Below are 72,089 nucleotides of genomic sequence, written 5' to 3' on the forward strand. Positions count from 1 at the left end.
GGCATAGATCGAAGCATCATAACCCACAAGCTCGCAGTCGACCCCAGCGGAAAACCAGTGCATCAGCGAAAAAGGTATATGTCGGCAGAACGAAGAGAGTTCGTGAAAAAGGAGGTGACTGCGTTACTCCACGTGGGGCACATCAAGGAGATTTACTACCCACAGTGGCTGAGCAACGTAGTCTTGGCTCCCAAAGGATCAACGTGGAGGATGTGCGTGGACTACACGGACCTCAATAGGGCATGCCCTATGGACCGTTTTCCACTACCCAATATAGATCAATTGGTGGATGAGACGGCAGGATGTGAACTCATGAGCTTCATGGATGCTTTCTGTGGGTACCATCAGATATCCATGCATGAGGGGGACGCCGAAAAGACCGCCTTCACCACTCCCGAGGGAATATTCTGCTAATTGCTCATGCCATTCGGATTAAAGAATGCCAGGGCTACATACACTAACATGGTGGCAAAGCTGTTCAAGATAGGATTGGGACAAAACATGGAAGCATACGTGGACGACATGATCGTCAAAAGTCGCAAGGCCACCTCCCATGTCGAGGATCTCAGCGAGGTATTTTCCATTATGAAGAAATTTAATTTGCGCTTGAACCCAAAAAAATGCACCTTCGCCGTTGATGGGGGAAAATTTTTGGGCTTCATGGTCACTAGGAACGGCATTGAGCCGAATCCAGAAAAGGTAAGGACTATCCTTGACATGGAGCCTCCGCGGTCCATAAAGGAAGTCCAGAGACTCAACGGGCGTCTGGCGGCCTTAGGCCGTTTTCTATCTAAATCGGCTGAACGTTCCCTCCGCTTCTTCCAAATCTTGAAAAAGAGCAAAGGGTTCGAGTGGACGCCAGACTGTCAAAAGGCCTTCGAGGAGTTGAAAAAATACTTGTTGTCCCCGCCCCTGCTTGCAAAGCCAGAGGCAGGTGAAGCCCTAATCTTGTACTTGGGCGTGTCACAGGGTGCGATCAGCTCCGTGGTGATCAAAGAAGAAGGAGGGACTCAGCGTCCCATCTACTACGTGAGTAAAGCCCTACACGACGCGGAGCTCCGGTACAGTGTGTTGGAGAAAACGGTATTTACCATAGTCACTTCATCAAAAAGGTTGGCCCACTACTTCCAAGCTCACCCCATCCACGAACTCTCACACCAGCCGTTGAGGAGCTTCCTCCGGAATACTAACAGCTCCGCCAGGATGGCACGGTGGGCCATGCACCCCAGTCAGTTTGACATAGACTTCAAACCAAGGCCCGCCATCAAAGGCCAAGCTCTTGCAGACTTTATAGTAGAGTGCACAGCTCGGGAAGTGACGGACCATGTAGAAACTGAAGATGGAGGGTGGTGGACCTTGTCCACAGACGGTTCTTCCAACAGCAAAGGTTGCGGCAGCGGCGTAGTACTCGTCACTCCGGAGGGATTCCGCGCCTACTATGCCATCCGGTTCCACTTCAAGTTATCTAACAATGAGGCGGAGTATGAGACCCTCCTCAATGGACTGCGGTTGGCGGTGGGACTACGAGCTGAAAAGGTCCGAATTCGATGCGATTCCAAGCTGGTAGTCAGCCAGGTGTCTGGGGAGTATGAAGCCAACGAAGGAAGCATGCAGAAATATAGAGATGCGGTGTTGAGAACCCTGCGCGAGTTTGAGGGATATGAGATACACCAGGTACCGAGAGAGCAGAACGCCGATGCTGACATGCTCTCAAAGCTAAGTACCGGAGTCCCCAGCCACATTAGGAAAATCGCTGGACTAGAAGACCTCGAGACTTCAAGTATCGACGTTTCGTGGGTCTTCCATGTGCAGACTAGGGAGCCATGTTGGATTGATCATATCAAGCGATACAAGGCAGATGGCGCCTTACCGCAAGACGAGGCAGACGCAAAGGTAACAAATTTACGGGCACCCAGCTACGTTGTCTCGGGCGATAAGCTGTACAAACGCTCCTACAATGGCACTTTATTGAGGTGTCTATATCCAGATGAAGCCAAGTTGGTGATGAAAGAAGTCCACGAGGGGGTATGCTCCGCCCACCAAGGAGCGTATACCATTGCACGGCGCATCATGTTACAGGGGTATTTTTGGCCCAAAATGCTGAGGGACTGCGCCGAATATACAAAGCGATGTCCCAAGTGCCAAGAATTCCAGGCACTACCAGGTCGACCTGCGACGAATTACACCTTGGTAAGCACCGCGATTCCCTTTTCAAGATGGGGAATTGACCTGGTAGGGGCCCTTCCCACGGGGACTGGAAGCAGGAAATACATCATCGTGGCCATCGACTATTTCACGAAGTGGGTGGAGGCCGAGCCCCTGGCAAGCATCACCGCAGCAAGGTGCAAAAGGTTCGTCGAGAAAAATATCCTTTATCGTTTCGGTATCCCTCTCCAGGTAATCACAGACAATGGTCGTCAGTTCGAGGCTTGAGAATTTTCAGAATTCTTAGCAGGATGGGGCGTTATGCACAGCCGGGTGGCGGTATCTTATCCTCAGGCAAACGGGCAAGTGGAGAATGCAAATAGAACCATCCTCGACGGCCTCAAGAAAAAACTGGAATTAGTCGGCGGAGCCTTGGTGGAGGAACTCGACGGCATCCTCTGGGCCTATCGCACGACGCCAAGAAGGGCCACCGGAGAAACCCCGTTCGCACTCGCCTATGGATTCGAAGCTCGGGCCCAGTTGAAGTTATCATACCTAGTAGAAGGGTGGAGGAGTTCGAGTCAGAACAAAATGAACTTTACCAAAGGGTGGATCTGAACTTCTTGGATGAAAAGAGAGAAGCGGCATTCTGCAAGATGGAGAACTACAGTCGTCAGCTAAAGTCCTACCACGACGCAAAAGTCCGACCCCGGTATTTCCAAGTCGGCAACCTTGTGTTGCGAAGAAGGGAAGCCAGCCAACCCCATGAAGAGGGAAAATTCGCAAAGAAATGAGAGGGGCCTTACGCCGTGAAAGAAGTCGTTCGCCCAGGAACATACAAGTTAAAAACTACAGGGGGAAGAATGATCGATCGGGTATGGAACTCGGAACATTTGATCAAGTACTTTCCTTAAAAATCCTGTAGTAGCAATCATTGGAACTAGTACTTGGTAATCGCGGTCCGTCTGCTCTACACGCTAAAGTTCTCTGAAATGATATCTTATTTTCATGGTCCGTCCATGTTATTTAGTAAAACAAGTTCGTTATCATCTTTTACGAAACTTTCTGAAATAATATCTCGTGCTCGTGGTCCGCCCGTGTTGTAAAAAAAGAAAAAAAAAAAAAAGAGAAGCTCAGATGGCCGAGGCACGCCTCGACCAACACCGAGTCCGTCTCGGCAAAAAAAAAAAAAAAAAAAAAAAGTAACGTGTTTACTCCGAAGTAACTGGTTTATTCCGAATATTCCAAAATAATAACAAGTTGTTCGAACACAGAAAGCAAATAGTTCAAACTTAGAGAAGCACTGGAAAGCAAATTGTTCAAAGACATAGCTAGAAAGCAAGGGAAAATCTCAAGTACGACTACGAACTACTCATGGTCCGAGAGCTCCTCCATCACAATCTGATCAAGTTGAACATTGGGGACGTTGCTAGTGTCGATGCTGTGAAACTCGTCCACCAAAGAATCTTCACGAGCATCTGTAACATCATCAATGAATTCATTCTCAGCATCAGGATCCGGATTCTTCTCTATTACAGGCAAGCCAAGGGATACGGGGTCAAAATCTGGAACCTTCTCCCTCAACACTGGAAAAATCTGCTGCTGCTTCGTATACATTCCAATGTTAAAGGCCACCTGCGCCTCAGCCTCAACCGCCTCTTGACCAGCCCCAGTTTTGAGGAATTCCCGGATAGCCTCAGGAGTGCTCATATAGTGCATGGCGTCCTCTTTAAACTCGACTGAACTCTTGTAGACCTCCACAGCCCGGCCGAGGGCATCAGCATGGCCAGCACGGGTCCTCTCGTAGTCTTCCTGCAACTTCACGAGGGCAAGTTTAAGCGCTCTGTGCTCTTTCCTTAGAGCCTCAAGCTCGCCCTCCATCTTGCTCAGAGCCTCCTCCCGGGCGAACAGCGCTTGGTGCTCCTTCCTTAGCGCCCCAAGCTCGCCTTCCATCTTGCTCAAAGCCCCTTCCCGGATCGATAGCAGGTCCTTCAGGCTCTTGTTGTCCACGTCCCTAATTTTAACATCCTCAATGAGTGCGTCCGTCACCCGCCGTCGTTGGGCATGGATGATCTGTCCCTCTAGCAGGGCCTGAAAGTAACAGACGGAGTAAGACATGCCAGGGCAGAGAAAGAACATAAGTATGAGAAAACTGACCTCAAAAATGTGTCTAAGATAACGCTCTTGCAACATGTTGACATCCATGGCGACAAGGTGTTCCAAGTCCACAGGAGGAGCGATACGAGCAGCATACTCAACCGCATCAAGACTCTTATTTATTAACGACGCTCCGGGTGGCACGTCCATTCCCAGTCGGATCAAGTTGGTCCGAACACGCGAGCCAGACTCAGTGGAAGTATCTCCTTGCACCTCGGGGGGTTGAGGGGAAAAGGTAACGGTCGTGGGTGTGCGAGTCGGTGGAGGCTGCATCACCCCCTCGGCAACCTTGGTTGGAGTAGGCGTACGCACCCTCTCGGCGACCTTGGTTGGGGTAGGCGTACGCTCAATGACCTTGGATGGAGTCGGCGTGCGTGCCGGCGGAGGCGGCATCACCTCCGCGACCTCGGCTTGACTCTTTTTACCCTTCTCTACCTTGCTCTTCTTGGAGGGGGTATCCTGTCGCGACAAGTATCGACCGGTTCTCGAAGATGAAGACATGGTACCTGCAATAAAAAGAAGACAAGTTAGAGTTAGTGGTTGATGAATAAAGACTGAGTGGTAACAGAAGAGTACCCGTGGGTGAAAGAACAGCTGGATGAGCCCTCACGAAGCCTAAGCCCGCGAGCTTCCACTCGGTAGTATAATCAACGATCGATAAAAGACCATCCTCTAGTAGATCATTTACATCTCGGTGGAGGGAGGGACTCATGTCAAGAGTAGGAGGGCAACGTAAATGGGATCCCCACGTGACACGAAAGGGAGATGGACAACCCACAAGGGTGACAAAGACATATTTGGGTTTCCAATCCTTGTTATAAGTAGGACGGTCCTCAAAGAGTTTGAAATGCGGCCTGCTCGAAACCATGACAAATCCCTTACCCTCCTGAGAAGCCCTACCAACTATGAAAAGAGCCTGGAAAAGATCTAGCGTGGGTTCTATCCCTTTGTCCTTACATATAGAAAGAAAGCCCGCAATTACCTGGTGACCATTGGGAACAAGCTGGCCGGGGGCTATCTCGTAGTGGTTCATAAAATCTATCACAAACCTATGAAGGGGAAACCGCAGCCCAACCTGTAGCGGCAGAAGGTGGACCCCAAAATACTTATCGAGGGGTGGGTCGGTGATATTACCCTGAGGGTCAGGAGGGAGAGTCAGAACGTCAGGACTAAGGAGACCACTAATATCATCCCAATCCCGTGGCCCTAGTTGAGGCCGTACGGACAGGACGAGGGACTTATCAAGAACAAAATATGAGGCCTTGCGTTTTTTCTTCTTTTTCAGTTGGGGCCTAGGTGTGGGCGAATCAACAAACGGAAGAGGGGGAAAATTTTCAAAAAGAGGGGAATCATGCTCAAGAAGGTATTCCTCATCAAAATCAAGTTCTCCGACATCAATCAAGGGAGTAACATCCATAATAAGAAAAATACACTAACCTCACCTCGGTTACAGATAAGCTCGCAAGACTTGGGTACAAAAACTGCCTGTCAGGAAAAGAGCATGTCAAAAAAAAAAAAAAAAAGGGCCAGGCAGCGCCTCAGCCACAGGCCGAGGCGCACGTCTCGGTCAGATGGCTGAGGTGCAAGGCCGAGGCGCACGCCTCGGCCAAGTGGCTGAGGCGACGCCTCGGCCAAGTGGCTGAGGCGACGCCTCGGCCACAAGCCGAGGCGCAGCGCCTCGGTCAAAAAAAAAAAAAAAAAAAAAAAAAAAAAAAGGGCCAGGCACCGCCTCAGCCACAGGCCGAGGCGCACGTCTCGGCCAGATGGCTGAGGCCGCACCTCAACCAAGGCCGAGGCGCACGCCTCGGCCTCCTAGTCGAGGCGACGCCTCGGCCTCCTAGTCGAGGCGACGCCTCGGCCAAAAAAAAAAAAAAAAAAAAAAAAAAAGGGGGCCAGGCAGCGCCTCGGCCAAGTGGCTGAGGCGACGCCTCGGCCACAAGCCGAGGCGCGACGCCTCGATCCAAAAAAAAAAAAAAAGAGGAGCAAGACGTGTATATTCATATATATTAAATACATAAATAAATTATAAAATAATAATAACAACAGAGACTTACAGAGCTGGGGCAGAAGTTGTTGAAGATGTGCTCTCAAACTGCTCAGAGACAAGGGTTTATATTGGAGAGGAGCCTGAGATTAAAAAAAAAAAAAGTTAAGTGAAGTAGGAAAGGATTTGGAAAGCACAAATCAGCGATTTGGAAAGGCACAAATTAAGGATTTGGAAAATAAAACCACATATCCTAAATCAACCTGGATTCTACACAGGATCAAATAGGATCACAAATCCTAAATCAAGCAGGACTCTACACAGGATCAAGATAGATTCAGCCTTACTCCCAAGTCAACTCAAACACATCCGTTGACTCAGGAGTAGGGGGGACTGGTGACAGGATAATAGGGCTAGCACCCGACCCGGATCACAAATGGACATCTGACTTAGCATCACATGGGAACCCAACGGGCAGAACTCCAACGGTTAGGAATTCCAACAGGTGCCACCTTTACTGTCATTGAAGCCAGCATTGAAGCCCCCATTGATGTGAGAGAATTAAAGGCTTAGGCTCCCCATTTATGTTCCATGTTGTTACCGTTAGGACTCTAAGTATAAATAGTGCTCTTCTCAGCTAGCAAAAGACACACTGTACTTCCTATACTGAGACAAAAGTAATACAACTATTGTTACTCTCTCTCATAGCGTTATTATAATATTATTATTACCGGTAACATTATTATCGTCAAAATCAAATATATATATATATATATATATATATATATATATATATATATATGATCATATGAGAACACTTGCTTAGGTGAGAACATGAGAACAAATCGTGTGCAATCATCTAATATTTTTTAATGGTCTAGATTAGATTAAGTGTGTGCGAACGCAAATTAAATGTGTGAAAACGTGATTAAGTGTGTTTGCACACATTTAATTCGCATTCGCACATACTTAATCTAATCTAGACCATTAAAAAAATATTAGATGGATACACACGATTTATTCTCATACGTTCTCACCTAAGCAAGTGTTCTCATTGAAACCCTACTATATATATATATATATATATATATATATATATATATATATATATATATATATATATATATATATATATATATATATATAGAGAGAGAGAGAGAGAGAGAGAGAGGGGCGATCAAGTGCAGCCATGTTGTTAGGTGTGGTCATATGGTCAATTACAGACCATTAGATTAGATAGATCCAATGAATCACATTAATCAAGATTCTTCTAGTATTTTCGGGCACATTCTCCTACCCAGCGAATTGCAAGGGTAAACTCAACATAGGACACCGGAATAGGGGAAATCACATTGTTGTGTGTTTTATTTGTGTAATTGGTGCGTTATTAGCCTTACTCTTGTGTATTTGTAGATTCCCATTAGTGCCAAGTTCATGTGCGGCAACACCTTCCCGTGTGGTCAGTGCGGCCGCACAAATTGTTATACAAATATACACCACCCATGTTATGTATATATATATATATATATATATATATATATATATATATATATATATATATATATATATATGTGTGTGTGTGTGTGTGTGTGTGTGTGTGTGTGTGTGTGTGTGTGTGTGTGTGTGTGTGTGTGTGTGTGTGTGTGTGTGTGTGTGTGTGTGTGTGTATAGGGAAGAGATCAGGTGCATTTGTGGCTTCCCGTGCGGTAGATTAATGTGCGTGAGTTTTATACTTAATGTGCGTGACTATTGTGCTTAATGTGTCTGAGATTTGTACTTAATGTGCGTGAGTGTGTAATGTTAATGTGCGTGAGTTTTGTACTTAATGTGCCTGAGTATTGTGCTTAATGTGCGAGAGGTTTGTGCTTAATGTGTGTGACTTTTAACACAATCGGAAGCTATAAACAAAATACATTCAGACCACAAATTCACACACATTAAACACAAAAGTCAGACGAAGATGAAGACGTATATGATGAAGTACAGAGAGAGGGGAAAAGAGGATTAAGGGAATAGGAAGAGAAGACGAAGACGTATATGATGAAGAACAGAGAGAGGAAGAGAGGATTAAGGGAATAAGAAGAGAAGACGAAGACGTAGACAAAGACGTATATGAAGAAGAACAGTGAGAGAGGAAGAGAGGATTAAGGGAAAAGAGAGGAAGAGAAGACGAAGACGAAGACGTATATGTATAGAAGCAACAGGAGCACATTAACATTACACACTCACGCACATTAAGTACAAATCTCAGGCACATTAAACACAAGAGTCAGGCACATTAAGTACAAAACTCACGCACATTAATATTACGCACTCACGCACATTAAGTACAAAGCTCAGGCACATTAAAAACATGACTCACGCACATTAAGTACAAAACACACGCACATTAATCTACCGCACAACCGCACGGGAAGCACCCAACTACACTGGAACCATTCACTATATATATATATATATATATATATATATATATATATATATATATATATATATATAATCATGATCAAATGTGAACTAGATTTTTCGTGATAAGTGTGAACTAATTTGATCCATCCATCTAAGATGATCAATTGTTAAAATATGACAGGAACAATTTTATAAATATTAATAATATAAGGGAATCAGCTTAAGGATTACATACATCTATTTCTTTAATGTAACAAAACTAATTAGACCAAATATGTTCTTTTTGCAAACTAGCACCAATAACTCAATTGCACATGAGACACTATACCAACAAAAAAGAGACGGACAAGCAATGGAGACAAAGACAATGACAAACCTATCCAAAAGGGAATTAACAAAACTTAGAATAATTCTAACCAAAAGTAGTATCTACTACCTAATACCATACCAACTACAATAAGTATTTAGATAATTATTTTTAGAAAAGTGAAAATTAAAAATTAATTTTAATGCCAATTATAATGAACTTCTACTATATAATCTTGCATTGATATACTTTGAATTACTTATTTTAATATATTGGGCATTAAATCAGTTGCGCAATGCACATGTAAAAGTAGTAATATATAAACATAAATTTGTAGTTTAACTATATATTATCTTATACTTTTAGTTGAGATAGAACACATCAGGGGCAGATGCAGAAAATTATGTGAGTGGAGGCGTATTTCAAATGACTTTAAAATTGTCAATGACAAAATATCAACCACCGATAATATGGTTCAAATAAATTATAAATTATATTTATTATAATAACAATAATAATACAATGTTTATGATAGACTACATGATAGTTAGGGGCGAAGTCAAAACTATAAACTATTCTTGGGTAGAGTGAAATTCTAAAACACCCACTTTGAAATGTTATAAAAATATTTATGGCAAAATATAAAACATAATCAATTAAGATAATATAGTTTGAATAAAAAAGACATTATATTCATAAATACTTTAATTTTAATTTTCTTTTTACTAGATCAATTTTAAATTTTTATAAATTAATTTGAATACGATAAAGTATAATATAAACTTGTGGACTACATTAACTAAATGATTCACAACAAAGTAGACTTTAAAAAATTATTTAATTTATTGAACGGTGTGAAGAGTTAAAATAAAGAAAAGAAGCTAAAATATACACACAAAATAGTAGAATTAAAAAAATATTTAATTTATTAAAATGTGGGAAGATGTGCTATTAATAAGATCTGAACCCATGAAATTTCATACCATATTCAAGATCAATCCAACTGAGCTGTTGAATTTCTTAGCAATGTATATGTATAAATAAATATTAAGGGGAGAGGAGTCAGTGGGGGCAGCTGACCCCACTGCCCCCATTGTAGATCCGCCAATGGAACACATCCTTCATTATTGGTATCAAAACCAACCCTATGCATTTTAAGATTATGGATTTGAATTGTATTAGTTTAAACTTTTAGTTGAGACATAATACATCCTCCCATTCACACAACTAGGGGCGGATAGTGGGGGCAGTTCCACCCCCCCCCCCCCATGCCACCCCATCCCCATATAAAGTATAGCTCCTTTTGTGTGTGTGTGTGTGTGTGTGTGTGTGTGTGTGTTTCTATACTCCTTCTATCCCAGTTTACTTGTCTTACTTTTCTTTTTAGTTTTTCTCAAAATATTGTCATTTTTTAAAAATTGAATATAACTATCATTCTACATTTTTCAATTTACCATTTTGACTATTTTAAATTTCTATACAATTAATGAGGTAAGTACAACTGTACTTTGTACAAATGACACATATTTTTGAAGGGCGAAATTGAAAAATTAATAACATTTGTTTTGTTGCACTAAAAATCGTGCAAAAAGAAAACATGACAAGCAATTAGGGATAGAGGGGGTGTATATATATAATATACAAAGAGTAGTTAAAAGATGAGCTAGGTAAAATGGTAAATTATGCCCTTAATGTCAAAAAAGTCAAAGGGTTGATTCTCATTATTATTTTCCTTGAATCTTCATTTTTTTTTCTTTTGCTTTTTAAAAATATTAATAGTGATTTTTTTTCATTTTTTATTATTTAGAATATAATATGTGCAACATCGCAATCCTTCTTTTAAATTAATATAATGAGATGTATGATTTATAATATGTTTCTATTCAAATCATTTTATCGAATTAATTAGTTTAATATTTTGTTATAAATATTTTTTATAAAGTTTTAATGTATTTTGATTTTTCACCTATATGTAACAATATTTATGTATATGCTTCTAAGTGTTTCATTTTTATTTTTCAAACTATCTCTTTTGTTTTAATCTTTCACTTCCACTCAAAAAATTGTTTGAATCTCCGCCTACACACAACTATATACATCCTCATACACCATGCATGTGAACTTTACATTCACATTCAAATATGTTAATGAGACTTATACCCAAAGTTAAGGATTACTTCTTAATTCTAGATACTCAATATTAATAAACTTATAATTTAGTGACACCAATATAATGTAAAGTTTTAGGTAAATGATCTTAAGTAAATTTTATTTACAAAATAAAAATAAAGGGAATAAAAATAAGATTTTAGAAGGAATTAAAAAGGAATATTATTCTATGTCCGGTTGAATTAAGAAATTAAAGAGAGCTCCCTATTATTATTATTATTTTATACTAGTGACTCTATTATAATGCAGTATTTGTTCATAACTATTTTCTCAACCTATTAAAGCACAAAGAGCTAATATCGCATCCACTAAAGCTCGATCCCACAACCTCTCTTATAAAAAAGCAACTTGGTATCATTGGACTACAAGGTCATTAGCCAAAGCTATAGCTCCCTTAAGATAGGATAGTTATGCTGTGCATCCGTATGCACCATGCATGGTGCATACGGATGCAAAAACGACGTCGTTTTATTAAAAACGCTCGTCTTCCCTTAAAAAAAAAAAAAAAAATTAGGTTCGATTCCCAGCAACAACATTATGTTGTTCATTCATTCTGGAATTTTAGTTCATAGATTATGGAATTTTAGTTTATTGATTCTGGAATTATAGTTCATCGATTCTGGCATTGTAGTTCATCGATTATGAAATTTTAGTTCATAGATTCTGGAATTTTAGTTCATTCATTCTGGAATTTTTAGTTCATAGATTAGATTCTGGAATTTTAGTTCATAGATTCTGGAATTATAGTTCATCGATTCTGAAATTATAGTTCATCGATTCTAGAATTTTAGTTTATATGTTGTTGCTGGGAATCGAACCTAATTTTTTTTTTTAAGGAGAGACACGCATTTTTAATAAAACGACGTCGTTTTTGCATCCGTATGCACCACACAGCATAATTTGCCCTTAAGATAGCTTACTTATATTAGGATATTGTTGGGTCATAAGGATGACAATAGGTCTGGTAGAAAGGTACCCACCTATTTAGTTATTCCCAAACATAAATCCACATGCATTTGGAATTGAACTATTTGAGCTCGTCTGTCCTAATTTCATTTGAGACTATCCAAACTGTATGCAAAACTATTTTTTTTTTTTTTGAAAAACTAATTTAATATATTAAAAAGAGAGAAACACATACTCTTATGTAATGAGATTTTAACTACTACCCAATCTAACCTAAACCCAATAAGATCAGTATTGTAAACTTTAGTCCTAGGCGAATAAGGCGATTTCAGTTCTAGGCGGCTTTTAGTTGGCCGGACGATTAACTGGCCGACTAGAGGCCTTAGGCCTCGAGTTGGGCGCTTAACTCGGCGGAGTTGAGCGCCTAACTTGGTTGAGTTGGTGCCCAATTCGGTCGATCAGTTAGCACTCAACTTGGGTGAGTGATTTTTTTTACCTGCTTGACTATTCTTCTTCTATATTCTTCCAGTCATGTATTCAACTAACCATCTAACATATGCAATTGATTAGTTTGGGAATTATTACAGTCTAACAACTCCCAGTCCCGAGTGAAAAATTAAAATAGAGACAGTATATATACTCGGATTACTCGGCCACCTAGACACTCTAAGCATCCCAGGATGTCTAACTAGCGCCTAGCGCCTTCTACAACATTGCCCAAGATGCATATTATTTTACTTACCGAAATCTATTTCAAAATCGATTATCAATTACTTGAATCTGTTTCAAATTCAATTATTAACCTAATAAAAATGAAGTAACTAATTAAAAAAATTATTTTATGAGATGTTATTCCATTCGTGTGGGCAAACCTCACGTATTGTAAAACAATTGTTTCAATTTGACCCACACACGTATCGCACTTAATAAATGTAGATAGATGGATGGTGGAGACGTAGGGGTCGGTGCACGCTTGATGCTTCAAAGTACACGCTCGCATTAATTATAATTTTGAAACTACTTTAAATTAAATTTCTTCTCCCAACTTTAAATTAAATTTCTCACATTCTTAAAGAGTGTCCAAACCTTTTCAACTAGGACATAGTTGTTATACCATGGACCAAGGTCTACATTGCAACATGAATTTAGGTCTAAAATACATAATTTATATACTGAATATTCACGATTTACATATTTAATGTTCACAATTTACATACTAAATGTTCACAATTTACTTTTTACAAAATTGTGAATATTCAGTATGTAAATTGTGTATTTTGGACCATCCGAGTTCACAAAATAATTATTACTCGGTATTTTTTAACAGAATTAAGATACCCAATGCAACAAGCTCGACCAGGAAGGTGTTAGTAAAAATTAAACTAGTGACATTTTGATACGAGAATTATACTGCACTCACCGCTCACGTGGCTATATCATCGTGTATAATTTGACATTTATATAAATCGGTTCTTTTTTATTAAAAAAAATAAAATTGAAACAATAACTATACAATCTATGAACATATTTATTATATCAAATTCATGATCAAGAGTACGAGTTTATGGTTCTTACTTGTTGCCAAGTTTATTCAAGTATTATTCTTTTCTTGATTTTATTTTTTCAATACAGTAAAAATACAATATAATTAATAATTAATAATTAATAATTAATTAAAAGATTCTATCTTCTAAAGAGAGATTATATAATATTCAACTAAACTATTCTTGGTGAACTTCGAATCCAAAATTAAATTAATATAATTCAAAACTTTTATCAACTTAACAAGGTTTGACTGGTTGAGATTTCTTTTAATGGGTTTGAAATTAGTCATAGTTTGTGAATAACTAGGTTTCCAAATATTCAACAATCAATTGTTCCTTAATGAAAATAAGAACTATTATTTTCTACCCGCATGGGCAACTCAACTGGTCACAGAGGTGAAACTTTGGAAGAATGACCAGGGATTGAGTCTCACCAGCGGCAGTGTGGAAGCTACCTCTCAAAGTGAGGGGGGTTCCTTGTGCGCAGTGAGCAAGCTACCTCTCAAAGTGAGGGGGGTTCCTTGTGCGCAGTGAGCACCGGTCTAGCCTCTGTGGTTCATGTTCAGTTGAGTTACCATGATTTACATCCTCCCAAATGCTCTGTCGGGTCGGAGTGTGTCGTGTTGGAAGAAGAACTATTATTTTCTTGATGCCATCCCGTTTAGCTTTAACAAATAATGATAATGATAATAATAATTAGAGAAAATAATATTTTCATACTAATAATAATAATATTATTATTATTATTATTATTATTAATATTATTACTATTATTATTATTATTATTATTATTATTATTATTATTATTATTATTGTTATTGTTATTGTTATTGTTATTATACTGTTATTATTAGTATTATTAGTAGTATTATTATTAGTATTATTATTATTATTACTATTATTATTATTATTATTATTATTATTATTATTATTATTATTATTATTATAGCAACATAAACATTAATAGCATTATACAATTTCTACAGTTCAAATATAAGTTATTTTCTTTATACCTATGATTATTTATATACAATAGTAATTTTTAATAAAACTAAATGCAAAATTCGACTAATTAAAATAAATCAATATTTAATCCATACTAAATAATATAGTATATATAGAAATATACTTATCAATTAGTAAAATTAAATGATCAAAATAAAAAAAAAAACATAAATTTTATAAATATTAGAAGATAGAATTTTAATTTTTGTTGATAAGAAATGCAATTAGTTTTTCTTATAAGTTTTTTATTATAATTAGATTTTAACATCCACACCATAGTAAATGAAATGAAAATATTTTATTGAAAATAAGTTTTTTTTTTTTTTGGTAATATTGAAAATAAGTTAATGATTCATATATTCCACATCAAATACGATACAAATGAAAAGTATAAATATATATTATATACTTTTACCAAAAAAAAAAAAAAGATAAATTTTAACTTTTTAAAATGAAGTTAGAATAAATAGAAGTTTCTGTGAGCTTTTCGAAGATAGAATGGAGCGATTTATGTGCGTTGGAGGAAAAATTTTCTCTGATTGGCAGATTTGTGAAGGAAGGACCGTCGTTGGAAGGAGTTAGGTCAAAAATTACTGGAGTTCTTCGACTGGAAGGAGATATTAAGGTTGGATTCCTGGACAAACGAACATTCCTTTTACGATTCTCACAAGAATCTGATTGTAGAAAAGCATGGCTACGCGGTCAAGTAATGATAGACGGAGTTAGGCTGTGGTTGACGAAATGGAGACCAAACTGGTTTGAGAACAGAGACTCTCCCCTAGCCCTGGTATGGTTTCAGTTAAGGAATTTACCTCTACATCTATTTAATTCCCACTCCCTTTCCCGTATTTGTTCTCCGATGGGGAAAGTTGTGGACATCGACTCAGCAACTCTCCGGAAATCTAGACCAAATGTGGCGAGAGTGAGACTGGAAATTGATGTATCTTTGCCAATAATTGATAAGATTTGGATCGAATTTGTGAATGAGAATGGAACATTGAATGGTTTCTGGCAATATTTCGAAGCTGAGAATGTTCCGCGGTATTGCACTTGCTGTGGACATCTCGGTCATCTTGTACAAGTTTGTAGGAAGGCAAATGGAACGTTGAAGAGGCCAGTAGTGAGGCCGGAAAAGGTTGGAATGGTTATGGGAAGGGGGGTGAGTCAGGAAGATGATCGGAGAGTTGGAGGGATGCCAGCATATGCAAAGAAAGCTGGTGGTTCTGGCTGTCCGCAATCTGCTCGACAAAATGCCTATAAGAAGACTCAATTTCCGAGTGAGAAAGAACTGGCCTCTAAGACTGATGATATAATAATGGAAGCAGCAATGGGACTACTGGATGAGATGGCTGATAAGGTACTTCAAGAAGATGGGCTTATAGCTGAGAAGGAGACAAGGGAGGAGGTTATTTCTGAATTGCCTGGAGAGCTAAAAGCTAAAGGCATTGAAGACGGAGACTCATCCAAGAAGACTGTCCCTTACAAGGAAAAAAAGGGGGTGGCCCTCACTGGCATATCTATGAAGGATTTATGTAACCTCATTGGGAGTTTGAGTGCCAATAGAACAGTAAAACTTAAACGGAGGCCTGCTTCTTTTCCTCAGAAGATGGGGAAGGCTGATTGTAGGCCCTCTTATTCAGATGAAAGCACTGATAGCTCAAAAGGTTTAGCAATTTCTCAAGATACTCTCAGCTCCAACCTGTCCTTAAGCTTCGATACATGGGCTAAAAATTTAAAAGCTAAGGCAAAGGAAAATCATGATGATGCCATGGTGCAGATTGTAGAAGAAGCAAGGCAAGAGGTGGCAGATTTCTTTAAATCTGCCTTGGAGGACTTGGGAAAGGAGAAATATGACGAGGAAACAGAAGATCTAGTGCAAAGAGCAACTGACATTTTCATTAATAGAATGTCAAGGCATGCTGTGGATACTGATTCAAGTGGATCAAGCAAAAAGAAACCTTGGACTAGACAGATAGTGATAGACAGTCTGCAAAGGTTTGTGGACAATGATGAAGCCTTTGCCTCTGAAATTCATGAAGCTGTGAAGGAAGTAAACAGCTACATGCATTCAGTCTATGATGAATCCAAGAAAAAATTCACCCAAGAGAGTGCAGCCATGTCCTTGAAAGCAATGGAAATATTTTGGCAAAAAGTGGAAGGCAAGCCAGCTGTAATGAAAAGGTTAGGAATGGGAACTACACTTGGGTGTTTGATGATAAAGGAACCAAAACTTTTTGGTGGTGCACTCTGTGAGTGGGCCACCAAACTTGGATAATTATCTGGGATTTTGGATGCTGTGATAGGTGATATGAGATCTGCACTCCTGAACTGATGAGCAGGGATGATAGCTGAGATGGATGACCAGAATACATTCTGATGATTCTGAGGTTAAAGGAACTGCAGATATGGAATTTTAGGGATCTGTTGGGCAAAAATTGCTGAGACATGCTGCTTTGATCTCATTCTGAGAGAGGATACATCTGCTTCTAAACATAATAGGAATCTGCTCTACTGCAAGCTGAAGCAAGGAGATCTGATTGAGATGGCAGGTCTAATTTGAATGAAGCTAAAAATGAATGCTTGATGAAGCAGAACCTGCACTATTTTGAGCTGCAGTCTGGTCTGGTTCTGGGATATTACACACAGGTTTGAGCCAAGTTGGAATGAGATTTGAATGTTGATAGTCTATTGAGGGTGGTGCTGGAATTGCATTGCTATATGATAGAGTGATATAAGGAATGAAGCTTGGTGGGCATGGTGATGAATCAGGTCATGGTAGAAGCGTGGTGGGAGTTAATAAGGCCTTGTGCCTTTGAGATGAGTTTAATTGTAAGCCTATTTGGGCCTTGTTTGGTTTGGTACAGAAATGCTGAACATGGGGAGCTCACATGGTGACCTTGAAGAATGGGATGATGGGGAGCTCACATGGTTGTTTGGTTAATCCATGTGGTTGTGGCTTGATACATGGAGGAATAGGAAGGTCCACCTTGTAAGGTGGACCTTTATGGTTGTTTGAAATCAAAGCCGAATGGCCTTGTGTTGGTTTTAATGGTAGTTTAGGCTTTGTGCCCTTGTGATTTAGGCTCTTTATGCCTTGAGTTTTGTAAGGCCATTTGGCCATTTTACTTAGGCTATTTTGGCCCTTGCTTTTGTTAGGCTTTTTGCCTCTTGTCTTTTAAGCCATAGGTCACTTTTGGACCTATGGCATCTTTTGTATAAGGCCTTGGGGCTCTTTTGGTGTGGAATAAATTTCAAAGTTCCGAGGAAAAATAAATAAATAAATAAATAAATAAATAAATAGAAGTTAAATTTCAAATACGAAAAGCATATTAAAATAGATAGACATGATTCATTAATTAAAAAGCATTACTAAATTAAACTGTATTTGTAGAAACTATATATACACATATGTATGTATGTATTTTTATTTTACATAGTGAGGGTAGAACTAGCAAAAGGGGAACATATTAAGGGTAAATTTGGTAAGAAAATATAATTGCACAACATAAAGATCACCAAAGAAAAGAATTTACAGGGCATTTGGTTGGAGGGAATTTAAAATCCCATGTCTCTCCCGGGATTAGGATTTTAGGAAGAAAAAACGTTAGTGATGAGACAAAATTACCCCTCCATTTTTTAACATAAAATTAATACCACAATAACAATGGGCATTTTGAACTTTATACTACTTATTCTGTTTCAATTCCCATGTATACCAAACATTGGAATTAAAATTTCCAGTATTTCTATTCCTGTAAACCAAACACTGGAATTTAAATTCTCACTTTATTCCCAGTAATTCATCTCCCATGAAATTGCAATTCCTTTCCCACGTAATTCCTCCCTCCAACCAAACGCCTTGTTAGGGTCTGTTTGGAAACCTAGAAAATATTTTTTGGGAACTGAATTTCATAAAATAATTCATTTTTAAAAAAATATTGTAATTTTCTAGTATTTAAAAAATTATCTTTTTTTGTTTGACTGAAAGTTAAGAAATTATATTTTTTCTATTTGACTCATTTTCCTGAAAATGAACACATTACTGTTACAACAACAACAAGAATAATATGTGGCGATGGTGGTGGTGTAGTGGTAGTTGTAGTGGTATGGTGTGGTGGTGGTGATGGTGGTGTTGGTGTTGGTGTTGGTGGTGGTGGTGGTGTGGTAGTGGTGGTGGTGGTGGTGATGATGTGGTTGTGTTGTGGTGTGGTGGTGTTGGTGAGGGTGGTGATTGTGGTGGTTTGTTGGTTGTGGTGGTGGTAATAATAATAATCATGAAAGTAACTTAAAAAAGAAAGAGGGTAGAGTGACGGAAAATAATGAATCCGGAAAATGTCTTCCGGCTAAAAAATTATGAACGAATTTTTTACTAAATTGGGTCTTTTTTCCGTTGACCAGAATGAATATTTTTCTTTGACTTCATTTACTTTGAGTACCTAAACACTGAAAAATCTAAAAAATTACTTCTGAAAGTCATTTTCTGGGTTTCTAAACGGATCATTAGTGCTACTTATACTACAACAAATTTTTAATTCCATATAAAAATTAATGTCAAAATAAATTAAAGTTCAAATAAAAAATGTGAAGAGTGAAATTAGAAACCAAAGTATAAAGGAACAACACTAATAACATAAAGAATAAATACTTGATACTTATACATGCAATACAATTTTATTTCCAATTAAAGACTAACCTTATTGACTCTTATTAAATTTTAAATTTAGATAAATTAGATAGATATAGATACCTTCAATAAAAAAAATAAAAAAAAAAATAAAAAAGATAGATAGAGATAATATTATAATGCAATTAGGACATTTAGAGCATGTTTGGTTGAATGAAAATAGTTTTTCAAAGAAAAAGTTTAAGGAAATGAAATTTTTCTCTATTTGGTTGATGAAAAACTTTTTTCACAGGAAAATGTTTTCTTTAGTTTTGAAGAAAATTTTTTTCTTGGAGGTATTTTGTTACTATAGAAGTTGGGAAGAAAGTATCATATAGTTAGACAATTTTACCTTTATTACTTTTATTATCATTATCATTGTGTAAGGATATTTTAGTCTTTATACTTATTATTTCTTATAATTTCAACCCTAATAAAACAACGGAATCAATATTTTTAATAATTTCTTTTATACAAACCAAACAATGGAATCAAGCGTCATGGTAATTTATTTTTTAATTACATTTTCTCTTAAATATTTTTCACAGCCGAATAGGCTGGGCCTTATTTAATTAAGTGTCCTTTTTCCCCAAATGTTTAAAGGACACATAATCTGCAAATAGCTAGGATTCCAAATATTCCTTGATATCTAGTGGTCAATTTTTAATCATGTAAAGTACATTGTTTTAATAAAATAAAATTAATAAAATAAATAAAGTCCCACTCAAAAATGAAAAGGGCATTTATATGCAACAAAAGAAAAAGGTCCAAATCTCCTTTCCCAATTAGAAAAAAGGGCGGTTTTCATGTGTCAACGCAATAGGGATTGATTGGAATTTGTAGTGATCAACAAACAAGTAATGATATAATTTACACTAATTTATTAATTTTTATTTCAACACATCAATCGATCATCATCATACTCTTTAATAAAAGGTAAATGAAAATGATGTTATTTTTTCCCTTTCAAATTTATTTTATTCTCTCTCCGTTCCATTTTATGTGTCTAGTTCGGTTAACGAGACTTAATTAAAGTTATAATTAAATTTTTTCATAATATTAAGTTTAACATTAGTATACAAAATTTATATATTTAGAAATTACACTAAAAGTACTATTAAACACAAAAAAAATAAAAAATAAAAAAAATAAGTAAAAAAATATGAAAAAAAATAAACAAAGAAGAAAGTGTTGGTTTGGACCATTAATAATAAGTAGGACAGATAAAATAAAACAGAGAAGTAATATTTATCTCTACAATAAGAATTTTATTTTTATTAAATATTTATAAATTGCTCAACAACATTCAGAAATTAATATTACCCTAACCTGGTTATATGTAAAATTATGCTCTTTTCTTTTTTGGTTTTGTTTTGTTTTGTTTTGTTTGTTTTTTTTTTTTTTTTTTTTTGAAAAACATTATGCTTAATTAACAATATACCATTTATTTTATTATAAAATAAATAACTACTCCGTATTTCATTATTTATACATATCTAACAAGTAAGGTTGAATACAATTTGGGGGAAATTTCGGACAAAATTAAGTTGGTTGAACCGTTAGTTTGGTAACCACAAGATTCTAAGTTTGATTCCTCGTAGAGCTATCTGTTGACATTATTGGTTTGAGTCGGTCAGTTATGGATAACCTAAATTGGTTTACCTCTTAGTTTTCCTTTACTGGCTAGAGTCACAAAACGAACTTCATCCAATGCACACCTTCAGATAGTGGCTATATGTTTTCCCATAAATCAGATGTTTAATACAATTTGAGATAGATTCAGGTAGCAATATATCTACTTAGGTTCAGATTCAAAGTTTGTTATTACTTATATTGTAATTATTCTATTTTAAGTCATAAGAAAACAAATAATGCATACTTAAATAAAGTCCGACAATAACAATGATTCAGATTATAGTAATAAAATAAGAAATAGATAAGACAGAATTGGAGACTTGGAGTATTCTTCACTGCGGATATTCTAACCAGAACTAAACAATATGTACCCAACAAATTGAATGCACGAGGCATGCCCAACAATGCCATCTATAATAAAAACAAATGTAGATTCATATTAATAAACACAACATATAATAAAACAATATTTATATTATTATTATTCAAAAAAGTTAATTCCAAAAATGATCCCTTGACTATTGTCATTTATCAATTTTTATCTTTCGACTTTCAATTGAACCATAAATGGTCCATTGACTATTGATCTTTACTAATTTTAGTCATCGACTTTCAATTTAATCATAAGTGGTTCTTTGACTAATGATTTTTTTCCAAATTTGGTTATCTAGTTAAATATCATTTTAATAAACATTAAATTTAAGGATAATAATGTAAAAAATTTTATTTTATAACAATTTTAACTAAAACCTTTTACCCAGTTTATATCCAAAATTGACGATCTGAGTTGTAAATCTCACTAATGTGTAATATCCCGTAAACCACACAAAAGAGATAAAAAGCACTAGAAAGACCATGTGTAACGGATTTGACCAAAAATATGTTGGCAAGAATAAAATTTGTAACCTTAAGTATGAAAATTATGATCTCGTTAGTTGACCAACCATTTTGAGGTAATGTTTTTGTAATTTTAACTAATTATGCAATTTGAATTGATGATTAATACTCTTTCTCAAACTAATTAAGAACATTGTTGGAATATTTATTATAAATCATTAAAATTATTATTATTATTATTGTCGTCGTCGTCATCTTCTTCTAAAAGCTTTATATGTGATAATATATGTTATATACTTGACTTTTTTGGGGGTGCTAATAGATTTTTATATTGTATTTGAAGTGTTGTACATTTTATTTTTTGTAGGCAAAGCTATCCCTTATTCCATTAAATAACTTTGTTACCAAAATTGACATCTCGTGAAAAATAGAGGGCTAATAATACTTATGTTAATAATTGAAGGTTCAAAATCTCTATTTATATAAGAACAATACTATAAACTCCTGTATTTTCTTAAAAGAATTTCCTCCTGATGTAACATCATCTTATTGATAGCTAAATTTATTTTTTAATAAGTGATAGGGTAAACCAATTCATTGGTACCCAATGAATGAAAATCACATCATGAGAGAAAGTTGGAAAGAAAAAACTCAAGACGGGATAATATCATTTTTTTTTAATAAATATATTGACAAAAAGAAAAGCACTATTTTTCCTAATTTTATTTTAATATTCATTTTAAGTTATCTAATTATCTAATCTCGACAAATTATTGATAACTCAGTCACCCCAAGTCCCCAATCCTCGTGACTTACATTTAGCAAGAATGTATTTGACTTTATAATGAGATAATTTAATCACATTATTAGTCTCAAATAATATAATTATTAAAATTTCCAAATTTTCTTGAGAAAATCGTAAGCCTCCAATCTCCACCATTCATTCCCCCGACTATGACATAGGATGCTTTGTAGACATCTATTGTCTTTGTCCTAAATGACATCTCCCTTTTTATTAATTAATACTCCGTATATAATATATAATTAGAGTAATAATTATGAGATTAGGTAAATAATAATAATAATAAAATTTCCCTAACTTAACGCCAAGAAAGTGTGACATTATATAGCCATAGTGAGAATTGTGATAATAGCACTATCACCACCTACACCATTCCGGCAGTCTCTCCGATCCGTTCTTTAATGGAAAGTCACCGGAATTTTGCCACAAACACCATCGGATTTTGCTTGCTTCCCTCCGAGCTCATACAGCACATAATTCTCCGGCTAGCCTTGCCGGAGATCATTCGACTGAAAACCGTGAATAAATCCATTTTCTCGACTATCTCCGACGAAGATTTTGTCCGGGATTACAATCTCCTTTCCAGCTCCGCCACGTGGCTGTTCGTCTACCGGAAGCGGTGGAGGCGCGACGCGGTGCTCCACGGCTTCACCGGCGGTTCCGACCGGTGGTTCAAGATTCTGATCGGAGATATGTTGAAGCCGGTGATTCCGCCGGGTGAAGATGTTTATTTTTTGACTGCTTCGGGTAATATTTTCCTGTTTGCTTTGAACACTAGCCAGGAAGTTATTTCCGTTGACATTTTGACCAGGGTAGTTAAAAAGATTCCCCCAAGTCCTCTAGGACCACGTGGCACTTCATCGTGGCGACGATCGGGTATGAAATTACTCTCTTGTCCTCGTGAGACAAAACACTTTCGATTTTTATTTTCTGAAATATGTGAAAACGGTCCTGTTTTATTCGAGTATGATTCCAAAATTGACAAATGGTACTCTTGGGAAGCAGAAGAAGTTATTGGAGATTTACCACATAGTCTCAAAAGAGATAATTATATATTTTTAAGCGCTTCTAATAGTCGTCTTGGAAGCACTATTATCGCAACCGGACCTCAACGTGACAAAACTATGATTTTGCGTCCGAGATATGTCGAAAGGGAGAATGAGGGTGGTCATCTTGTAGTTGGGTTTAGTTGGAGAAACGCAATGAACCGACTACATGTATACGGTGACGCAAATATGCTGATTGTCACATCAGAAAATGCCTGTGCCACTGGTGAATTAGTGAGGATGTTGAAGGGCATAGAGTTGTGGGGGTTGAGCTCAAATGGGAGGAGATGGGAATTGGTTTCAAGGCTACCAAATGGTCTAATTGATAAAATTAGAAAGCCATATGGGGCTATGATGGGATGTATGCAAGAAAGGGATGGCATAATTAGGGCTATCTTGATGTCCAATTTGGAGGGCTCATGGAACATAATTTGGCTAAGTTATGATAAGAGATTGGACCTATGGGAATGGCTTCCTTTGCCTGATTCCCAAATGAAGGGTTCAAATTTAGCTGGAATTACATTTTCTTCTGGACTAACTTTGTCTTAGGAGATTGCATATAACTTGTAACACAAGGCTGTAATTCAAAAATAATAAAAATGTTTAAATTATTAGCTCAACTAGGTGATGAGTGAAAAATCAATAATACTTCATTAGATGTTATTTGCTTAGTTTTATCTCTACTTATTTTCATTTTTGAAACTCCAAATATTGTATCATATGATGTTGTAGCTTTTCTTTTTGTCTCTGACAATAGTAAAAATATCAAAGTTCTATTTGGAAGATCCATTTTTATGATTTCCTTGCATATTTTTAAATTTAAAATACGTGGAAGTTTGACTCTCAATGGAAGCAGTCGGTCTATTAGCCTTCATAGTTTGAAATGGTCAACTATCGACAACCTAGACTAGTTTACTTTCTTATGGTTCGTTCTTTGATAACTAGAGTCACAAGACAGGCTTTATCCAGTGTATATCCTCAGATAGTGAATACTGATTTTTCTCATCATAAGAAAAAAAAACGTATGCTTATATAATGCAAATTACTTATCAATTGATAAGAAGATACATATACACACTATAATACCTAGAAAACTGTTTTTTGTTCTAAAATTATTATTCTTATTATCTCTCTATTTTCTTTTCTTATCTTTTTTTAATGTCCTTTATACTTCACATTAGTCCCATCAATATTTTTCATTTTTATTTTTAATAATTTCATATATTTTTTAATTCAACTTTTTTGATATAGCAAAACTTTATATATATATATATATATATATATATATATATATATATATATATATATATATATATATATATATATATATAAATTTTATGTAATAAAACTAAATTTAAATACTTAATTTGCATTAAGCTAAGTCTAATTATTTATCTTAATTATTTTGAGACGAAATCATCATATTAATTATTAAAGTTATCATGTCACATCATTTGCGACATGATTATTTCAAAAATGTTAGAGTGGGCAACATGCTTAATTATTTAATGCTTTTTATTTCATATAAAATAATGGGTAAAAATAGGTGACATTAGTGATTTGTACGCTTTCACTTTCAACTTTGGTAGGAAGTACTTTATGCATATCTCCAAAGGAAGGTGGAAGATGAATCAGTGAGCCAAGGACATGGATCAGCATTTCACTTACTCCAAATTAAAGGCATATAGTGACAATGTGATTACACAGTCAGAGGCCCACAATGTACACAATTACTCATTATTCTAGGTCTTCCTATGGTTTGGGACATTGGGCTTATGTTTGCAAATTAACCCAAAGAAAAAGGACAGAATTTTAAGGCAATTTATATCGCGGACCAGGGTCCACATAACATTGTGAACTTTAGATCAAAATGATACCATTTTGATATTTAACCTTTAACAGATTATGTAGTTTTTCGTTTATCATGTTTCAACACAAATTTTAATCTATTCTAGGTATAGAATTAATAGTTTTAAAGTGCAGAATTTCATATCACTAGATACAAAAACTCACAACACAAGACACATACACATGTTCTATACTTATCTCAAATCTAATTTATGTAGATAATATATGTCCTATAGGCGGAGCTTTATGCTGTGCAACTGTGTGCACCATGCATTGTGCACAAGGTTACAAAAACGACCCGTCGGTTTGACGTTCGACTTAAAAAAAAAATAAATTTAGAATTGCATAACTACATCCATAACTTCATAACTTTACATCCAGAATTGCATAACTACACATCCATACTTTCATAACTATAAATCCAGAATTGCATAACTACACATTCATAACTTCATAACTATACATCCAAAATTGCATAACTACACATCCATAACTTCATAACTATAAATCCAAAATTGCATAACTACACATACATAACTTCATAACTATACATTCAGAATTGCATAACTACAAATCCATAACTTAATAACTATAAATCCAGAATTGCATAACTACACATCCATAACTTCATAACTATACATTCAGAATTGCATGCATAACTATACATCCATAACTTCATAACTATACATTCAGAATTGCATAACTAAACATCCATAACTTCATAACTATACATTCTGAATGTGAAATTTTGACTTCATAACTATACATTCAGAATTGCATGCATAATTACACATCCATAACTTTATAACTATAAATCCAGAATTACATAACTAAACATCCATAATTTCATAACTATAAATTCAGAATGTGAAATTATAAAATTATGAACATATGTTTACGTAACTAATGGTAATCGAAAATGGTTTTATTTTTATTTAAGTAAAACGACGCCGTTTTTGCATCCGTGTGCACCATGCATGGTACACGCGGATGCACAACATAATTTGCCCCTATAGGCACATATCTATCTATCTACAAATTTAATAAGAGCCAATAATGTTAGGCCCTTAACTGGAACAATAAAATGTCGGTACTAATTGTTTCTTAAAGTGAATGGTTCATATTATTTTGATTTTAGTATTTTTTTTAATGATTTTCCTTATTTACCCTTTATTATATTATTTTCTTCCCTTAAATAACCCTAAATTCCGTTAGTATAAACTTTAGTAACGGAATATTCCGTTAACTATTTATTATTTTTAACTTACTCAGTAATTTATATACGAAAGGTCTTAGGTTCGAACCCCATCCCATTAAAGTAAGCATAATTGTTACACATATATTATGAATGAATATGTTAAAATGTATTAAAAATATATAAAAGTTTAACATAAACTTTGATCAAATAATTAGTCCGACTAAATACATAGTATTCAAAGTTGAGCGTCAAAGATTATAAATCAAGAACTTTAAAAATCATTTGATTTTCTTGAATTTTTAAAAAAAAAAAAAAACAAATTTAGGTTTTTTTTAAAATTTTTTTTTTTTATAAGTAATCTTCGTTAGATTATTTCGAACAAAACTTAATATTTCAATTATGTTTTTGCATTATTGGAATGATTTAGGTCATTATGGTATTAATATTTTATATATATATTTTTATAATGGTACAATTGTACATTACTTTACAAATATTATACTATTATTTTTTTATCGGACAAAATTGTTCTTACATCATTGTCAGACCTGCGCGGCCTAACTACAAAGTTGTTGATAATAAATACAATTACACATGGATTTTAAAACAGTAGGACCATTTTCAAATAATTGACAATGTTAACATCCTACTAGCTCCAATTGAACAAGTTTACACATCAGAATTTTATCAATGCATGAAAACTTCTAAAGAAATTTGTAAGTTAATTTTTACTATATAATTATAACAATATATATTGTAACCATATAATTTGAATTATTTATTATCATCCTCTATTGATAGCAATTGTCATTAACAAACTCTCAAAACAATTTGTCTCAACAAGGAATGGAAATTTTTTTTAAAAAAAATCATTGATTTTATTGTTGTTGATGAAAAGTATGTACGACACTTTATTACTCTTATTAAATTACTAGTTTTTTACACGCACATTGCGCGATTGGGATAATGCCCAATGTTTTTTTTTAATAAATACTTAAAGTATATCAAGACAAGATTATATTGAAATTGTGCATGCATAGATAATTGAATGTTAAATTTGCGTATTTAAATAGACAATTCTAAGTTTACAAATGCAAGATAATATAGTCAAGATTGATTATAATTGTCAATAAAATAATTGTATAGGTATGGTTGAAACTAAATACAGGACATAAGGGAGAGCAAATAAAAATTAGGGCATAAAATATTAAATATATACTAATATTGAAGAGCTAACTACGGATTGCCAAACAAGGACATTGCGAGATAGTTTCCCACTTCAATTTGTTGTGTGATTTGAATACTCTTTTTGTCCATTAATCTCCAAGTAGTTAATATGATTGGCTTAATTATATTTTTTTAAAACAATTATTATCATTATTATTATTATTATTATTATTATTATTATTATTATTATTATTATTATTATTATTATTATTATTATTATTATTATTAAATATATGTATACCCTTAGGTCATTTTACATGTTAATCTAAACAGTTAATTTGTTCAAATATCTTTTTACCAACCGTTGATATAATTCGCTGGTCAAATTCGCTAATATAATCTACTAACGCTAACCGCTAACTGCTGATTGTCAAACAATGATATCGGGAGGTAGTTCTCACTTCAATTTGTTGTGTGATTTGAATACTCTCTTTGTCAACAAATTCCTCAAGTAGTTAATATGATTGGCTTTATTAATTATATTTTTTTTAATTTTTTTATGGTATTAATAAAATACTTTGTAAATAAATATATTGCATTATTTTGTATTATAACTTTGATTTTTAATTAAAAAATAGTGCACAAAAAAGATAATAGACAATGTATTGAATATAATCAATTGATGAATTTGAATGTAAAGAATTTTTACATTGGAGAAATATAAAGACAATATAACTAATAAAATTATTTATCTTAATTAATTTATTGATAATGAATAATTTTTTTTAATAAAGACATTGTAGGGACAATGTAGCGAATAATCAATTGATGAATTTGAATGTAAAGAATTTTTATATTGCAGAAAAATAAATACAATATAACTAATGAAATTATTTCTCTTATTTAATCTATTGATAATGAATATTTTTTTTTTTTTTTGGAATAAAGACATTGTAGACACATAAATATAAATTAAAGAAATGCATATGTATTATTTTTTGTTGGAGCTACTAAATTATTATTCAATTTAATAAGAGTAAAATAGAGTACTAATTATGCCAACTTTGATTGGGATGGTTCGAACCTAATACCTTTCTTATTGAAATCAATGAGTAAGTTAAAGGTGAACTAACAGAAATTAACGAAAAAGATAATATTTAACGGAAATGTTAACGGATAATCATATTCATTAAGGATAAATTAAGTAATATTAAGGAAAAATTAAAATCTGATCAATCTGAGCCATTTATTTGATTAAAAAATTTGACCGCCATTTTTTCTACCCATTATAGGCCTAGCTCTCTTGGGCTCTTATTAGTATAGTAGATATAAATAATTAGTAGCTACAACAAAAAATAATACATATGCATTTAATTAATTTAGAATTAGATGTCTATAATGCTTTATTTAAAAAAAATTATTCATTATAAAAAAAATAAAAGAAATATAATTTCATTAGTTATATTATATTTATTTTCTACAATTCAAAGATTTCTTAACGTCAAATTTATTAATTTATTGTATTCACTAATCACTACATTGTGCATTGTCTTCTTTTTACATTACCCTGTAATTAAATATCAAAGTTCTAATACAAAACATGTTATATGTATTTATTTACCAAGTATTTTATACAAATATAATAAATATTAATATTTTGTTCAATACTTTCACATGATAACTTACGACACACATCTCACAACACATGAAACATTTAGGGGAAAAACTACCACTACTAAATATCAATATGTGTTTGTAAGATAAAGAGTTCATATTACAACTAAAATCTCAGTCATATACACATCAAGGCAAATCTAAAACTTGCTACACCATAATCTCATTGCATGATGAATCCATCTATGCTGCCACCACTAACCTAATTGCACATGATACACTACCAATAAAAAAATAAAAAAAGAGAGGACATGTACGATGAAAACATTGACAATGCTACCCAAAAGAGAATTAAGAATAATTAGAGAAATTTAAACCAAAAGTAGTACTTATTTAGACTATCGGTTTAAAACTAAGTATTTAGACTAGCGTTATTACAAAGTTGCAAACATTTGTTTTAGTGACAATTATAATCAATCTCTCATATATTATCATGAATTTATATACTTTAAATTACCGATTTAAATAAACAAATTCAACATTTATTTATCTATGGATAAACATCTCTTATATAATATTGCATTGATATATTTTGAAATACTTATTTAAAAATAATCATGGGCATTATCTCATTCGCGCAAAGCGCGTAAAAAAAACTAGTTTCATAATACAAGACATAAATTTGTAAAATAATATACACAGTATGTTGTGTGTTACATAACTACTAATCTATTTTAGGTACAAAATCCGTACGCTTAAGATACACAATTACATAACATGAGACATAAAAATGCATATCATAAGACACATACACATGTTTTATATTTACTCTAATTAGTTCATGTACATAATCAATATTCTTAAGTACAAAATTGCATGACATAAGATACGAAAACTCATAACACAGACACAAAAATGTATAGCACAAGACACGAAAGCGCATGACATATTTACTTTATTTCAGGTACAGAATCCATACGCTTAACGTACCATTGCATAACATGAGACACAAAAACGCATAATACAAAACACATACGCATACTTTAAAGTTAAAAAAAAAAAAAAAAAAAAAAAAAAAAAAAACCTTGTAACATGAACTAAACAACAAACGGTCGTCGTCAAAATTAAAATTCAAAACGACGTCGTATAGAACTAGGTTGTACAATGCACTGGGTCCACGGTATAATGATTGTTGTTTGGGCTCAAATTATTCTATGGACCCCAAGGTGGACCCGGGTCTAAATGTTCACAATTTGTATACTACGAACACACAATATTAACATAGATTACTTTGTTTTGTATTCACAAGTTCCTTTCAAATACTGCAGTCACACAATATTAACGAATTAGGATTTGATGACTCAATATTATATTCACAAATTCCACTCTACCTTTGTTATGTGTTTTGATTTAAAAACACAATTTATATTCTAAGAGTTCACAATTCTAATATTATAAATTCACAATTTATACGTCGTTTAAAATCAAAATCTATCTTGCAAACTGGACCCTGTTCCATGCTATAACAACTCTGGTTTGGGACATTGGACTTATGTTTGCAAATTAGCCAAAAAAAAAAAGGGACTGAAAATTTTAAGTACTCCATATTTAATTACTCCGGTATATTAGTTTGGTTTCTTTTAGGTATAGTAAATGCTTAAAAATAATATATGCGATATCTTGTGATTTAAGATTTGTTGTGAGAAAACAAGTTTCGAATTAACTATTCAACCATTGCCTACGCTTTTTTAAAGTATTATTAACTTTATTAGAAAGTAGTATATGTTTTATACTTTTTCTATCTATTGCAATTCAAAAAATCAATACTCCACCATTGGAATTTGATCCTGTAACTTTCATTTAAAGAGAGTCACAGAGATGTCATCTGAACACAAAGTGTTTGGCCAATCATTACGAACTTGAGATGATTAGAAATATAGATTATGTTTTTCAAAAACCACCAAAAACGAAAAGAAGGTGTTTGATACACCTATGATTGTATAATAATTATAGAAAGTATTTGTGGAGTTGTTTAATTAGTAGGAGAGTTAATTGTGGTCCTAAATTAGTATAAGGATAAATAAATAAATACTATATATATAAATAAATAAACAAACGATATATATATATATATATATATATATATATATATATATATATATATATATATATATATATATATATGGGCATGATCAAATGAGAATCACATCTCCTGTACAAACATACGAATTACTTATTGTGTATCTTGTAATGCATAATTATATATTTTTTGTAATTTATACATCTTGTAAGTTGTAATGCCTAATTGTGCAGTTTGCACAGGAGTAGTGGTTCTCAATTGATTTTGCCTATATATATATATATATATATATATATATATATATATATATATATATATATGATCAAAAGAGAATAAGACTTTAGGAGAGAAATAAGAACAAATCTCAATCTTACATCTGGAAAAATCAGACGAATCAGATCAAATTAAAAAAAAAAAAACGTAGCATCATTTTCGTAATTATCACCAACTTTGCTATACAAACGTGAACACTAAAATCTACAATTCTTAAACTTTTCTAGGTTTGCACATTTTGCATATTTAGTATTAAAAGATTGCAATTGTAAAGATGCAAAACTACATTGCACTTAAGGTTTCGATTTTAGAGTTCATGACTGAGTTTTTATTTTTATTTGGTTTAATGGTTCACTTTTTACTTCTTAAGGTCTAGCATTTATAGCTTAAATTTAAAATTTAACTTTTTCGTTGATTTTATAAAATTTACCAGGTTTTAATATTTAATTAATTGTTAAGGATTGCATATTTAATTGTTCAAATTTGCATAGTAAATTTGATGATAATTGTAAAAATGCTATCGCGTTTTTTTTTTAAAAAAAAAATCTAATAAGATCCTTTAAATTTTTATAAATATAAGGTTGAGATTGGTTCTTATTTCTCTCCTATGTATTGTTCTTACAGAATCCTTAGCATATATATATATATAGGTACGGCTGCGCCTTAACGTGCGACCGCACCAATAGTTATGCAAATATGCACAAACAATGTTAGGAAATGCACAACACAAATATGCACCATTAGGTACGCATCACCAAAAAACGCACTATTAGGTATGCATAAAAGCACCACACAGTGTTCAGAAATGCACATTTAGGTGTCTGGAGTTATGGTGCACTATTTTGGTTGTGTTGTGCATTTTTTTAGTGTGTATTTGTGCATTTCATTGTTGTGTATTTTCCTAACACTATTGGTGCCTTTCTCAAGCGATCGCACCGACCGTACGGAAAGACGCGGCCACATTTGAGCATAAGTCTATATATATGTGTGTGTGTGAGAGAGAGTAATATATATATATATATATATATATATATATATATATATATATATATATATATATATATATATATTAAGAAGAGTAATGATATTATTATCTAGTGATGTTTACTGGAATATCGGTAAACATCGCTAGAGAATGATTGTTGGAAAAATTAGATAAAATTGACATTTAAAATTATCATTTTATGGTATAATTTTCAGTGGAATTCACTTTTTATTTAGGTTGGGTCAAATTGAATTTGAATTCTGATAGTTAAGAAGATGAATTTGATATATTTTATGACGTTCAAAATAGATAATGAGTGAAATTAGAAATTGATTCACAAAATACACCTATTTAAATTGAAAAAAATTAAATTAAAAAAGCTTTTAAATAACATTTGTTTCAAATTAAAAAGGGACGTGGTTTGCACTAGTATATACAATTCATCTTTTAAAAAAAAAAAGATTGAATTGTATAATATAAAACACTTTCTCACGCACAACACTAACCTTTTTAGAATTATTTCTCAATGAATTATTTTATTTTCTAATATCATTAGGCTTCTTAATTTTCTTTCACTCTTTTACTATATTCCTCTGTCATCCTCAATTTCTATATCCCTATTGATTCTTCCATTCCTCATTTCCTTTCGGAAGTTAGCACTCACTCAAAGTAGTGCCTATCTTAATACAAAGTCTAAAGTGTCATCTCGCACCCTAAACCATTATTGATTATTCATGCCGCACCATGATATTTTGAGTCATAAATCAGACTTTTTTTTTTCATTTAACCTTTTTTGCAGGTTACCTACATGTTACCGGTAATAAATGCTGACATGGATTTTATTTTTTATTTTTTATTTTTCTCTTAACACCTTGTCTGCTCCGGTTACGAATCAACACCTCGCTTACGTCAAATTAGTTTCTGTTTGTAAGTTTATACTTCAAATTTTCTACGGGCCTGCCGGACAATATTATAAAGATATGGATTTTTCCAAGATTATGAACTGCGAGAAGAGTCTCGTAATCGCTGACCTGTGGCCGGACAAAGCCAAATTTCGGAAGAACAAATTTATTATATAAATAGCCTAGTCCCTGCCTAACCCTTTGTTGTCAATTGAATTATATACCGTACATTATTAAAAACCATAGAATTAAACATAGACCCAATTTTTTTACCTTAAATAATCAGATTTCATCAGAGTATAGTAGAATCCGGGCTCAGAGTATAGAAGATGGGGCAATCTTAGACAGAGGATTTAAATTTATATTTTGTGAATGCGATTTAAATTGTGATATTCTTGGTGTTTTGAATGTACAATTTAGGGTGACTGAATATGTGCTTTTTATGCATCCATTGAATGTTTGTTGAAAACTGAATTAATTTGTGGTTTTTTTTGAAAGTAAAATGAATCAAACAATGACTCTGGAAAATGATTGAAACGGCCTAGTCTAGGCCGTGTATAAATATTTTTACAATTAGAAACGGCCTAGACTAGGCCGTTTATGTACATGATTGTATTATTATTATGATTGTGACTATGTGCATGATTGTTTTTAATTCCTACTCTTTAATAACATGATTGTTATTATGATTGTGGCATAATGTATGTTTATTATTTTAGTGTATTTTTTTTTTCTATATCATGATTGTTATTATGATTGTGGCATAATTTATGTTTATGATTGTAGTGTAATTGTTGTATGATTGCATAAATATTAGAGATAATGTAGTTTATCATTATGTAATTTGTGAATTTTTTTTATAACTATGTGATTATCATAAATACAAATTTATAATACTAATATATGACATGAATATAAAATTAATACAATTCATGATAATAATTTATATACAAATACTAATATATGGCATGATTAAAACTGTTTCATCATTGATTGTTATTTAGGATAGTTATGGCACAACGAGTGAATCCTGGACCTATTGATGGAAGTGTGCTAACGTTTCAAAGGCAACATCGTAGTAGAGCAATTTGGAGCGAACCCAACTACGATTGTGAAGTGAAAGTTGCACGGTACGATACCGTAACAGTGTGCGATGCCGCACTTGATCCTCGAGTGCAAGAACATCTACGTACTGCCGGATTTTACGGTATTTCTCGTTTGACGTCCATTAAATTGGACCATGGGCTAATTACTGCACTTCTTGAGGGATGGCGGGCGGAAGTGCATGCCTTTCATATGCAATTTGGTGAGGTTGGAATAACACTTCAGGATGCGGAAGTGTTATTTGGGCTGAAGGTGGACGGGTTGCCAGTGTCGGGAGATGATACTGTATATGAACCAGCTGAAGTTGTGAGAAATTGCTTTGAACTGCTTGGATTTTATTTGGCACCGCAATTCATGACCAAGACAAAGATTAAAGGGACTGTGGTTCCGGCGGTTGGCCAGTTAAACGAGGGTAGCACACAGGAATCGGTGATTTTGGAAACACGCCGTTTAATTTTTCATTTATTAAATGGTTTTTTGTTTTCGGACACAAGCAAGGTGTATTATAAAACATACTTGCTAGAGTATATTAGAAATTTTGACTTATGTGGACAATACAGTTGGGGATCGGCTTTTTTGGGATATTTGTACTGTTCCTTGTGCAGAGGTGCTAGGCTGAGAGCTTCAACGGTTTGTGGTTGTTTTCTTCTTCTACAAATTTGGGCATGGGAGAGGTTGACAATGGTATGACCACATCGTGTTCTGCCACTCACAGAGATCTCAGATTACCCTCTTGCATATCGGTAAGTATCCTTTTACGTATTACATGTACTAATCATTGTAGAATTATATTATATTTTGTTTGCAATGTTATTGTTGTAGGTGGGTGTGCACACACACATGGGGTATAGTGCCAAATCACACCACAATCGCATACCGTGACCAATTCGATCGCTTATTGGAACAAAGGGTAAGTTGAAAAAAAGTCTTGTTTTTTTTTTTTTTTTTTTTTTTTTTTTTTTTTTTTTTTTTTTGTATTGATAATATATTCGTAAGTTAGTAATCCGGAATTATAATATTTGTTTACATTTCGTGTTTACTCCATATGCTGGATTGATCGAGGAACTGCCATTTTACTGCAAGGCCGGATCGGCGCTTTGGACATCCCATGTGCCACTTATCTTCTATCATGTTGTGGAATATCATTATCCGGAGCGATTTTTTAGGCAATTCCATGGGTTACAATTTCCCCACCATCTGTGGTATGAATCATAACCCCGAATGGGTAAAATAAATATGGTGGATTCCAAAATGTCACTGCATGGAATGTGGACACCAAGCAAGGAAAACCGTCTTTTGTGGAGTGCATTTCTCTCCTATAGAGACTCGTTATCCGCGTTAGCGATTTAAGCTTGCCGTATGTCCACCGTATTTTGTAATTCATTTTTTCATTTAGAATATGTAGTCTATGTAGTCTTCGTATTCCAGTGTTGTATTCCAATTTAATATAATATATTATTCCAAGTTATCCGTGTCAGACTTTTAGGACTTTGTTTTTAGCAATGTTGTATTCCAATTAAATATGATATATTATTTCCATTTATCCGCGTAGACTTTTAGGACTTTGTTTTTAGCAAAGTCCTATTCAGACTTAGTAGTCTGTGAGTTTTAATACTTTTAATTGAGCCCGTTTGTCATTTTGTGTGGCTGTAGCAATCAGAATTCATCTGATTGCTACAGTCATACGAAAAAAAAAATTGTTATATAAGTAAATTTAAAAATTTTTATGACATTATTTAATTAAAAGTGTTATTTTGATGTACTTGTAAGTAAAAAAAAAAAAAAAATTACTAGAGTGTTGAACTAAAACATTCGATTTTATTAATGATTTAATTTTGGACATTGCATAGAAGAGTGTGTTGTCTTTCGACAATACTTACATTTTGTTCTGCGATTGCTACTAAAGTCCATTTCATTGGGAAATCTTGTTGTTCATCGTTGGCCTCTTTGTGTTCGTCGCTTAGCGTTAATAGGCGGAAGGTAAGTGATATGATTTGACCACTGAGTATGTTCGACCAATGGATAGAAATTACCTGCGTAAGCATTCTTGTAGTTTTGGACGGAGTATACTTGTGGCACGAATTGGTAAAATGCCTCCCTTCGGAAATTACAAGCTGCTATCACATGTGCACACGGTATTCCGTCCATGTTCCACTTGCCGCAGTTGCATGTACGTTCAGCCAAGTTGATGTGAAAATGATGGTGTAGACTGTGAGCCATGTATCCAGAAATTATAGCAACGCCGTAAATGCCAAGAGTGTCATTATATCTTTCAATGCTTGCATTTTTTGACTCATTTTCTCTAGCAACCAAATCTTCTTGAATCTTTGGCATGAAAAACATTTGCTGTTGATGCATCATCTCCCCCGCAGTACGCCTATCGGCAAACATTGTTCGTAACTTGTGAAAAGTTATTCGTGCAATTGCCGTGACAGGCAATATTCGGCAACTCTTAATCGAGTTATTAAATGACTCAGATAGATTGGTTGTCATAATGCCGTACCGATGACCCCCATCGTGACATAATGTCCATGCCTCTTCATCGAGTGCTGCCAGATAGTTGTATGCATTGGGCCAATTTTGTTGGATGGTCTGCATGTTTTCATTGAATTGATTTGTTGTAACAGCAGTACCAGCTTCCCATATCAATCTACGTAACCACCGATTTCTGCTGACCTTTGTTAGTACATTGCTCCGAAGGTGTCGAAGGCAATACCTACATTTCACTCGGCCATGCAATTCTATGACGTCCTTAAACGCCGCTTCAATTCCAGCATGTCTATCCGAAACGATGCACATTGAATCGTAATCGGGAAAGACATGTACAACGAGTAGTCGTAGAAACCAAGTCCAGCTAGCGTTATTTTCCGAGTCAACTATTGAAAAAGCCAGTGGATATATTTCCTTTTTTGCAGTGTATCCGCATGCTAGAAGGAGATGCCCTTTGTACCGGTTGTACAAATGTGTACCATCAATACAAATAACTGGGACGCAATAGCGGAATCCATCAATTGCCGGCTTGAAAGCCCAGAATGCATACCTGAAATGAATGTATTCAGAACCACGTAGTTCGGATGGAATACACTCCATCTCGACAATCGTTCCCGGGTTGGACACTTGCAAGTTACACAAGAATTGGGGGAGATCATTGTAGGATTGTTGGAAATTCCCGTACTGCATCTCAATGCATTTTTGTCGGGCGTACCATGCCTTCCTATACGAAATGTCACACTGTAATGTTGGCGCACATATACTTGGATGTGTTTGATTTTGTATTGTGGGTCTGCAGCGATCTATTGGAAAATCAAATCGCTAATTAGTGCGCTGCTGCACATTCTGTCTGCCCCTCCTTGGTTGTATTGTTTTGTGCAGTCATGTGTATCAAAGAACTTTGTCACCATCCATTGAGAAGATGCCCCATGCAATTTCCTTGCTAATAATGTCCAGCCACAAGAAGGTATTGCATGGAAATTTTGACACGAGACTTTCCAATTGTTTTTTTTTTTCTTGTGATTCGTTATGAAGCTCCGCCTCGGATGAATACTCTATGTTGATACAGCTTTTTTTAGTATGGGAAAATCTGGGAAAACCATTCCGATGCATATGACATTTGTTGAGGGGTCATATGACATCATTTCTTGGTCATCCCTCTCTGTAAACCCGTGGCTGAATGTCGTTGTCATTTGTGGTATTGGAGAATGGTAGAAAGGAATAGCAGAATCAGGGACAGTTGTACCTCGACCACCATATTGTTGAGCAGTTTGTCCCATAGTTTGGAAGTCAACTGTAACTGGTTCATCTATGTCCTCGTCCGTAGTATAGTCACTGCTTGATGGTATTGACTCGGGTACATAACTCTCATCTGTCTCCGAAGAAGTTTCCACGATTGTTGAAGAAGATGGTGTGGCATGAGAAGTATAACTCCCGAAATAAGATGCCATAATAAAATATTGAATCAAATTGTGTTGGTGGGTATTGATAAATTGGTTGTGGTGTGTATGGTAAATAGAAAATTTGGATTTGGATCTTGCTTGAACAGTGGTGAGCCTGAAAAAAAAATGAACACATGCGGATGGTAAATAAAGGGGAAGAAGCAAACGGACTCAGCTAGTCCAACTGTTAATTAATTTTAATTTTTATTGAAGTTGCACTCCCCTAGTCCTACTGTTATTTATTTTGTAAATTTTATTTGAAGTTGGACTCCCCTAGTCCAACTGTTTAAAGTTTCCATCCATATTTTATGTTCAGTTAATGATAATAAGCATACATTTGCGCAATTTTTTTTTTTTTTTTTTTTTTTTTTTGCGAATATTTTGTTTGAAATAGAATATTTATATTCAATTAATGATAATAAGTAATCATAGTAATTTTTATTTTTTTAACAATACACATTGAAGTAATGATATAAGGATACATAGTAATTTTTTTTACTTTGAAAGTAGATGTTTATATTCTTCAATGATTGCATCAACTCTCATAGCATGTTCATGAGTCTCCGTGCTATTTCGTGCTGCATACGCTCAAAAATCTCGGCCTTAGAAGTTTTTTTTACATTGTGATTTGTGGTACTACTTGAACTGCATTGTCCTCCGACATCGTTTTGTTGATTGTTTATGAATTTGTTGAAAGCTTGAATGGCTTCATCTTTACTGGTATATGATTTATATAAATTGTCGCTAAATCGATGCACTTGAGCTTTTGCATCCTCACAGTTTTCATATATTCCTGGTTGTCGACCGATAAACACAACATATGTCTTCACCTAATATTCAATATCTTGTTAGGGGAGTACTATTAATATAATGAAGACAAATCAAAGTGAAGAGTACGTACCATTGTAGTTTAAATCACAAGCTTGATGACTTGGTTGAAGTGGTAAAACTACAAACAATATGCTTATTGATGAGCAAAATAGATGTTTCCTCCTTTCCAATATGGTATTCAGGAAACACATAAATTGTATGGTCTTCACGAAACAAAGATATTGATGGTGCTTTAAATAAAGGTATTGTATAATCGGTATGGAGTAGTCCAACTACACTTCAATATTTATTGTTTTAACTATTTAAATATTTATTTATTTTGACATGCTATTATATCACACTTTTTTTGGGGGAAGATATGTTTTGGGAGAAGATATGAGGATAAAGTTGTACTTCCCTATACAAGTCAAACTTTACAATATAATCTGCAAATTTTTTCCAAAAAAAGTGTTGTCATATGAAGTAAAGTTGCATTCCCCCAGTCCAACTTTACAATACAATCACAAATTATTTTCGGAAACAGGCATGCACCAACTTTATTGTTTCGAAAATTGGATGCACAAAATTTGGTTAGTCAAGTCAAACTTTAAGTGTTTTCAAAAAAAAGTAAAACTTTAAGTCACACTTTACAAAAGAATCTGCAATTTTGTTTTGAAAAAAGTGTTGTCATATGAAGTAAAGTTGCACTCCCCCAATCCAACTTTACAATATTTTCGAAAATAAACTGCACCAACTTTATTGTTTCGAAAATTGGATGCACAAAATTTGGTTAGTCAAGTCAAACTTTAAGTCACAGTTTACTTTATTGTTTTGAAAATTGGATGCACAAAATTTGGTTAGTGAAGTCAAACTTTAAGTCACAGTTTACAATAGAATCTGCAATTTCGAAAATTGGATGCACAAAATTTGGTTAGTGAAGTCAAACTTTAAGTCACAGTTGTATGAAGTAAAGTTGCACTCCCCCAGTCCAACTTTATAATATTTTCGAAAATGAGAAGTAAAGTTGCACTCCCACAGTCCAACTTTACAATATTTTTGAAAATAAACTGCACCAACTTTATTGTTTCGAAAATTGGATGCACAAAATTTGGTTAGTCAAGTCAAACTTTAAGTCACACTTTACAATAGAAATTTGGTTCAAACGTTACAATAGAGGTCTGAAAAGAGGTGTGAAAAAGAGGAAAACGAGAAAAAAAGAGGTCAAAGAGGCAACAGAAAAAGAGGAAAAAGGTGTTTGATTTCCCCAGAATTAAAGTTGCACTCCCCCAGTCCAACTTTACACTACAATCACCGTTTTACGAAAATGAGATGTGTTGAACGGCATCAAAATTACATTAAATTCAAAACAAAACCTTTAGATGTGAAAATGTCTGGTTTCACATTAATATAAGTTAATTTAATGTGACCTATAAAACCACTCTAGTCAATTGCTCTATATAATAGAATTACTTGCATAGTGATAGCTGAAAAAAGTGTTGTTAATATACCAAAGTTGTCAAATAATGGATATGTGGAGATACTTTAGTTCAAACGAGATAGAGATGAATAATGAGTTGGAGAGTATTGAGTATTTTGTGCATACTATACACAATTGGAAGTATGCTATGTTCACATTAATTAGACAGAGCAGAAGAAGCAATTACATGCTTGTCGTCTCACCATCGTGGCTGATGTTGTCGAATGTTTTAGGATTTTCCGTAACATTCCCCATTACAATCCGCAGCAGAAGACGTGCAGACGAATTCGTCCAAAGTGTTATTTGTGGTTCAATTGCTTATAATTTCCGCATAGACCGTTGTATGACTTTAAAAATACTTACGCACATACCGTATTCTTTATTAAAATGACTAATATTATATTTAATATTTTTTTTGTATACTGCAGCTTATTACATGTCCTCTGAACTTGTAGGTCATGCCCATCCGTCCATGCGCACGGTTAGTTGGTTTGTTGTCGACATTGTCACGTCATTCTCATTTGTATTTCCATACTGCATGTTAGCGCACTTGATTCAGCACGTAAAGCCTACTGCACTATTATTCCACGGACATTCACACCCGTGGGAGTTACCTGTTGAAAACATGAGGTGTTATGAAGGATGTGCAGACTTTCTACACGCACATGAAATTCATCACGACAACAAGATAGTGATGCGTCATATCGGTGCTTTTCAATTTGAATTTTTTGTTGTAAGAAACAGGGCTCAAGTTGAATTGCTCGATGCTCTAGGTGAGGGCCACGAATGTGATGTGAGCGAGAATACGGAAGGCGGTATAATATCTGTACCAGCAAGTTCGAGCATCCAACCAACTCTTTTGACGTATGAGCTAATAGGATGCAGGACATTAATGATTAGTAACTTTGAGTTGACGTGTGAACCCGGACTGCTAACAGACTACATATACATACTCGACGTACACTGACAATGACTACGTAGATGTTTTACATGGAAACAAAACAATAAGGTTTATAATGGTCACTACAGTCGTGCGTACAAACAATAAGGTTTCATAATCAGCTGCTGAGATAGCTGAATATTAGTTGCGCGCCTACCCCGACCACCCGTTTCTCGACCACGACGCAGATGTGCCCTATCTCGCTGGCCATCACTACGGGGTGGACTTAATGGTTGATCCGGCAGGGGGGCAACCTCAATTTCATCAAGGTTCATGTGCAATAGAGGCTCATACTTGGTGCCGACCACGAATTGACGCGAAGTGTCAACAATATCCCTTAACGCTTGCTAGTGGTTATCCAGATTGTTAAGTGCTTGAGTGCCTCGTATGGTCAACCTTGTTAAGGTATGCATCTAATCATAAAAACAAAAATAATCAACTACTATTAAAAACATCATAACCATTTAAAAGATATGTAATCCAAATAATAAAAAAAAAATTAACATACTAACCGCTTCGTTGAATGAAACCGCACACTGCACAAAACCCTCGTTTTGGTAATGCATCGGGTTACCAATGACACAGCGCCCATGCCGGTAATACCAAACCCGGTACGCATCGTGCGCTTGCGGTTCAGCAGTAAGATTCATTTGTACAACATATTGATTTCGTAAATTCCACACAGCAATATGCTCATGATGTTTCTCTAACCAATTTGTACCTGTATTACCACGTTGGTCAATGTCGTGCAACGCTTGCGAGTATACCACAGATGGTGGGGTAATTGTAACCCATGGAATTGCTTGCAAAATCGCTCCGGATAATGATATTCCACAACATGATAGAAGATAAGTGGCACATGGGCTGTCCAAAGCGCCGATCCGGCCTTGCAGTAAAATGGCAGTTCCTCGATCAATCCAGCATATGGAGTAAAAACGAACGGTAAACAAATATTATAATTCTGGATTACTAACTTACGAATATATTATCAATACAAAAAAAAAAAAAAAAAAACAAGACTTTTTTTCAACTTACCCTTTGTTCCGATAAGCGATCGAATTGATCACGGTATGCGATTGTGGTGTGATTTGGCACTATACCCCATGTGTGTGTGCACACCCACCTACAACAATAACATTGCAAACAAAATATAATATAATTCTACAATGATTAGTACATGTAATACGTAAAAGGATACTTACCGATATGCAAGAGGGTAATCTGAGATCTCTGTGAGTGGCAGAACACGATGTGGCCGTACCATTGTCAACCTCTCCCATGCCCAAATTTGTAGAAGAAGAAAACAACCACAAACCGTTGAAGTTCTCTGCCTAGCACCTCTGCACAAGGAACGGTACAAATATCCCAAAAAAGCCGATCCCCAGTTGTATTGTCCACATAAGTCAAAATTTCTAATATACTCTAGCAAGTATGTTTTATAATACACCTTGCTTGTGTTCGAAAACAAAAAACCATTTAATAAATGAAAAATTAAACGGCGTGTTTCCAAAATCACCGATTCCTGTGTGCTACCCTCGTTTAACTGGCCAACCGCCGGAACCACAGTCCCTTTAATCTTTGTCTTAGTCATGAATTGCGGTGCTAAATAAAATCCAAGCAGTTCAAAGCAATTTCTCACAACTTCAATCACCCTAAATTGTACATTCAAAACACCAAGAATATCACAATTTAAATCGCATTCACAAAATATAAATTTAAATCCTCTGTCTAAGATTGCCCCATCTTCTATACTCTGAGCCCGGATTCTACTATACTCTGATAAAATCTGATTATTTAAGGTAAAAAAATTGGGTCTATGTTTAATTCTATGGTTTTTAATAATGTACGGTATATAATCCAATTGACAACAAAGGGTTAGGCAGGGACTAGGCTGTTTATATAATAAATTTGTTCTTCCAAAATTTGTGAACAAAATATTTTGCACATAGAAAAATAGCAAATAAATTTGTGAACAAAATAGCAAAATAAAATATAACAATTTTTTGTGAACAATATTTTTCCTAGAAAAATAACAAAATATTTGGGTTTTTCTATGGTCCCATAGCAAAATAAATTTGTCAACAAAATAAACTAAATTAATAATGCCTAGACTAGGCATTTTTATAAATAGTACTTTTTCTAAAAAAACTGAATTCATTTGTGGCACATAGTCTAAACTGAATTCATTTGTGCATGAATTCATTTAGGGCATTTTTTCTAAAATAAATAGTGCTTTTTCTAAAAAAACTGAATTCATTTCTATTAATTCCTAGTCTGGGCACATAGTCTAGGCCGTTTTTATAAAAATGCCTAGTCTAGTCTAGGCACATAGTCTAGGCCGTTTATTTTTCTGCTTTTTCTAAATAATGTCTAGTCTAGGTCGTTTCTATTTTTTTATACGAATTGCACGGATTCTAGAATCATTCAAACTGTATATTGCTGGATTAATCAATGGAAAGTTTCAAAAAACCACAAATGATTTCAGTTTTAAATCATAAGCTATATACAAAGTTTCAAAAAAGATCACAAAGTGATTTCAGTTTTCAATCAGTTTTAAATCATAAGCTACATACATAAGAAAAAAAACAAAGAATATGGTAGCTACATACATCAGAGTCTTCAAAATTATGCATTATTGCAAAAGCTATACATTTCTAAAAAAAAATAAAAAAAATGAAGCTTTCACCATTAATGGAGGAACTAACCTTTAGATGTTATTAAAGCAAAAACCAAACCGCCGGAATCCGCCTCCAACCGCCGTCTCCACTCTGCCGGAAGCGCCTCCTACCGCGGTCCCTCGCCGGAAACCGTCAGCCACAGCCGCTAATAGCCGTCGCGCCCACTTCTGGAAACCAGATCCACCACTGCGCCTCCGCCCTCCGTCGCCCCACTGCCGGAACAAGTATTCCCCTGCGCCTCCAACCACCGTACACCTCCGTCGCCTCCAACTGCCGGACCGTCCAAACAGCCACCGCCGAGCACCACTACAACCATAGTTGGTAACCGATTTTTGGGACCACAAATCTTATTTTTTGCTATTTTAAAAGTTTTGTGTTGGGACCATAGAAAAATTTCGTTGAAGGTAAAAAAAAATGGGGAAGAAAGAGGAAGGAGATGAATATATGGGAGTCAAAACTAGGGTTTTTACATTATTGGGAACCGTATTATACACAATATACAATAACTATTAAATTAAATAATATAATACGTAAACAAACCGTAAACCGTATGGTATTTGGAATGGTAAGTCTTTTTAAAATTGCTATGCCCTATAGCGTTTTTCCTATACTCGGACTCCACCAGCACGGTTTTCCCTGCTACGTAACCCCACTCCATGCATAGCCTTTTTCGTATCCAACGCCCATATTTTGCACCCTCTGCAAAAGCACCCGGAATAAAATGACGTTGAAGCTGTGGAAATGGGTGTCACTAACAAAATATCTATTAGTTTTATTATTATTATTATTATTATATTATTATTATTATTATTATTATTATTATTATTATTATTATTATTTATTTATTTAAATAAGATTACATGGACTCCACCTCATTTAATTAAAGCTACGTCACTAACAAATAAGCTCAAAGTAGTTGAAACCGGCGACATGTCATCGTCTTTACCGGAAAACCTACAAAAAGTGCTAGGCGGACAAAAAAAATTAATTTATGATTTTAAATATCACTTATTAAAGATCAGGGTGCGGCATGAATAATTAAGAATGGTTCATGATGCGGGATGACACTTTAGCCTAATACAAAATCATATAAGTGCCCCTTTGGTTTGAACCAAAAGGCAAGGAATAACACAAGACATTCAAATCATCAAAACTACAAAAATAAACCATAGAGTCTAACCAAAAAGTTAGAGGGGCTAAATTCTTTGCTATAGATTTATCCTGATGACATGCATGCATAGTATGTGAGAGATTTTCAATAATATAGAAGAAAGCAAGTTCTTGGATTCCTCAAAATTAAAAGATTGAAAAGTAGCCATGGAACATGATAAATATATTAACAAAGAATGTTCTTGCAAAATTTGGTTAAATGATGCTCTTCCATCGACTGTAGGGTTGTTCAAAGCTAGTGTAAAGTGGCGATGAGACGCAATTGTGCCCTGTCCACTATGAAGTGAGGAGGACGAGATGGCGATGAGACGCAATTGTGCCCTGTCCACTATGAAGTGAGGAGGACGAGACAACCAATCGTTATACCATGGACCAGGGTTTACAGTGCAATATGAACATTAGTTCATGTGTTTGTGTATGTGTTTTGTGTTATAACTTTTTGTGATTTTGCGTTATGAGATTCTGTACATTATGAATATAAATTCTGTACTTGGAATAAATTAGTAATTGTGTCTTATGTTATGAATTTATGTGCCTTGTGCTGTGAAATTTTTATGCATATAAACAAAAATTATGTATCTAAAATATATAACATGCGTATGAGTCTTGTGTTATGATTTTTTGTCTTGTGTTATAAAATTTTGTATCTTACGAGTATGAATTTTGTACCTCGTCTTTTCAATCCAGCAGGGTCCATAATGTTATGCTATGTGCATGTCTTGTGTAGTGATTTTTTGTGCTTTGTGTTATGAAATTTTGTATCTTACGAATATAAATTTTGTACTTCCTTGTTTCAACTTTCAATTCATAGTCCATAATACTATATGGAACTTGATTCATGATATAAATTGCCCGAGACAACCGTATCCTAAACACACTAAGCTAAGAGATTGCTCGTACGCTAATCAAGTTTGGGTTGTCTCTTAGTCATTGGTGTAGGCATGCGCAGTACAATTTAATGATTTGAGGGATGAATGCCCGCATGGGTAGCTCAACTGGTCATAGAGGTGAAACTTTGGAAGAATGACCAGGGATCAAGTCTCACCAAGCGGCAGTGTGGGAGCAACCTCTCAAAGTGAGGGGGGGCTCCTTGTGCTCAGTGAGCATCGGTCTAGCCTCTGATTGAGTTAATTAGATGGTATAATTAGTTGATAACATTACCTGATTGTAAAAAAGTGTTTAATGATTTGAGTGATGAATTATATATGGGTGTACAATAAGTTAACCAATAAGGAGTGTCCTATTTAGAATAACACGTCGGTGTCTCAAATATGACTATGACTGTTAACTGATTGAGTTAATTAGATGGTATGGGTGTACAATAAGTTAACCAATAAAGAGTGTCCTATTTAGAATAACACGCCGGTGTCTCAAATATGACTATGACTGTTAACTGATTGAGTTAATTAGATGGTATAATTAGTTGATAACATTACCTGATTGTAAAAAAGTGTTTAATGATTTGAGTGATGAATTATATATGGGTGTACAATAAGTTAACCAATAAGGAGTGTCCTATTTAGAATAACACGCCGGTGTCTCAAATATGACTATGATTTATTTGGTAAATGACTGTTAACTGATTGAGTTAATTAGATGGTATAATTAGTTGATAACATTACCTGATTGTAGAAAAGTGTTTGGTAAATTAGCTGTTAGCTGATAATTGTTTGGTATAATTTTTTTTTTTCAAAAAACTAATTGAAAAAGTTGTTTCGATCAGCTTTTTAAATTTTAACATTTTGGAGTTTCAAAAAACTAATTAACTAAATATGTATATTGATTTTTTAAATAAGTTAAACAATTAATAGTTTGTCAGATAAATTAAAATTGACTGATAGGCTAATTTTTTACCAAACTGGGCCTATATATTTACATTTTTTTTATAAACATGACAAGATAAAGCATTAACATAGTTGAGTTCGTTCAGGTTGTTCAATCTCAAATAATCAGATAATTTTGGTATATTTTAAGAAATTCTAAATTGAATCATTTGAATGTGTTACCTTCTATTTAGATCTCAAATATTGTCCTATAAACAAAATTCAACAATGACATTAGAATGATAATAACATAAATTCCAAATCCAATCAAATAAGCTAACATACAACATAAGAAAATTTTTAAAATCTATATTTATATATACATAAAAATAAAATCCTCCTATTTCATTTTCCCGCTCAAACTTTTGTAGTAGAACTTATTTGGTAATCAAATGTAAAATGGAAATTAATTAAAATTTATTAATTCGTAATATTACATAATTACACATTTCCTTTTTGAAAAATTATACAAGTTTATAATTCTCATATTTTCTACAAATTTAATAAGAGTGAATAATGTTAGGCCCTTAACTGGAACAAAAAAAAAAATGTCGGTACTAATTGTTTCTTAAAATGAATAGTTCATATTATTTTGATTTTAGTATCTTTTAATGATTTTCCTTATTTACCCTCTATTATATTATTTTCTTCCCTTAAATAACCCTAAATTTCGTTAATTTAAACTTTAGTAACGGAATATTTCGTTTACTATTTATTATTCTTAACATACTCTTAATTTATATAAGGTCTTAGATTCGAACTTCATCCCAAGTATAATTGGCATAATTGTTAAACATATATTATGAATATGTTAAAATGTATTAAAAATATATATATATATATATATATATATATATATATATATATATATATATATATATATAATATAAAATTTAACATAAACTTGGTCAAATAATTAGCTCGACTAAATACATAGCATTCAAAGTTGAGCATCAGAGATTATAAATCAGGAACTACTTTAAAATCATTTGATTTTCTTGAATTTTTTATTTTAAAAAAATTAGGTTAAGTTTTTTTTTTTGGTTTAATTAATCTTCTTCTGATTATTTAGAACAAAACTTAATATTTCAATTATGCTTTTGCATTATTGGAATGATTTAGACCATTATGGTATTAATATTTTTTGTATTTTTTTTATAATGGTACAATTGTACATTACTTTTTTACAAATATTATACTATTATTTTTTTATCAGACAAAATTGTTCTTACATCATTGTCAGACCTACGCGGCCTAACTACAAAGTTGTTGATCATAAATACAATTACACATGGACTTTAAAACGGTAAGATCATTTTTCAAATAATTGACAATGTTAACATCCTACTAGCTCCAATTGAGCAAGTTTACACATCAAAATTTTATCAATGCATGAAACCTTCTAAAAAAATTTGTAAGTTAATTTTTACTATATCATTATATTAATATCTATTGTAACCATATATTTTAAATTATTTATTATCATCCTCTATTGACAGCAATTGTAGCAATTGTCATGAACAAACTCTCAAAACAATTTGTCTCAACAAGGAATGAAAATTAAAAAGAATCATTGATTTCATTATTGTTGAAGAAAAGTATGTACCACACTTTATTACTCTTATTAATTAAATAAATTAGTAGCTACAATAAAAAAAAAATACATATGCATTTAATTAATTTAGAATTAGATGTCTATAATGCTTTATTTAAAAAAAATTATTCATTATAAAAAAATTTAAAAGAAATATAATTTCATTAGTTATATTATCTTTATTTTCTACAATTCAAATATTCCTTACCTTCAAATTTATTAATTTATTATATTCACTACATTGCACATACACACTACCAATAAAAAAAAAAGGACATGTACTGAAGATGAAAACAATAACAATGCTACCCAAAAGAGAATTAAGAAGAATTAGAGAAATTTAAATCAAAAGTAGTTGGTAGGGAATATCCCGACCGACATAGCTTCACCACGACCGAGAAGCCTTTGTCCTTTTCTCTTTGTCTTTGCAGGTAACAGGTCGGGCTCCTTGTGAAGAACCCGGTCGGGGTCCGACCGGGAGTTGCCCGAACGACGATGTCAACCACCGAGCGGTAGCCCTTTGGCGGGAGAGCTGACGAAGGACACGTGGCGGATCTCTACATCGACAGGCAGGGCACCCGGGAGGATGACACGTGGTGGCTACGTGGAGGACATGCCGAACGGCTGGAGACTTGTCCCCGGCATAACGGCTATAAATACCCACGGTAGCTACAGTGGAGGGGACTTTTGGACGATCGATAGGTTGTTGTTAGAGAATCCCGACCGCAGTCAGTCGGCACTCAGAGCAACCAAGTAGATTGTACTTAGGGCCTTTACCGTGATCAATAAAGACATTTACTTGCTTTAATTGGTCTCGAGTTACTTCATATTGCTTACGTATAATTAGCAGTATCATTTGGCGCCGTCTGTGGGGACCAGTGCAACAAAGCTACGTCTTGACGAGCACTCGGCCTCTTTGCAACAATGTATCCGTGGGCATATAACAACTTCACCGACGACCAAGCAGATGTGGCGAGCTCATCTGACCATCACGCTACCCAACAGCAAGGTCAGACGGTCGATCTAAACCTCAACCTCTCACCACCGCATCCATCAAATGCATACCCGGCCGCCCAACAGCCGGTGAATTACATACAACCGGGATACCCAACACCCGGTCTGCCATACCAGCAGCAGCCGATGATGTATCCCGCCCAGTATCCGTACCCGGTCCCACCTCCGCCGTATGGGTATTGGCCAGGCCAACCGATGTGCTACACTCCCCCGGTTGGTTATCCACCATATACGCCTGCTTATACAGCTCCAGCCGCCGCCCCTCCAGTACAACCGACCGCACAGGTAGAGCCGCAGCGTCAGTCCGCATCCCGGGCTCGACGCTCGGCTCATTCGCGGTTGGGGTCGGGGGGTGCTGATGCGATGGAGGCACCAGCCCAGGCCGTCCAAGCGGAGGACCCTGAAGAAACTGCCCGGGCGGCGGCTTTTGATCGTCTTCGACCGGAGATGCGCCAGCGTTTGGGACCCCAAGACCCGAACCGCGGGCAAGAAGACGTACAGATGCAGGAGGCTAGTCAGGAGGCTTCATCTGGGTATAGCGGGTCGAGATCTCACCGACGGCGACGCGCTCGGGATACAGCCCAAGCCGCTCAAGCCGCCGAGCTCAACGAAACCCGAGGATTGCTCTATAACCTCCAGGCGGAAGTTGCGCAGCTCAGGAATGCGTACCCTGCAACACCCCCGGTCAACCAATCGACCCTGCACCAGACGCCTTTCACAGCAGCGGTAATGGCCCAGCCTTACCCGCTTGACTTAAAGGTCTCTGGAGAGAAGAGTTACGACGGACGGGCAGATCCTGAGGCCCACGTGAATGATTTTTTCAGCAACATGATGCTGAAGGGCGTTTCGGACGCCGTGATGTGCAGGGCCTTCTACTCGACCCTCACCGGTCGGGCAGCAGAGTGGTTCCGAACCCTGCAACCGGGGTCGATCGATAAATTTGAGACCCTGGCGATCAAATTTGTAAGGAAGTTCATCACTTCCAAAGTGGTGAGAAAGTCCTACATGTATCTTGAGAAGGCCAAGCAGCTAGAAGGGGAAAGCTTGACCGATTTCCTCATCAAATGGAAAGCAGCGGTCGGGGAGGTCGAGCCCATGGACGATGCGACCGCCACCCATATGCTTCACATATCTCTCAGGGCGGGACATTTGTATCAAGACTTCATCCTACACCCCCCGACCAGTTACGAGGAGGCCCTTCGGAGGGTCACAGATTATGCCAACGCCGGCGAGGCGAACGCCGTAAAGCGCTTGCAGGAGGTCGGCTCCTCGTCCCGTAAACCGGCCGGCCGGGCGGAACATCGGTCGGGAGATGACAATCCCCGATCCCGCACCAGGCCTGGCGAGTTTACGGCCTTGAACCGATCCGCAGCGGAGGCCATGCAGTACGCCCAGTCCTGCAATCTCATCAAACTCCCCCATCCCGATCGAGACGGCCCTGACAAGAGTAAGCACTGTGCTTACCATCGATGCGCCGGGCATGACACCGAGGAGTGTACCCACTTACGCCAATTGTTGGAAGATCTGCTTAATATGGGAAAATTGGACAAGTGCGTGGGGAGGAGAGAAGACAATAAGAGGAATACCGATCGGAGAGATCACAGGCGTTCTCATCACCGTTCCGATCGAACAGGTCAGGACCGAAGAAACGATCGAAGGGACGATCGTCACGATGACCGACGGGACCTTGACCCTCCGTCTGGTAGCCGCCCGTTCGGAAAGCCTACCATCCATGTCATTTTTGGTAGACTGGAAGATGCTTCCCGACCGCGGACTAATTGCCCGGTCGCTATAGTGGATTCCCGGGAGACTGGGAAGAGGCAGAAGATGGAGCCCATAACCTTCACCCTCGAAGATCAACCTAGCAGCAGTGACCACGGCATGGAGGCGCTCGTGGTCACGATTGACGTTAAGGGGACAGACGTCCAGAGGGTTATGGTTGATACGGGCAGCAGTGTGAACGTCCTATACTTGGACGTCTTTGAGAAGCGTGGCCTCGACAGGAAGGAGCTGACTCCGGTCGGTGTACCACTGTCAGGATTTACCGGGGCTCTTATTTACCCCGAGGGAAAGATAACGCTCCCGGTCGAGATCGGCACATCTCCAAAGTCGATCAAGACGGAGCTGGAATTTGTTGTGGTCAACCTCCATTGCGTCCACAACATTATCTTGGGCCGACCCGCCATTATGAAGATCGGTGGGATAATTTCTATGCCTCACCTCTGCATGAAATTCCCCACCCCTAATGGGGTCGGTGTGGTCCGTGGCGATGTCCAATCCGCCCGGAAATGCTACACCCGAGCGGTTAATAGACGTGACTCCGGTCCGTCTTCCCGGGTGAACACCATAGCCAAGGAGGAGGCTAAGGATCGGAAGGAACAACCTGAGCCTTCCGAAGAAATAGAAGAAGTTCCCCTGTCCGAGGACCGCCCGGATAGGAAGATCAAGATTGGCCGAGCCCTCACCCCCGAGCTTCGAGCGGAAGTTTTGGCCATACTCCGGGAGTATGCTGATATCTTTGCGTGGGGCCCCGAAGACATGCCCGGGATCGATCGGTCGGTCATCTGTCACAAGTTAGCCGTCGATCCCGCAGCAAAGCCGGTCGTGCAGAAGACACGACACCTTTCCTCCGATCGCCGCGAATTTGTCAGAGAAGAAGTCAAAAAGATGGCGGCGATCGAGCACATCCGTCCGGTGGTCTATCCCGAGTGGGTGGCAAATATCGTTCTTGTTCCTAAGCCCCCAGCATGGAGGATGTGCATCGATTTTACGGACCTCAACAAGGCCTGTCCGCTCGACCCGTATCCTCTACCGAGCATTCACCAGATGGTCGACGAGACGGCCGGGGCCGAATTAATGAGCTTCATGGATGCCTTCAAGGGGTACCATCAGATCATGATGCACCATGAAGACGAGAGTAAGACAGCCTTCGTGACCCCGGATGGGCTGTATTGTTACCGAGTGATGCCGTTCGGCCTGCGGAACGCAGGAGCGACCTACCAGAGGATGGTCAACATGCTCTTTGCCGATCTATTGGGCCGAACGATGGAAGCTTACATCGATGACATGCTGGTCAAGAGTCGGGACCGATCCGACCACACTCGGGACCTCCGGGAGTGCTTCCAGATCATGAGGAAGTACCAGTTACGGTTGAACCCGACCAAGTGCACATTCGCGGTTCAAACCGGCAAGTTCCTCGGCTATATGATGACCAAGAGAGGAATTGAGCCCAACCCGGCCAAAGTAAAAGCGATTCTGGACATGCAACCACCTTCCACCGTTCGAGAAGTCCAGCAATTGACCGGTCGGTTGGCAGCCCTCAGCCGGTTCCTCTCCAATCTCGCCGAGCGCGGTTTACCTTTTTTCAAGGTATTGCGGAAGGTTAATGGATTCGTCTGGGACGAAGAATGTCGAGCGGCTTTTGATGAGCTGAAGGAATATCTCATGTCACCGATCGTGCTCTCAAAGCCCGAGCTCGGAGAAGAGCTAGACGTGTACCTCGCCGTCTCCGATCGTGCAGTAAGCGCAGTGTTGTGCCGAACCGATCCGGAAGGGGTCCAGCGACCGGTGTACTATGTAAGCCACGCGCTACATGGTCCCAAGCTCCGGTACTCCCGGCTAGAGAAGGTCGTCTACGCCTTATACATTGCCGCGAAGAAGTTGGCTCCCTACTTCCAAGGTCGAGCAATTCGCGTGTTGACCGATCAGCCGATCGGGCCAGTCCTCCGAACCGCTTCATCTTCCGGCCGCCTAGTCAAGTGGGCATTAATGCTGACACAATACGCGATCGAATACCGACCGAGACCGGCTATTAAAGGTCAAGCTCTTGCTGACTTCTTGGTCGAGTGCACCGCCCGGGATACCCGGCCTCCTGAGGTTGCGGATCCCGAGGCTGAGTGGTGGTCGCTGGCTACTGATGGGTCAAGTAGCAAGAAAGGGGCAGGAGGAGGAGTGGTGGTCACAAGCCTGGAAGGATTCAAGGTCTATTTTGTCTCATGTACCAGTTCCACCCGACCAACAACGAAGCCGAGTACGAAGCGTTCATTAACGGCTTACAGTGCGCTCGGGACTTGGGGGCTGAATACATCCAGGCTCAAACCGATTCCGCCCTCGTGGTTGGGCAAGTTCTCAGAGATTATGAAGTCAATGGTGAGCGTTTGCAGCTATACCGAGACCTTGCCATGGAGAAGCTCGCTCAGTTCCGGGGATATACCGTCCGGCACATACCCCGATTGGATAACGCCGATGCGGATATCTTATCCAAATTAGCTCAAGACGCCCCGGAACACATGTCGAAGATAGCTCGGATCTTGGTGATCCCGAGACACAGTATCCATCGCCTACCGGTCAATCCAATCCAACCGGTGGAAGACAACTGGATCACCGATCTGAAAGAATTCCTCGAGCACGGTCGACTCCCAGACGACCCCCAGCGTGCTCGAAAAGCCAAGCTGAGAGCCCCGAGGTTCCAAGTCTTGGACGGTCGTCTATACCGGCGATCGTATGGAGGCCCCCTCATGCGTTGCTTGACCGCATTTGAGGCCGATTTAGTCATGAAGGAGCTTCACTCGGGAATTTGTTCTTCGCACCAAGGAGGCCGATCGCTTGCCCGTCGTATCATGCTGATCGGGTACTACTGGCCGTCCCTCCAGCTAGACTGTGAAAAGTTAGCTCGGGAATGTGAGACGTGCCAATTGTTCGCCCGGATGCCTGGACGACCGGCAACCTTCTATCAGCCTGTCACGACCGCAATTCCTTTCGCAAGGTGGGGTATAGACATCTTGGGCCCCTTCCCTCAGCTTTCCGGTCGGAGAAAATTCGTGATTGTCGCCATTGATTACTTCTCCAAGTGGATAGAAGCCGAGCCCTTAGCCACGATCACCTCTCAGCATTGTGCTCGTTTTCTTTGGCGAAATGTGATTTCCCGCTTTGGTGTGCCCGTGCATCTCATCAGCGACAACGGCCGCCAATTCGTAAGCCAATATTTCCAGAACTTCTTGGCCACGATCGGGACGGCTCACGTCCGGTCGTCGGTGGCTTACCCGCAGGGAAACGGTTAAGTGGAGAACGCGAACCGGACGATTTTGGAAGGTCTGAAAAAGAAGTTACACTCGGCCGGTCGTAGTTGGGCCGATGAGTTGCCATATGTCTTATGGACTTATCGGACGACCCCGAGGGAAGCTACTTTGGAGACCCCTTTCGCCCTGGTTTACGGAGCTGAAGCCCGACTCCCGATCGAGGCTTGGATCCCGACCGATCGAGAAAGAACCTACAATGCCGAGGAGAATGAACATGCTATGGCAGTGGATCTCGATGGGGTCGAAGAAAAAAGAGAGCTAGCCGCTCGGCGTATAGCCGAGTACCAGAAGCGTGTGAAGAGTTCGAAGGACGTTCGGGTCAACCCTCGTTATTTTCAAGTAGGGGATTACGTCCTACGACAGAGGGAAGCCAGTCAACCGTTAGAGGGCGGAAAGCTGGCTCAAAATTGGGAAGGGCCGTATATCATTAGCGCCGTCATACGGCCGGGAACGTACCGGCTGGAGACAACAACTGGTCGGGTAATCGAGGGAACTTGGAATTCCGAGCACCTCGTTATGTTTAGGCATTAAGCCTATTTTTTGTAACTTCTGACGAAGCGGGGGCTTGACCTGCGAGTAGGTCCCGGTCGTCGGTTGTAATTAAGCTTTATGATTGTAAATACTTGTTTAACCGCCTGCGAGCGGGAAGGTTTTAATGTATATACGATCGGTGATTGCTCGACCGCTTGCATGCGGCGGCCCGGTCGGTCATTTTCTTTACCTTCGGTGCACGCAGATCAATTTATCAAGCTACACCGACCGGGCGAATTTATCGACCGGTCAGACGCGCTCCACATCGGCGGACATTCGAGTCACGCCACCGGTCGTGGAAGCCAGGAGCACACAGCATAATTCCCCGATCTGATCACTTCTTGTCCACTACTGCACTCACTCGTGCCATGAGAGCACAATAGTGTGGGGGCTGGGATGAAGGAAGTATTTACAGGCCCGTCGTTCGGAAGTATCCCGACCGTAGAGGTTTACCTGGAGACCGGGTAAACCCGATCAGGTTGGCCAGTTTGATGTCGAAATCTCGGATGCACGACCGGGCCATAAAGCCATAAGGTCGGGCGTCGAACGGATCGAGTAGTGCAGGACCGGGCCAAAAGGCCATGAGGTCGAGCATTAAGGGTCGGCATGTGCATGACTAAAAGTAAAAAAGCAGAAAGAAAGACGAACAATATAAGTTTAACAAAAACGAGTTTCATTGATTGAAAAAAGAGTGCCCGGTACAAATTCGGGACCGGGCTCCCGATCAGTGTTTCTACAAAAAAGAAGAAGCATATTCTACTTCTTCAATTCCCGAGCTCCGACAGCTGCCTCCTTCCCGCTCGAAGTGGCCGCCGACGATGCCCCAGGCTCGGCCGCCTTTTCCTTGGGAGCGAAGGGGGAGGGGCCGGGGTCGGCTAGGTCCGGGGGTAAAGCCGACAGGACCAGCTGAAGATCCTCTCCGTCGAGAGCTTGCTCCAACCGGGTACGGGCCCGCTCCAGCATTTTGCGTTGCCCGGACTTGAACGCCCATCGGCCGAAGGAGACGATCAGGTCCTCTCCGACCTTAGTTCCCCGGGCCGCCGTGAGAAACGCTGAGCCCGACTCGCTGTCCTTGAAGACAGTCTGCACCAGCTCGCTCGGGTTATCGAGCCGGGCCTTCAGCTCTTTCGCCTCCCCGATCGCCCGTTGGGCGACTTTCTCTGCGAGGACCCGGTCTTCCTCTCTCTTTTTCAGGCCCTTCTGGGTCTTCTCCAGCTCGGCCTGGATGTCCTTGATTTCCTTCAAGCGACGAGCGGCCGTTTTCTTGTGGTGGTCGGCTTCCTCGGCCAGCATGGCCCGACCTTGAAGGAGTTGGGCCGCTCGGGAAATCTGCAGTACAAGAAGATGTTCGGCGTTAGCCCGGTCGAAGACATTTGCATAAAAGAGAGAGTTAATGGAAGAGAGCTTACCTCGGCCAGGTCGTAGCCAATCTTCTCGGCCACTTGGGTCGGGGTCATCTTCCCCAAATCCTCCCTAGCTGGCCCGGCGTTGCCGATCCGGGCCAGTACGGACGTAACGTCCCTTTCTCGCCCGACCGAAGGGCTCGGGCTGCGCTGTTCTCGGCGACGCTTTATACCGCCCACCTCAGTCACGCCCTGCTCGGGCACTTTCTCTTTGCCCCGGGCGACTTCCACCCGGGTGACCAAGATGTCCGTCGGCTCAACGACGAAGCCCTCCGCCGTCGTGACGGTCGAGGTAGGTAGGGGTCGGGCCGTCGGGATCTCCTTTTCCCCGGCTGGCTTCGCCTTCGCCTTCTTCTTACCGCCAAGGGAGATCTTGGCGGGCGGGGGAAGGGGGGCATCTTCGTCTCCGAACTCCGCCATGGCTGCAAACAAAGAAGAAAGTTAGTCAACTCGGGACGATAGAGAATATACGCTTAGAATGCTAAGGATCGGGAAAGAAGTTAGCTTCAAGCTTTACCCTTCCTCTTGCCCCGAGCGGGCATCCGTGCGATCGTTACACCTGCCGGCTCGGGCTTATACTTCTCGGTCTGGTCGTAGACCGGATCGGGTAGCCGGGCCGCTTCGAAGCACTCGGGCAATTTGAAGATGTGGTATTCGTAGATCTCGCCCGAGATCTTGGTCACGACATCGATGAGGGTCGGGGTCTCGACTGGCGTGACTTGCTTTCGAAAACGCTGACTCCAAACCCTCTCGACCGGGAGGATCCACGGATCGTATTTTACGGAGAAGATCCGGTTCTTCCAGCCCCGGTTGTTCCCGGGCAGCCCTTCGATCGAGCATCTATCCGCTCGGGATTGTATCATCAGAAATCCACCCCCGTACGCGGCCGCTAGCACCTTCACTTGGTAGACGAAGTTGAAGAGTTCCATGGTGCAGGCCACGTCGTGTCGACGGCAGATCTGGGGGAAGCACGCGATTATTCGATGCGCGTTCGGGCAAATCTGCCCGGGCATAACTTGGTAGTAGCCCAAGAATGTTGTGAGGAGGCTGGAAAAGGGGAATGTGATCGGGGCCATTAGCGAATCGTAATGCAGCCCGATCCATTTCCCTTGGTGCCGCTCGATGATATTTCCGAGCTGTCTGCTGGTATCGAACTCGACCCGACCAGCAAGAGTTGCCGCAATTTTGCTTGCTTCTCCTTTTGTCAGCAAGCTCTTCTGGCCTTCAACGCTCTCGCTGTTGAGGAACTCAAACCCGTCCCCGCCCGGCGGCGCCGGCCCGGTCGGGTCCTCTTCGTCCCCTTCGGCCTCGTTGGCCCGGTCTCCGCCCTCAGGCTCGGCTCGAGGGTAATCCCCTATTACCCTCGTGGGCGTTTCCCTAACGCCTTCGTCCGGGAGGTTTCGTCCGCTCGTGGACGTTTCTTCGCTCCCCGACCCGCTGGAGCTCGACCCCGAGGTCCCTGACGAGCTTGATGACCCTGCTGGCTCGGGGGCTTGGTCGGGAGTGGGCTGTGGTCGTTGTTCGACCTCTGGGGAGTAGGACATGATGTCCACCTCCTCGCTGCTGTGCTCGATTGCGTTGTCGTAGTCTGCGATTGAGGCGTTCTGGCTATCCGAATCCGACATGTTTTCTACCTAAAGGTCGGTCGGGGTTAGTACAGGATCGGGAGGTTAGCTCAAAGTTAGTCCTATCCTATTCCTACGCAAAGCTAAAAACAAAGTAAAAAGCTGAGGGATCAAGAGCTTACCGATTGCTGGTACTTTGCACGAGGGAGAGAACTTGAAGCTTGGCTTTGCTCGACTGGTTCGATGAACTGATGCTCGGGACTCTCTGAGGGTGCCGGTTGCTTCAGAAGATTGAGGAAAGTTTAAATGAAGGCCTCAGGGGCCTATTTATAGGAGGGCGTTTGGGCGGGAAAATCATCCACTTGCGTGACACGACCAGCGCTGACTCCGAGGTGACGGTCGCAGTCGCAGAGGCCGGCAGTGGCCGACACGTGGCAAGGAGGGGAATGACAGCTGGCCGGTCGGTTTAGTGGCCGACGGTTGGGCTTCTTCATCCCGGCCCATTTTTTCCCGGTCGATCAAAAAGGCCCGGGCTGGGGGGCTCTTGGTAGGGAATATCCCGACCGACATAGCTTCACCACGACCGAGAAGCCTTTGTCCTTTTCTCTTTGTCTTTGCAGGTAACAGGTCGGGCTCCTTGTGAAGAACCCGGTCGGGGTCCGACCGGGAGTTGCCCGAACGACGATGTCAACCACCGAGCGGTAGCCCTTTGGCGGGAGAGCTGACGAAGGACACGTGGCGGATCTCTACATCGACAGGCAGGGCACCCGGGAGGATGACACGTGGTGGCTACGTGGAGGACATGCCGAACGGCTGGAGACTTGTCCCCGGCATAACGGCTATAAATACCCACGGTAGCTACAGTGGAGGGGACTTTTGGACGATCGATAGGTTGTTGTTAGAGAATCCCGACCGCAGTCAGTCGGCACTCAGAGCAACCAAGTAGATTGTACTTAGGGCCTTTACCGTGATCAATAAAGACATTTACTTGCTTTAATTGGTCTCGAGTTACTTCATATTGCTTACGTATAATTAGCAGTATCAGTAGTATTTATTTAGACTATCGCTTTAAGACTAAGTATTTAGACTAACGTTATTACAAAGTTGCAAACATTTATTTTAGTGACAATTATAATCACTCTCTCATATATTATCTTGCATTTATATACTTTAAATTACCGATTTAAATAAACAAATTCAACATTTATTTACCTATGCATGAACATCTCTTATATATTATTGCATTGATATACTTTGAAATACTTATTTAAAAATAATTATTGGGCATTTATCCCATTCACGCAAAGTGCGTACAAAAACTAGTTCTACCTATAAATACAATGGATTGGTGAGTATGGAAATCATAATTTTTCCTTTTGCACGGTTTCTCTCTTCTTCCTGTTCTCTCTGTGGAATCATATCTTGGTGTTGCACTCATGAAAATGTAAGTATTTTTTTTCTTTTTTCAGTTTTCAAGATTATTATTATTATTATTATTATTATTATTATTATTATTATTATTATTATTATTATTATTATTATTATTATTATTATTATTATTATTATTATTATTATTATTATTATTTTTATTTTTAATTGTAGCTTGAAGTGTTTTTAGTGCCGCTGGATCCAATGGATGATTGGGCGTTGATAGAGACCCGGGTAACATTGACTACAAAGTTGATTTCTTAATTTTCCGGCAACAAGGAAGGACCGACGTTTTTCTTATCAGAAATCAAACTCTTCTTCTCCTCACAGGCAACTACTGAACCAGAAAGTGATTCTTTTTTTTTTTTTCTCTTTATTCCTCTGAGATAATTACAAGATGACATCAGAGCTGAATTTTGGGCTATGCAAGCAGCCCAACAGCATAGGGCCCCAAATTTTAGAGTCAAAATTTAATTTTTAATTAACTAGTTTTGAATTAAAAAACAAAAAAATTTTTGCATTTAAGTGATATAGGGTTCGAAACCTGCCTGTTGCTTGCTTAGCTATGTGTACACCCTTTTTTGAAACCTTTTCCTCCCATTATTACTACTAGAGAAAATTTTAATTTTGGTCATATGACTATAGATGTCTTGTGTTAATTTCAGTCCCTGACTTTTAAAAATGTCAATTTAGTACCTTAGCTATGCAATTTTTGTCAATTTTAATCACTCTGGCTAAATTGTCGGTCAAATTTCGCCGAAAAATTTTAATAATTAAAATATTGAGGGTATTTTGGTCATTTCACAAAAAATTACTACTAGGAATGCTCTAAATGTTGTATTAAATCATGATGACATGCAACACTCTTGTGATAAAGTATTACTATCCGTATTAAGTTATGGATTTATGTCATGTAGAGATTTATTTGGATCTTAGTTAGAAAATAATAGGGTTTAAAACATTAAATACACCATTATTGGTTTGATTAAAACCGAGTTTACCATTAATTGGGTATAAATGTATAGAATGTGGGTAGGAACTAAGGACCACAAACCACTAGACCAGGCGTGATGTAATGAACCAAGTGATAAAGTCTATAGGGAGACATCAAGACGTTTATATAGTGTAAATGACTCTCTAGATGATTGACAAGTGTACATCTTTGATTATTCTCTATTTTTGGCCATACATGTGTCCTTTCACTACTTTGCTGCCAGCGCCCTTCACGTGAATATATATAGCATGGTTGGTTGGTGGGGCATGTTATTGTGTTTGCAATGGCAAGTTTGATACCCATTGATAGTATTTCTTTTAAATATTTTGCTCCCTCCTTTTAGGCAAATTACTCTGTGGACTCGGGTCTAAAAATTTACAATTTGTATACTGAATGTTCACAATTTTATATATTAAATATTCAAAATTTAATACTGAATATTCACAATTTATATGCTGAATGTTCACAATTTACATACTGACTATTCACAATTTACGTATTCAATGTTCACAATTTTATATATACGTACTAAATGTTCACAATTTACATACTGAATTTTCACAATTTAAATTGTGAACATTCAGTATGTAAATTGTGAACATTTAGTATATAAATTATGTTTTTTGACCTAAGTCCACCTTGCAAGGTGGGCTGGCGTCCATGGTATAACTATTGCTCCATTTTAGGCCACCATCATTCCGTCCTAGCCCATCAAGACTTTGGTTCTTCTTGGGTCAAAACCTCACCAATAAAAATGAAACTCCCTTGAGCCAAAATCCTACCAATAAAATAGCCCCTGGGGCCATGGCCCCATCACTAGTATAAAATATTTAATTTAATTCATATACTATAAAATTTGTTAATTGTTTTAGAGTATAAAATTTGTCAATTTAGTCTCTATATAATTTAAAATGAGTTAATACCTAAAATGGTCATCGACTCTAGTGGTTTTTCTCAATTTCGTCCTAAACGACTTTGGTGACCTAATATTGTCCCAGACTTTTGTGTTTCGCTCAATTTAGTCCTCCATTTGTTATTCCGTCAAATTGGTGTTAAATAAAGGGACAATTCAGTAATGTCAGTATTGATCTCTCTTTACTTTCAACTTGTGAAGTGCGAAATTCCTCTTTCTTGTACGAATTACACCCAGAATTACTCCCGGACCTGCAAATCAAATTTTATATTAGCAGTTTTAGGAGTAATTCTGGGAATAATTCGTAAAAAAAAAAAAAAAGAGATTTCGCAGTTCACATGTCTATGAGTAAAGAGATGCCAATATTAAAATTACTGAATTGTCTATTTATTTAACACCAAATGGACAAAATAACAAATGAGTGACTAAATTGAGCAAAAACACAAAAGTCTGGGACGATATTAGGTCACCAAAGTCGTTTAGGACGAAATTGAGAAAAACCACTATAGTCGAGGACGATTTTGGGTATTAACTCAATTTAAAATAGTACATCTAAGTAAAACTATTAATATCGTTAAAAATATGATGACATGAGTAGATTACATAGAAATGGTGTGGTTGCCAATACACTAATTAATAATATGTTATGTAACAATGCTTAAAATTCAATATATAATGTTATTAACAAGAATTAAACTCATACATTAGAATAACAATAACATATTTCAATTCTAAATCATAACCAATAAACTAACTTATAGCTTGAGAATTTGTTAAGATAGTAATACAACTATACAAGAAAAGGAACATTAGAAAGTAATTTTCTTAATTACACAAAAATTAAATCATATACAACTAAACCTGAGAAGATATATATATATATATATATATATATATATATATATATATATATATATATATATATATATATATATGTGTGTGTGTGTGTGTGTGTGTGTGTGTGTGTGTGTGTGTGTATATATATATATATATATATATATATATATATATATATATATATATATATATATATATATATATGTATGTATGTATATGTATATATAGAGTCATTTGTTGTAATATATTAAGAATATTTGGATCGATATATAATTATTTAAATTAGAACATCAAATATTATATAGTGCAATTGAAGGTATGGTTTAGATCGTTTATGTGTTTTTATGTTATTAATTGCTCAAATTAATAGCTAATATGTAGATGTACGCATGCAGTGCTGTAACTTTGGAGATTTTATTTATCATTGTTCAGTATTTTTATAAATTAGTCAAATGTGCTCGTTCTCTTGCAACTCGGTTATAAAAAGGAATTGATATCCTAATTTATTTGTATGGAAAATATATTTTTTGTCTAGATATATAGCAATTTTGCTATTTAAAAAAACATAATATCACATATTGTATTTACACACTATTGAAACCTCTTTGTAGACAACATTGGTATTAACAACACAATCTTGTCCATCTTCGTCTAGAGCTAACACCTTTTGTCCATCTTCACAGATGAGTGACTCGGGTGAAAATATATAATTGTAGAATTTCAGTCAATTAGCGATCCTTTTATAATTTCAGTCAATTAGTAATATCAGACTCATTTCAGGCAATTATTCTTTTTTATTTTCAGTTAATTAGTCAATTAGAATATCAGATGCAGTAATTTTTTACCTATCCGAACCATTTTTAATTAATGATATAGAATATTTTTATTGAAATATTTCCATTCCATTTTTAGTTTACTTTTACTATTGTTTAAAATATGTCTTTACTATTGATAGTGTAGAATATTATTATTGAAATATTTCCTTTCCATTTTTTATTTACTTTTACTTGATGATTTAGAATATTATTATTGAAATATTTCCGTTTCATTTTTAATTTCTGTTCCATTGTTTAAAATTGTGAAAGATTTATGATATAATCGTGATTTGATTTATTCTACTATGTAATATTATTGTGAAAAATTAAAATGCAATAATCTGACAATTTTCTTTCCATTTTAGTCAATTATGAATCATCTTTTATTTCCAGTCAATTATTAATATTCATTTTTCTTTTTCCAATTAACATCTGTTTCTTTTTTCATTTTTAATTTTCAGTCAATTATTAATATTCATTTATTTTTAAATTTACCTAATTTTTGCTCCATTTTTATTGATGATGATGTACAGAATTATTGTGAAATATTTTTGTTTTTTTTTTTAATTTACCTTTACTATTTACTATTGTTTGGGCGAGAAATCAAGTAAATAGAATATTGTTTTTAATAATAGTATAGATTTTAATGAATTAATGAACTTTTTTTATTTTCCTATTTTACTGGTAACTTTTTTACTGATTATTATTAGTATTAATTAATCAGTAAATTCCGTTTCTTTTTCTATTTTTCGTATCTTTTTTATTTTTTTAATTTTTGGGAGGATTTTTTTTTTACTGTTATCCTTATTATGACATTTTTTTTTTTCACAATCTTCCGTTTTTTATTTTCATTTTCATCGAATTAAGACTCATTTTTTATTTTTCAATTTTACTGATAATTATTATTAGTAATAATCAATAAATTCCATTTATATTTTCATTTTTAGTGAATTGAGGATTTTTTTTTTATTTTCCTATTTTACTACAATTTTTTTTACTGATTATTGTTAGTATTAATTAATCAGTGAATTCTATTTTCTTTTATATTTTTTATGAATTAAGGATTTTTTTTCCTATTTTTCTACAAACTTTTTTACTAATTAATTGGTAATTTTTTATCTCTTTTTTATTGTTTGAGCGGGAAAGTAAAAAAGGAGGATTTTGTTTGTAATAACAGTATAGATTTATATTGATAGATTTATACTTTAAAAATTATATTTAGAAATTAAAAAAGTAGCATTTAAATTTTGTATGATTAGTATAGTGCATAAGTGTATGTATGCATGTATTTAAAAAAATTTATAAATGTTTATATTCTGTTAATTTTATAATTTCATTTCCTTAATTATATTTTATATTTTATTAATTATAATTTAATGAAATTGTCACAAATATTTTCACGAAAGAAATCTTATATTTCTCAATTTCATTAATTATATTAATAACAATTACCAAATATTGTGACAATTATCATAATAATTTTATTAATTATATTAATTATAATACTTGTTCTCTTTCAATATTTAAATACATTACCATAGTAATTATACAAAAGAAGGAAAGAATTTTTTTTAGAATAACTACCATTAATAAAAATTAGGAAATTATATTAAAAATTAATTATATATTAAGGTAATAATAATTTATTTTGTGCCAATAATATTATATATTAAGTATAAAAATATATATGTATACCATACTTATTACACTAAAAAATGTAACAATACATAATTATTAGGCAATAATATTAATAATTAATTATTAATGCAAGTATAATTTATTTTGTACTAATAATATTATACATTAAGTGTATACACACACACACACATATTACGTGTATATTATATTAATTAATTATAATATTTGGACATTTTGTACTAATAATATTATACATTATTTTGTACTAATAATATTATACATTATTTGTTAGTTCAGATCCGGAAAGTTAAAGTTCAGGATTTTGTTTTTATATCGCCAAAACTACAATATTGTTGGACTTTTCGTTTCTTGTATTTGTAGTGCGAGATTTTTTTTGTGCATTCCAAGAGTTACACATGGAGTATTTGTAATGCCAGATAGAATATATTTACGCAGGGAGTATTTGTAGTGCCAGATATAATATATTGTCCTATTGTATTACGAATAGGAATTTTAATGTAGAATGATAGTACGAATAGGAAAGTAGTAAACAATATATTCTATTATGTATTGCACTATTTTATAATATTAGAATATGAAGTTTAACCTAGAATTATAGTACGAATATGAAAGTAGAAAACACTATATTTTATTAGAAAGTGAGATTTTTAGGAATTGGGGGGGGGGGGGGGAGGGGGGGGAGTTAAAGTTCAGGATTTTGTTTTTATATATAGTATAGATAGATTATAGTACGAATAGGAAAGTGGAAAACAATATATTTTATTAGAAAGTGAGATTTTTTATGAATTGGGCGAGAAGTTAATATTCAGGATTTTGTTTTTTTTTTTGTTTTTGTTTTTGTTTTTTGTTTTTGTTTTTTTTTTTTTTTTTGTTTTTTGTTTTTTATATATATAGTATAGATATAGATTAGAATAGGGATTGTATTACACTATTTTATAATATTAGAATTGAAAATTTAACCTAGAATTATAGTACGAATAGGAAAGTAGAAAACAATATATTTTTATTAGAAATATAGATTTTTTAGGAATTGGGCTGAAAGTTAAAGTTCATGATTTTGTTTTTATATATAGGATAGATTAGAATAGGAATTGTATTACACTATTTTACAATATTAGAATAGGAGTTTTAAAGTAGAATCATAGTACCAATAGAAAAGTAGAAAACAATATATTTTTATTAGAAATAGAGATTTTCTAGAAATTGAGTGGGAAGTTAAAGTTTAGGATTTTATTTTTATATATAGTATAGATTAGAATAGGAATTGTATTACACTATTTTATAATATTAGAATAGGAATTTTAACTTATAATTATAGTACGAATAGGAAAGTAGAAAATAATATACTTTATTAGAAAGAGAGATTTTCTAGGAATTGGGCGGGAAGTTAAAGTTCAAGATTTTGTTTTTATATATAGTATAGAAGTATAGATTAAATATTGTAATCCCAACATAGTAATGGCAAATTTTTCTCTAAATTCTGGTTCACCTTGCAAGGTGGACTCGTGTTCAAAATACACAATTTACATACTGAATGTTCACAATTTTATAAAAGGTAAATTGTGAACATTCAGTATATAAATTGGGCAAATTATATCATGCACCAAGGCGTTCAATGCATTGTGCGCCGTGACCCAAAACGATGTCGTTTTGTATTTGTTTCCCATTTCTACCGTTAATTTCTATATATATAAAAAAAAATCATGTTTCGTACGTACAGAATTGTATAGTAGAATGCACATAAACTCCTAACATAATACACATAATCTAACATAATACATAATACACATAAACTCTTAACATAATACATATAAGCACAAGTGTTTAAAAAAAAAAAAAAAAAAAAAAACTGTAACGGGATTGGACGGACGGAATGGTGTCCGTCGCGTCAACTCCTCACCAACTTATAGAAACGTCGTCGTTTTGGACCAGAGCGCACTGGGATTGACCGCGATTCCGATTTGAAACTGCCAGTTTTAACCGTGAGTTTTTTTTTTTTTTTTTAATTAAAAAGTTTTGTTTTATTTTATGTTTGGCGCAAGGGCAAGTGGCCAGGCGCGTCTGTGGCGTGCCAAACTGCCAATGGCAGTTTGGCTTTTGAAAAAATGAAACTTCAAATTTTGTTTTTTAATAATAATTCTCACTGTTTTGACCGGAATCGTCCGGTTCCGAGCCGGAACCGGCGGTTCCGGTTCTTTTATTACACAAATCTTAACTGGAACCAATAGGTTCCGGTTCTTCTATTACACAAACCTTAACCGGAACTAATAGGTTCCGGTTAGGAACCAGAACTGGAATCGTACGGACAGTTCAGTTTCGGTTCCGGTTCCGGTTGTACAGTGTATGATTTCGGTTCGAACCGTGGTCACTTCTAGGCGCACAACGCATTGTGTGTCCTGGCCATATAAATTGTGAACACTCAATAGTATGTAAATTGTGTATTTTAAACTCGGACTCACTTTGCAAGGTGGACCCTGGTTCATGGTATAACAACTACTTAGTAATGGCAATCGTTATACCCTGTACCACGACGCAACTGTAGGGAGTTGACATGATTATGTGTATTTTTTTTTATATAATTATGTGTATTTGTTTATGCAATTATGTACATTTTTTTAATACAATTATGTACATCCGAAACAGGAAATTTATGTGTATTATGTTAAGAGTTTATGTTTATTATGTTAAGAGTTTATGTGTATTATGTATTATGTTAGATTATGGGAATTATCTTTAAAAAAAAAAGTATGTGTATTTTGTTATACAATTATGTACATTCATTTATACAATTATGTGTATTCTAGTATAAAACTATGTACATTTTTGAACATAAAAAATTTTTTTTTAAAAGAAAATTAACCGCCAACACAAGGTATCAAAATTTTTAAAAAATAAAATCTGAAACGACGTCGTTTTGCATCAGGGCGCACAATGCAATGCGCGCCCTGGTGCACGATATAAATTGCCTAGTAATGGGCTCTTTGAGATAACATTTAGTGGGCTCTGGAGTCCGAGCATAAATATAGAAGTTTGTTCTGGTATCCGCAAATTATGTCCTGGATACGTGTTCACCATGAATGGTGAACATGGGTCCAAACGGCGCTGTTTTTACGTTAAAAAAAAAATAAAAATTCGCGGATGTGGTGTTAACGGCGCGCGTTTGGTCAGATTATGAATTTTCTGTTATGAGATTATGAATGTACTATAAATTCATCATCTCATAACAGAAAATTCATAATCGTATAAAAGAAAAATATTTATTAAATTATGAATTTTCTGTTATGAGATTATAAATTTACTTTAAATTCATAATCTCATAACAGAAAATTCATAATCTCATAACAGAAAATTCATAATTTCATAACAGAAAACTCATAATTTATGAATGTTGAAGAAGCTTGCGCTACAGAGGAGCAGCCATGGTTTCGGACGGAAATGTGTAGGCATGGTTCCAAAGTGAATGTCCAGGCATGGATTCATAATTTATGAATGTCCGAAATCATTACTCACCTCAAATTAAAGTGAAACCGCGAAATGTAAAAATGAAGAAGAAAAGTCACGCAATTAATTAAAAAAAAAAAAAAAAAAAAAAAGAAGATAACGGTGCACTAACACCGTTGGGACCGTGTTCACCATCCATGGTGAACACGGTTCCATGGCATAACGATTGTCTGGTATCCAAACAGGCCCTTTTATGGTCAAAAAGTTTGTGTTATCATTTTCTTTGGTACAATTACATATTTTGTGACGCCCCAAAGGCCCAAGCTACTTTACTTTTGAGCCTCCAACTCACAACGATGCAAACCCACATTCCAACATGACTTAAACCATAAATAGGCTTGGTATACTTTGGTTCTCCATGAACTACCCATTGTCTTTTGATACATATACATGAAGAATCAATCAGTAGACTAGGGTGCAAACGAATGAGTGACACTTAAATTTAAGTAGATTCAAGTTCGAGTTTAAGAATTTGGACTTGTATTAGGCTTGCTAATTTTTATAAGGCTTGAGCTCAAATTGATTGGCTCGAGTTCAAACTATATAGCTTGACAAGTCACATGTCAAAAGTATAAACTCAAGATTTGGTTGATTACTTAATGAGTTAGGTCAATCTCGACTCGAGTTTGAATTTAACTCAACTCGTTTCTACTCCTATTGTATTCTAAATTTTCTATGAAAAATCTCAATTTTGTGCCACTGAATTACAATGCCTTGTGCTAAGATATTGTTGATATTGAGAATACTAGTTATACGAATGTTTTATGTGTGAAGTGTCATGCCCAACAACGTAACTAGATTATTATTAAGTACACCTCCAATAATTTTTGTTGTTGTTTTTGTTTTTGTTTTTTTTTTTTTGTTTTTTGTTTTTTGTTTTTTTTTTTAATACAAGGTCAATATTAACAAACATTTCATAGTAGCCCGGTACTAGTTTGAAGGCAAAACACAAACAAAAATATAAAATGTAAGTTACATAACAAACTAAAATATTGAACTATAGTACACATTGGGTTATAATTTGTTGATAGCTCATTTACAAATAGTTGTTACTGAAATGGTTCTTTGACTATAGTAAAATTACCAATTTAATCCCGAGTAAACGGACGTTGACGGCTAAACAAATGGAGGACCAAATTAGTTATTTCACTATAATTAAAGGACCATTTCCGTAATTAACACTATATTTTATGTATGCATGTATAGTCTAATTTAAAAAAAAAAACAAATTAATTTCAATTCTTTAATTTATGAAAAAAACTCACAATCACTATTTAAATGTGTACTTAGTGTGAAATCCGTGTTATAACTCTAGTTTACGTAGAATTGCTTAGAGGTTATATAAGAATGTTGTAACATGCGGAAAAAGTGGCTGTTGTTAATTAATTATCAAAAGAGAGGTGTTTGGCTTTCTTTAAGGTAAATAAATCGCAAATTACTAAAAATTAAAGCTTCTTATACAATGTTGGAAAGCAAGCAAGGCAAATAGGCAATCCTTTCGGTGCGTCTTTAGAGAATGATCCCCATTTTAGCTTCTTCTTCTTTTTCTGAATAAAAAATAATACTTCATATCTCATTTTATCCGTCTTATTTACTATTTATTAGTCAAATCAACTCTTTCTTCTTAGTTTATTTTCTTTAGTATTCTTTAATTATTTTTAAATTTAATTTTTTGTGTTTAATAGTATTTTTAGTGTAGTTTCTAAATATATAAATTTTATAAACTAATATTAAACTTAATATTATGAAAAATTGGATTAAAAATAACTCCAATCAAGCCTCGTTAACCGAACCAAACACATAAACTGAGACGGATGGAGTAATTATTAATATGATGCGTGTGGATTTTGTTTTTACATTTTGAGGAGGAAATAGAGAATGAAATGTAAAATTTTCCATATAATATAATATATATTATATATTATGGGCCTTAATTATATAGTGCAAGTAGACTGGACATCTAGGTTTAGTTCGTATTTCTCTATTATGTCTGTATTGATGGGATACATGATATTTAATATATAACATCTAAAGTTATGGTACTCATCATACTGCTCAGAAAATACCAATACAGCATATAGAATTCTGAGTTAAGTATAAGACAGAACAAGTTATTCTTGCAGGTCTACCGTTTAAGAGGCAACACAACAAGATATCAACTATGGCTCGAGATCAACACGAGTTCTACTTCCGTCATGAGGTTGTACTATATTTAGATCTAACATGAAAAGCAAGATTATATAAATTTTAATCAAGGCTAGCTAAAATATTCATCAAATAGTTCTATAAGATAGAGACAGTAACAGATCTGGTGCTTAACCAGCCGATTTGAATAACAGAATAAGTCATTAGTGTTCTCCCATGAACATATATATTTGATACGGAGTAATATACGAACTTTGATTATAATTGCTAATGAATTAATTAATACAAATTACAATCTACTATACACACACACTAATAATAATCTCTTTTTTACGTAGCATGGTTTCAACCAATATCTTATAATTGCATTATATTGCTAAAAATAATTTATCAATTTCTGATTAAGTTTTCAACCATTGAAAAAAAAAAAGAAATGGAAATTAAAGTATTTTGAGCTTTTTCTGACCAACGTTAATGGTAATCTAACTATAATCACTGGTGAATGAAATTTATGAAAATATATCTTAAAATCTAGCATATTATTAAATCTTTTGACAATTTTTATTGATGGCTGATATTACCTACAAGTGGTTAATCTCAAATTGGCTATATATGAGTTGTCATAAAGAATATTGTTTAAAGTATACAGTTGTTCTTCTCTATCCCTCCTCTCGTTCCTTCAAAACTAGGGCATCTTTTTACCTACGTGGCACTTTCTGATAATTTTTTTTTGTAATTATTTAAAAAAAGGTGAAATTTAGTCTTACTGCCAGTATAAATTTCTGCAATTCTACTGCATTATGACTGCTTTCTGGTTCTGTAAATGTCTGGGAAAGGAAAGGGCAAATCTGTCAACCGATCAAAGATCGAAAACTTGTTCACAAAAGGAAAATTTTTCTCGCCCCAAAACCGAATAGAATAATAGAGAAATAATAGAAAAATAAATCACTGTGCCAAAAGACATAAAGATCCAAAACTTGGTAAAAGGAATCCTCCACATAG

At 36.0% G+C, this 72,089-nt stretch overlaps 3 protein-coding genes across 3 annotated transcripts; 2 read left to right on the forward strand and 1 right to left on the reverse strand.

Moving 5' to 3' along the window:
- The first annotated feature begins 462 nt into the window (after window positions 1-462).
- Window positions 463-2,433, forward strand: LOC109166612. Its single transcript, XM_019315505.1, has one exon. The coding sequence runs from the start codon at window positions 463-465 to the stop codon at window positions 2,431-2,433; it is 1,971 nt and encodes a 656-aa protein (XP_019171050.1).
- A 20,531-nt stretch (window positions 2,434-22,964) lies between these two features.
- LOC109166613 lies at window positions 22,965-24,158 on the forward strand. Its single transcript, XM_019315506.1, has one exon. It carries the CDS (start codon window positions 22,965-22,967, stop codon window positions 24,156-24,158), a length of 1,194 nt encoding a protein of 397 aa, XP_019171051.1.
- Window positions 24,159-35,390: 11,232 nt separating this feature from the next.
- LOC109166614 lies at window positions 35,391-37,870 on the reverse strand. The gene is made up of 2 exons (XM_019315507.1): window positions 36,814-37,870; window positions 35,391-35,482 (listed from the first exon to the last, which is right to left on the reverse strand). The coding sequence occupies exons 1-2, from the start codon at window positions 37,868-37,870 to the stop codon at window positions 35,391-35,393; spliced, it is 1,149 nt and encodes a 382-aa protein (XP_019171052.1).
- Between the last annotated feature and the right edge of the window lie 34,219 nt (window positions 37,871-72,089).

Source organism: Ipomoea nil, unplaced genomic scaffold (assembly GCF_001879475.1).
Source record: "Ipomoea nil cultivar Tokyo-kokei standard unplaced genomic scaffold, Asagao_1.1 scaffold3104, whole genome shotgun sequence".
NCBI lineage: Eukaryota > Viridiplantae > Streptophyta > Magnoliopsida > Solanales > Convolvulaceae > Ipomoea > Ipomoea nil.

Excerpts from the sequence above, each read along its gene's own strand:
- LOC109166612 (XM_019315505.1), top strand. The coding sequence starts at position 463 with ATGGTGGCAAAGCTGTTCAAGATAGGATTGGGACAAAACATGGAAGCA.
- LOC109166613 (XM_019315506.1), top strand. The coding sequence starts at position 22,965 with ATGGAAAGTCACCGGAATTTTGCCACAAACACCATCGGATTTTGCTTG.
- LOC109166614 (XM_019315507.1), bottom strand. The coding sequence starts at position 37,870 with ATGGAGTGTATTCCATCCGAACTACGTGGTTCTGAATACATTCATTTC. Across the intron at positions 35,483-36,813 it reads CTACAAGAATGCTTACGCAG|AACACGATGTGGTCATACCA; the intron begins GTAATTTCTATC and ends TGTGAGTGGCAG.